General features: G+C 42.8%; 1 long non-coding RNA gene across 3 annotated transcripts; it reads right to left on the reverse strand.

Annotated features, from left to right (window-relative positions):
- Positions 1-10,295: 10,295 nt before the first annotated feature.
- Positions 10,296-22,546, reverse strand: E130008D07Rik (RIKEN cDNA E130008D07 gene). Of its 3 annotated transcripts, none has more exons than NR_045155.1 (6): positions 22,025-22,546; positions 20,671-20,732; positions 18,512-18,657; positions 18,176-18,308; positions 16,219-16,400; positions 10,296-10,788 (listed from the first exon to the last, which is right to left on the reverse strand). It is a non-coding gene; the product is annotated as an RIKEN cDNA E130008D07 gene (long non-coding RNA). The 3 variants fall into 3 exon arrangements; NR_045153.1 differs by lacking the exons at positions 10,296-10,788; positions 20,671-20,732 and adding exons at positions 13,612-15,975; positions 19,125-20,288 and having other exon boundaries at positions 18,512-18,669; NR_045154.1 differs by lacking the exon at positions 10,296-10,788 and adding an exon at positions 13,612-15,975 and having other exon boundaries at positions 18,512-18,669.
- Between the last annotated feature and the right edge of the window lie 49,543 nt (positions 22,547-72,089).

The raw sequence follows: 72,089 nt of genomic DNA on the forward strand, positions 1-72,089 counted from the left end.
CCACATGTACCCAGGTGCTCTGATCCCCAAATACATCAAAGCTGCTTTGTCACCCAGTCTGTGCCAGAATGGGCTTGCACAATGCATCTGAGCACCGAGTGCTAATATGCTCTCCTGAGAGCAGCAGTGGGGAGAGTCTGAGCTGGTGGCAGTGAGCTAGCTGCAGATTGCTCTGGGCTGGTGGCAGCAGGACAAGTCAATTAGGGGAGTGATTGGGAGAAAGGAAGGCAAGAGGCACCCAGAGCCTCCAGGCTCTTGTTTGAAAAATGGAAGACACACCTGGCTTTTTCCACATTTCCCTAGGTGCTCGCTAGGGCCTGGTCACCTGCTCTCCTGATTGACTCAGCAGGGATTGGGTTGTAAAATTAGGGGCTGGGTGATGAGGCAGCAACTTCCGAGTGCCTATTCTGTGCATGTCTTTGTACATTTATCAAGGCCCTCAAATCACCCTCACAGAGCAGATATTGGCCCCTTGTTTTGCAAATAGGGATACCGAGGTCCAGAGAGAGGTACTAAGACTACAAAGGGAGATGCCACCCCCAAATCCTTCTTTCTTTATCTCCAAGTAATTCTAGCCAAGGACCACATGGGAGGGTGGGTGGGCTCAGCCCAGCTCTCCTTCTAAGAACAAAAAGGACTTATGATGTCCCCTGGGCTCCCCATTTCTCTGTGAGAGTTTTTAGGCTCAACCCATGAGGCCTAGACCTTCCTGAGAATGGACAGGCAATTTATGGTAGCTGAGGAAAGGAGGAAACATTTTCTTTAGCTGTGTGACTGACCACTGATGAGTGGCACATGTGCCTATAAACTCACTGGGTAACATACACAGAGGGGCATGAAAAAAAGAGGGGGGCTAGTTGAGAAGAAGGGAGGGGATCAGGAGTGGGAGGGAGAGAAGAAAGGGGAGCGATGGGTGAATATGATCAATATACATTGTATACAGGGATGGAAATGTCATGATAAGGCCATTATTATATATAATTGATAAATGCTTTTACAAAATCAGAACAGAAAGATAAGCTGAGGAGGAAGTTCAGAATCACAAATAAGTAAAATAACAACAGGGAAAAATCTTTCTCAGAACGTTGCTATGGAGATAGCCACATGCTGTGTGAGTGGAGACCTCAGGTTTTCCTATTGGGCAAGATGCATTGAGTAGCTACAGTCAGGGAAAGCCAGGAGGTCTGAACCTCGATGCCAGAGAGCCCATGCAGAGTTGAGAACAGGAGGAAGGTTCTGAGGAGCCCGGAGGGTGGATGTGGGTGACAACTTCAGAAGAAGAAGGGCAGGCTGGAAGCCAGTATATGGAGACAGATGTCATTCCTGGACCTCACGGCTACCTTGCTGAGCTCACTTTCTGCCAGCAGGAGAAACATGCCCTGAAGATGTGAAGATGCCAGAGACCGGTACAGAAAAGCGAGAGGAGCGTTGTTGTGGTTGGTTGTATGTGCTGACTTGATCAGGCTCCAGGGTGCTCAGGTATTTAGAAAAGCATTTGTAATGGCTGTGTCTGCAAGGGTGTCTTTTGATGTGTGCTACCGTGACCTGGCAGAGTGAAGTATACATTGCTCTCCCCAGCCCTGGTGGACCTCATCCAACCCATTGGAGGCCTGTGTTGTGCAAAATCGCAGAGGTAGGAAAATGTCTTCCCTCTGCCTATTTTTGAGCGTGAGCGTGAATGCTCTTGCCTGTGGAGTAAGACATAGACTGGACCTTACCTGTGTTAGACCTCCATGCTTCTTGGATTAGGATTTGGACTAGAATTTATCAGCTGTTCTGGGTTTGCTGTTGTGACCCACAGGTCATCACACTCCTCAGCCTCTGTAGCACTGTGAGACCATTAGTTATAAGAACTCCTGGAGTTGGAGAGATGGCTCAGAAGTGAAGAATGCTTCCTGCTCTTTCAGAGAACTGGAGGTCAGCTCCCAGCAGCTGTATCACCATCACGTGACTTACAAACACCTGTACCTCCGGTTCCAAGGGATCAAGTGCCCTTTCTTGCCTCTGTGGGCACCCAGACATGTGCATAAACGTACACAGATATACACATAAATAAAGTAAAATAAAATAACATGAATCTTAAAGGAAGAAACCCAGTCAATCATCACCCATCCTGCCTGCATCCTCTTGGTTCTCTTTTTCTCTGGGTCAAATGGATTGCCCCATACAAGCATCTTCTTGCTGCCTTCTCTACAGGCTGGGGCTAAACAGGGAAGTTATGGGTGGGGACAACTTTCAGACAGATCAAGAAGGAGGAAGGAGCGACTCATGATTTTCAAAGACAACACAAATGTTGGCAGTTTGGGGATGTAACCGATGAGGGCAGTGGACTCAGGGGCAGACCCGTGCGCATGCGCCCACGTGTTGCCATGGCACCAACACCATGCGCTCAATGGGATCTAGCCACACTTACGTTAATGCTCTGGTACTACAGAGTTGGAACTTTTAGTAAGTTTGAGCGAGGAGTAATATATCAGTGGTGATGAGCATGCAGGGTTAGGTCCCTTAGAGAAATGGTGACTAGGGTGGGAAGTGACACAGCTGTTGCCATATCAAGGCTAGAGAGTTGCTCCACCGAATAGCCATAAGTCCTAGTATCAGCCTCAGAGTTCAGGAACTCTGCTTTTCTTGTTTGTTTGTTTGTTTGTTTGTTTTCTTCAGACGATTCTGTGAAGGGAAGATGGAAAGTGTTAATTATATAAACTGAAGACGTTTCCCTGTGAAGTAAGGCCAGCCCATACCCAGCCTTAGGCTAAGTTTCACTTGCCCTTTCGCAACACAAACCTTTGTCCCTAGATCTGACTAAGAGGTTAAGCAATGTGAATACCGGTGGCCAGGCCCTTCCTCTCCCCAGAAGAGAGAAGAGGTCCCCGAGGCAGCAGATGTGAGTCAAGTGCCTTGTGGTAGAGGAGGCCACTGGAGTAGACCTGGGAAAAGGTTCTGACACTGTTTATGACTGTTGGGCTGGGCTTGATCAGACCAAGCACCAAACGCAGAGCTATGTATGCGCAGCTCTGACCTTCCTCCAGGGAGGATTTCAGGATGGGTGCTCATGAGGCTCCACTCCTCTATGAGTATCGGTAGGCAGGATTAATGGTTGCCCCAGAAAAGTAATGTTTTCTTCAGTGGTGTAGCTACTGATAAGTTGCCCATGTCATTGTAAATAACCCCTCACTCAGGCTCTTGTGATTAATTCACTGGGGCACATGACATCAATGACATCACACATACACACACACACACACACACACACACAGAGAGAGAGAGAGAGAGAGAGAGAGAGAGAGAATAATAAAAAAATAAAAATTTAAAAATCATCTAGTCTTTGTTAATAAGGATAATATACTTGGTGGTATACTTAAAATTGGTGGCAAAAAATCATGCCCGTAAGTAAGCACTGTCTGAGGGCTTGCGAAAGTTTCTAAACCTGTAGTTACAGGCATCCTCAACAAAAGGCATGGCAAGTCATTGACATTAGTGTCACCCAGGCACACAGCCAACTCAGGTGGGAATTGTTGGCTCTGTAAGGACAGGCAAAGGAAAAGGTCACACTCAAATGGCTCATCTCTGTCATCCTTAGTAGAAAAAATTGAAAATGATATTAGTCAAGAAAGGACTAAATAAGATGATATGCCTAATATTCAGGGAGACCAGGATAATGTTTCAAATGCCCTGGAATAACTGGCTCTGTGTGTGTGTGTGTGTGTGTGTGTGCGTGCACGCGCGCACGCACATGTGAGTGCACAGATTTATGTCTGAATGGTCTTCAGAAATTAGGTGATATTCCACAGGAAGGATTTTCCATCCTATCAAGAACCTAAGAATATTTCAAGGAACCAGATCACTATTTAGGGAAGAGGGAAGGTCGTGTATTATATTAGCCAGATATACTTCACTCAGATATGATTTTGGATTACACATGGTGGTGCACACCTTTAATCCCAGTACTTGAGAAGCAGAGGCAGGACAGGAGACACCCAGGGCCAACGAGACCCACATGAATGCACACCCCCTCATGTGTCAGTGAGAGCTCTCGCACACTCTCCCTCTCATAATGAGAAATGAGAAAAGGAGAAAGATAAAATATCTGCTATTCCTTGTATTAGTCAAAAAACTTCCTGCGTTTGAGGATAGCTTCGTGTGTACTTAGATATTTAGAAAGTCTCAGGTAAACCAGTGCTTAATAGTTTGTCTCAAACAAACAAACAAGCAAACATGATTTGAACCAATGGCATTGGGTAGGAAGGCTTTGGGCTTCAGATAACAAAGCTGAAGGAAGGTCTGCTCTAGCCACAGCTGAACGTCCAGTCCTCTTCTCTAACAGGAAGTCTGCAGGAAGTTGCTCTCCAAGTCCACGCAGCACTTCCAGGGCGTAAGCAGCTCAGAGTCTCTGAACTTGCCTGCTTGTTTCGCTGCTTCCTCTTCCACTCCAGGTGGGAACCACGGCTTTGAGCGACAGAGTCTCATATGTCAGCTTCTTGAGGCAGGAGAGAGAGAGTGATAATGCTAGAGGATTGTCTTCCCCCTTCCCCCCCCCCCCCGCCCCACTCTGACAGGAAGAGCCTTCGCCACCGTGACAACCTGCCTGCGATCATCTTAACTTAGTGGATAGACCCTCAGACGAGTCACTGGCTGACAAATATAGACACCCATGATTGGCTTACAGCATAGTGTTCATTGCTTCCTTTCTTTTCCATCTGCAGTCCAGTGGGGACCATTAAAACTAAGTCAAAGGGAAAACTATTCATGGTTTTTTAAAATTTTTTTAAATTTTAAAGAGAGAAATATGAAGGGCTAGGGAGATGGCTCGGGGGTCACGTGTGTGTTGTACAAGCATGAAGATTAGAGTATTATCTTCAGCAAGAAGGTAAAAAACCTGGATGTGGCAAGACCTGTAATCTTGGCACTGGGAGGTAGAGACCGAAGGATCCTGAGGCTTCCTGGTCAATCAGCATAGAGCTTCAGATACTGTGAGAAAACCAAATGGCAGAGAGGGATAAAAGAAGATCCCCGGTGCTAGCCTCATGGACATGCACACAAGCATGCAAGAATGCACACGCGCGCGCGCGCACACACACACACACACACACACACACACACACACAATCATAATGAGAGTAGAGAAAAGTAGAAAGAAAGACAGTTTATTATTCCTTGTATTGGTGAAACCCTCCACTAAGGGGCAAAAGCTATTGTACACCATGAACACCTGCAGGCTCAACCCTTGGGTGCAGAGGGAGAAGACTGCACAATGAATTCCACACCAACCATGGAGAAACATAAATTAACGAACAAATAGGAAAGCAAGCAAAAAAAAAAAAACTAGACTGGAAGGAGGGATTCTGGGTCATGGAAATATCATTCGCCATTGATGAATTTTATTTTTATGTTCATTTTTCAGCTCCATCCCTACTCCTTAATGTCGCTGCCATGTTCCTGTGCTATGGTAAATCTCTTGATTTAAACCAAAAGCTTTCCTTACTTCCTTTCAGAATTTCACTTACGTTACTCTCTCTCCTCTCCCTCACTTACAATGAATAATCTTGGAAGAAAACATGTCTGCATAGAAAAGGACTTTCTGGTTAGTTCATAATGTTGTTCCACCTATAGGGTTGCAGATCCATTTAGCTCCTTGGGTATTTTCTCTAGCTCCTCCATTGGGGGCCCTGTGATCCATCCAATAGCTGACTGTGAGCATCCACTTCTGTGTTTGCTAGGCCCCGGCATAGTCTCACTAGAGACAGCTATATCTGGGTCCTATCAGCACAATCTTGCTAGTGTATGCAATGGTGTCAGCGTTCGGAAGCCGATTATGGGATGGATCCCTGGATACATCACTGGAAAGAGAGGCCCATTGGACTTGCAAACTTGATATGCCCCAGGACAGGGGAACGCCAGGGCCAAAAAGTGGGAATGGGTGAGTAGGGGAGTGGGGGTGAGGGTATGGGGGACTTTTGGGATAGCATTGGAAATGTAATTGAAGAAAATACGTAATAAAAAAATATTAAAAAAAAAAAAAGAAAAGGACTTTCTACCTTACTGGCAACTGTAGGCTCTTAGGCGAGGGCTCTCGCCTCAGTCATACGCGTCTTCCTCTCTGTAAAGTGAGCTGGCTAAATTAGACACATCCGAAGGTCACATAGCCCCAGTTCTGAAACTTGATGGTTCTAAAGTCTGCGGGGACAAGCACATGACCCTTCTCCAACCTCTGGTATCAGGTTCTGTTCCCACTCGTTTTATTCATTATCTGCTCTGTCCCCTACTTAACCCAGACTTATTTGTGCAGTCTCTGAATGAGCAAGCCAGGCTTTTTTTTTTTGGATGATATTATTAGATGCTCCTGAATATTCTCCAAGTGCTTTAAATGAAAACTCTGGACAGTACAGCCAGACTTCCCAAGTTGCCAACTTGTCCCAGGCCTTAGAAGTCACCTAATTACATTGAATTCTGCCTGGTGGAGATGAAGACAGAAAGCCTGTCACTAATGGTGCATGTGTTGAGGGTGGTGACCACTCCATCTTTATTGCCAGCTATGCTAAAGCCCTTGCTGCATCAGAAGGAGTGTGAGCTTGTAAAGTTCCGAGTCTGCAGCATGATCTTCCATTCTCTAAGCGGTAAGGCTTAATGTGTGTGTGATGCTGACCAGTGAAGGAAGATTCTAGCAATATTCTGAAAGTGATAGATAAGAAATCAATACTAAAATCCATGGCTGAGAATCCGTCTTTGGTTAATGGGTAGCCACAGAAGGTGGGAGAGAGATTTCTGGATACTTCAAGGAGCAGAAGAATAAGATCAGCCAGAGGGGCTGCTCTGAGCATCGATTGCTGCTGCTGCTGCTGCCCCTGCCGCCGCCGCCGCCGCCTTTGTCGTCTTTGTGTATTTTGTGGCGCTAAAAGAATAGCAAGCACCAGGCAGCTTCTAATGAACAAATGCTTGTGATTCTGGAGGCCAAATCCAAAACTGAGATACTGACATCTGGAGGGGCCTTCTGGCTGTGTCTAATATCGTAGACCTCATGTGGCAGAACCACAAATGGAGAGAGAAAACTAAAAGGGTCCACACTCACTCTTCACTAGGAATCCACTCCTGCAATGGTGGTCGTAATCCCCTCACCCCATTCTTTCAGCTGAATCTTTTTTTTTTTTCATCAGGTTCTGCCGCCCAACGCTATTGCGTAGGGAGTACTTCTAGCACATGCTTATGGGAGTGTGTTATCATCACAAGAGTTGGTAACTTTCAAGGAGACAGTGTGAGGGAAGGCTGTAGAAATATTTAAGAGGCAACAGACTTGGTCAGTCAATGAAGCCAGAACTCTAAGGGGAAGTGTGATGCTCACTAAAGGAAACATAAAGGACTCCACCCCTACCCCCCACCCCCGGGTGAACAGAACTCTTCTGTGCTGTCCCAGCCTTGCACAACAGCAACACTGATACCCTACTCCCACAGTGACAGAAAAGGACTTGGGACTCCTATGAAGGACGAGGGACTTGACTAGAGCTCACTACCTTGACCTTTCACTGTTAGAAGTGGCATAAGGTGAAGAGCTACAGCTTAGGGGCTGGAGTGATGGCCACTTGCTGTTCTTCCAGAGGACCCAAGTTCAGTTCCCAGCACCCACATCAGGCAGCTCGCAACAATTACCCATGATTGCTACCATTGATGCTGATGCCTTCTTCCAACTTCTGAGGGTACCTGCATTCTTGTTCTCTCTCTCTCTCTCATCTGTAAAAATCATATTAAGAAAATATATATTTGGGTTTAAAATCAAAATGGAAGATACAGGTTATAGAGATATATTTAGCAAAGGAACCAAGAACACTTGATTTCTGTGCCAGAGAGTCACACTTTCCTCAAAGAGCTCCCAAGGAGAAACAATAAAAATAAATACAGCTCTTACTTTGCACTAGATGCTGTTAGGAGCACTTTAACTCCATTAGCTGATTTTGTTCTTATAACAGATGCCAGGGCAAGAGAAAGCTGTATCAGTCACTTGAGAATTGAAGTTGATTTCATGGCAGGCGGTGGGACAGAGAGAGGAAAGTGGGCTGGTCCTTACAAAGCACAGATGCAGAAAAGTTACACTGGGAGACAAAAATGAGAAGAGATGCAGAGTAGCCTGGCTAGCTGGCTGGGTTCATTCATTTACTCATTTTACCTTTATTGAGATGGTTAGAGGGTAAGTCTGTGCTCACCATAGTGACAAACTTTTAAATGATGCTTGTGCTTCAGCCCCCTCCAGTATCACCTCAGTCTTATCATTCGAACACTTGGTCCTGACGGGCTTTGCTTTTTGACCTTGTACATTTTTTTAAAAAGCGATTTTTATTTCTTTTTATATTATGCCTGTGTGATGTAATTGTCCCACATGAGTGCCACGGCCACGGGAGCCTGAAGAGAGTGTGGCATCTTCTGGAACTAGAGTTACAGATTTGTGAGCCCTGTGTGGGTGCTAGAAACCAAATCCAGGTCTTCTGCAAGAGCAGCAAGCACTCGTAGCTGATGAGCTATCTCTGTAGCTTCCGGATAATTATTTTGATGACAAATGTCTACCTGAGCCTCCATTTATAACATTGCAATCATTCCTAGAGATGTGCACTAGTAGATTTGTACAATAGAGTGCAAATCAGCATATTTCATGAAGACTTAAAAGCTTAAGGTCCTTCAGCCATTTGGAATGGGCAAACTGCTGGGACATTTATACCATGCAGTGTTGTATAGCAGAGAAAATGGGTGAATCATCATTACATGTGAGTGAAGGGCTGGAGAGATGGTTCAGTGGTTAAGAACATGTACTGCTCTTACAGGAGCTTAGTACCCAGTACCATGTCAGGCAGCTCACAACTGCCTGCAGTTCTAGCTCCAGGCGGGAATCGAATACCTCTGGCCTCTGAGAGCAGGCATATACCACCATACACATATATGCATAATTTAAAATGAAAATAAGTTTTGAAAACAATTAAAAAATAACAGGATGAATAAAGACTGAACAACATGTTTGAGTCTATGCCGGGGCCTAGCAAACACAGAAGTGGATGCTCACAGTCAGCTATTGGATGGATCACAGGGCCCCCAATGGAGGAGCTAGAGAAAGTACCCAAGGAGCTAAAGGGAGCTGCAACCCTATAGGTGGAACAACAATATGAACTAACCAGTAACCCGGAGCTCTTGTCTCTAGCTGCATATGTATCAAAAGATGGCCTAGTCAGCCATCAGTGGAAAGAGAGGCCCATTGGACTTGCAAACTTTATATGCCCCAGTACAGGGGAATGCCAGGACCAAAAAGGGGGAGTGGGTGGGTAGGGGAGTGGGGGGGTGTGTATGGGGACTTTTGGGATAGCATTGGAAATGTAAATGAGGAAAATACCTAATAAAAATATTAAAAAAGAAAAAAAAAAGACTGAACAACAAAAACAAACCAGAAGTTCCAGGAGAATATTGGCTCCGCACTTTATCTTTTTTAAGGTCCAAATGCCAAAACAGGTATTTAGGTAGTTGTTGTCTAAGCCATTTGTTGCCGATTTAAGTAAAAGTCCATCCATTTTCTGTGCCTGCTAAAATTGATACTTTTAAAGCAAGAAAATGAAACAGGAGGAAATTCAAGGTGGAGGATGTCTCGGTGGAGCAGGAGGGCGTGAAGAGAGAGCACACGGAAGTGAGGCTGTTGACCGTGTTCTCACTGTGCTGGGCAGTTGAGACATAGATACTTATTTGGAAAAGAATTAAACTCGAGGGACTCAGTGGAATGGAAAAAGTCAGCTATGGGTGGAACACCAGACCATTTCATGAACTGGGACTTGTAAATGTTCTCATTCTGGCACCTGCTGAGCTCCTAGTGACATAAGAGACCTAAGCTCCAGATTTATTCCGAATTAACAAATTGAGCCAGATCCTCAGATCTCGTGGAAGAACAAGCAGGTGCTCTCGACTAATGAGCCACCTCTCCAGTCCCAAGGTATAGAGCTTTGATCTCCATTTTTCTTTATGTACAAATATTTCCCTAGGCATTAAAGGTGTAATTTCCATAATCTATTCAGTGTATCAGGCTGTGGTCATACTGAATAAGAGGTTTTCTTCACAGAAGCATCCTGTACATTAAATAGAAAGATCAATTTTAAATGACACCTGAGCTTACTCCAGTGTCTCTGCTAATTTGTTGAACTTTTCCTTCATAATCTCTTTAAATTAATTATTAACTAGCCCAAAGCAGGGTGGACTTGGGCATTATAGAGTACCTGGTCAATTTAGAAATCGTTTAGTCCAAGTCATTAGAGGATTATTACCCTTTTTTTTTTCTTCAGCCAGATGGGGGATGTCATAAATGTACACAATTAGGGTTCTTTAAATTAGGCTTATGGCTTGGATGTGAAATGTCCCCTAGAAGCTCACATGCTTGATTACTTGGTCCCCAGCTGGTAGCACTCTTTCAGGAGGTTGGACAGACACACAGTCTCATTCATAGTTGGTGGGGCATAGGGATGAAACTTGAGGGTTACGGATCGCCTCTGATTCTGTCCTGGTTGCTCTGTTTCCAGATCCAGTCACATGTGAGCAAGCTATCTCACACTCCCGTTGTCATAACGGACTGGTTCTGTTTCCATGTGTTTCTCATGGCGGTGATCGACTTTATCCTCTGAACCTCGTGCAAACCCTCCATGACTCAAGTTGGTCCTCCTATTAGGTGTTTGCCCTCTGTCATGAGAAGAGTGACACCCATAGTAGGCTCCTTTCCATCCATCTCGCATGTGCCCCACGGTCAGGTTCTGTTGGTCTAAGGCTGACCATCAACTGCTGCTGAACATATATATATAGTTGAGAAACTTTTCCAGTCATACTTTCCAAGAAATAAATAGGAGCTTGAGTGTGGTGAGCTGTAGCTCTCAGCTGGCCACTGATGTAATTATTAATCACTGCATGCAATTAATTGGGACCTTTCTTAGACATGTTTGCCACTGATCCCTGTTTCCAGGGAGTTTCACAAATGTTCCCACCCCAGCCTCGTACCTCTATTTGTTCTTTTGTAACTTTATAAAAATTTTAATCTATACAAGTTTGCAATGCATTGATCATATCTATTCCCACCCTCACCTTCCTGGTTATCCGAGATTCTCCCCACCATATCCCTTTGAAGTGTCAGATCTTCCTCTTCTGCTCTTTATAACCTACTAAGTGGTGTTCATATGGGCACAGGTGTAGGAACATTCACCACAGCATGAGCAACCTGTAAGAGACCACATTCCTGAAGAAAACTCCCCTTTCTCCCCAGGGGACATCAACGGCCAATAACTCTCAGTTATGGATGGGGTACCTTCCGTTTATCCTGGAATGTTGACTGGATGAATCTGTGTAAGCAGCCACTGCTGCTGTGAGTTCGTTAAGTGTAATGGCCTCATGTTGAAGTTAAGCCCTGGATCTTCCTCCAAGCTCCGTGCTCCCGGAAATAAGGCTCAGACTCAAAATATATTTACAAATACCTTGGCCATGTAACTAGGCTCTTCTCTGACTAGCTATAACTTGAAATAACCATTGATTCTAGCCTACATTCTCCCATGTGATTGGCGATATGAGCTCAGGTACCAGGCATCTGTCTTGTCACATCTTTTCAGTGACTCTCTCTGCCTCCTTCTCTCCCAGAATTCTTTCTCCTCCCACGGTTCACCTTCTATTTCCTGCCTAAGCCATAGCCCATGGGCTTTTTAGCTGACAGGTGATGCATTCATACAGTAGACGAGATGTTCTGTTTATAGCCTTGCCATACCCAGAAGACACTGTGTCACAACAGTCACTCCCCATCCTGACCTGCAGCCCTTATGACCTTTTGGCCCTCTCTTTCACAGTGTTCCCTGGGGGGTGGTAATGGTGGTGGTATGCATATATGTCCTGTTTTGAGAGCACCGCATGGTCATTCCACATTTGTTCTTAAGTGGAAGAAAGCATGATGCAAAACAGAAGGAGTGAGCTAGACTTTAACTGGATTTAGGGGACTTTATAAGAGAAAGTAAAAACGTCCTCAAGAATTCATTAAAAATGAAGAGCATCTCCCCCATGCTCATTTCTGTTCATTACAAACGACTCAACTATTACATGCAAATATTACTCTAGGAAAATAGCCACCCACTGATATGGGTGTGGAGATCTCCAAAGACAAGAGGAAGTTGAAAAGGGCTCAGATGGCTCCTCCAATGTGGCCTTCCAGCTTATGACAAGAGAAACACAATTGCTGGTCCAGGGACAGATGTCTGCTGCACTTGCTTTGTTCCTGGCTCTCCCTCTGACCCAATTTACAGCCCCCCTGCAGCTGTCTCCTGCATACTTTCCCACGTGAAGTTATTTATCTTTCTTAACAGTCAACTCGATTTATTCCAAGAGAATGCTCCCCTCCCCCAGCTCTGCTGGTAATCTATTCCTGCACTAAATTGCCATTGTAATCAAAATTCCTAGAATAGTTTAAGTTGGCCTTCTGCAGCTGCAGTCACCTCTGTCAAAGCCCTGGCCAAGCCTCCTCAGTGCCCTGGAGTGAGTGTCATTCCACATTGCTGGAAACCACACCCCATCTGGCTCTTCCCGCCTTTCCAGGCTCCTTTTGCTGTGTCCTTTTATCATCTCTACTGAACCACTTTCCTGACAAAGCTCCAACACGGTTCCTCCTCTAGAGCTACCGACCTCTTCAACTCCTATGTGGTCATTTTTTTTTCTGTCCTTGGCCATTTCTTAACCCATTTTTTTAGGACATCCTCTTCTCTCCTTGAAACTTGGTCAGATCTGCCACCATATGTACCACTTACTCAATATTTTGATCCCGGAGCTCAGTTCCGTGGTGGCTAATTTTGTCAACAGACAACATCTGGAATCATCTAAAACTCAAGTTGCTGGGCACTTCTGTGAGGCAGTTTTTTAAAATCAGATTATTTGAAGCAGGAAGACACATCCGACATCCGGGCCCCACTTTCTGATGGCAGCCCAGATAACATGACGTGGAAGAAGGACACTTGGCTTTTTTTTTTTTTTTTTTTTGCCTGCTTGCCCCACTGTGTCTGGCATCTCTCCTGTTGCTCAGGCATTCCTTCACTATTCAGAATCCCAACAAAGATAGAAAACCATCTGCTCTCCAGGAATCCTCCAGGATCCCAGAGCTAGGTGAGGACTGCTGAGACACCCAGCCTTGTGGACTGAACAGCTGCCAGTTTAGATATTGGTCTTTCCATCATGAGACTGCCATTGTTGAACTACTCGGACCATATCCTGTAAGCCAGCCTTATAAATGCATACACACACACACACACATGCACACACACACATGCACACACACACACACACACACACTCACACTCACACATGCACGCACGCACACACACACATGCACACACACTCACAAATGCACGCACGCACACACACGCACACACACACACACACATACACACATTCACTCTCAGTTCTGTTCCTTCAGAGAAGCCTGACTAAATCAGGTTCCCAGCACCTATGATGGGCAGTTCACAATGGCCTGCTAATCTAGCTCTGGGAGATCTCCTTGCTTCTTCTCATCTCTGCAGGCACTGTACTCATTGTGCACACATAAATACTAATACTAATAATAATAGTAATGAAAATTATAAATTCATATGCATACCAGTTTTTATTAGTTGGCAACAGATTGCATAACCACAACACCACTTCACAACCAGAAAATTGACAGACTATACTAGTCATATCCAGGTTTCATAGTTTTGCCCTGTGCTTAGACATGCATATTTTCAGCTATTCATTGATTGCTTGCCATACTAGAAACTGACCTACACAGGCTAAGCCAGTGCTCTACCGCTGAGATGTATCCCCAGCCTTCTGGTTCCATCTGACTTAAGTTGCCCAAGGTAGCGTTGATCCCAATCTGTAACACAGGCATACCTGAAACTTGCAATCCTTCTGCCTCTGTCACCTGCGTAGTTGAGATTTTAGGCCGGTGCCACTCTGTCTGTAACTTTGTTATGTGGAGAGACTCGTGTGCCTCTCTATGAGATACACTTGGGAAGAAAGAACCTGCCGGTTAAGGGATGGCCTCCATCAGGTTGCCTATGGGGATGTGTGTGGTACCTTCTCTGTCCAGTTTACTACGGGGAGCATCTTCCCTAGGCAGGTCGCTTAGGTTGTCTAAGAAAGCTAGCTGAACACGGAGCAAACCACTAAAGGGCATCCCTCTGTGGTTTCTGCTTTAAGGTCCTGCTTTCAATCTGTCTCCTGTCAGATGAAACAAACCCTTTCCTCTCCAAATTGCGTTTGGTAATGGTGTTTATCATAGAAAAAGAAAACCGAGAAAAAGAAAACCACCATAGTCAAACTTAGACTCGTCCCATCAGTGGCCTCTTGTGATACCTTTTAGAACCAACTGCCACCTGTCCCTTCTCCCGACCTGTGACCAGCAATAATATGTCTCCAGATTTATACTTTGATTAATTTTAAGAATGTTGCATAAATTTTATCAAACACCATACGGAAGTCTGAAATTTCCCTCCCCAGCATGATTCTCTTGATATCCACCTGAGTTGTTGTGTAGACCGACACTGTTCTCATTGCTATTGGTGAGTAGTATTTCTGAATGTGGACTTGGTAGTTTGTCTAATTGCTCGCTTGTTGTGAGATGCTTGGGTTATTTCTAGTTATTGAAAATCAACATATATGAAAATGCATATGTAGATTTTGTGCACTTTCACTTCTCTTGGATAAATGCCTTAGGAAAATGTTTTCTGGGTCATATGGCAGGCATATGTTTGATTTCCTAGAGACATCAATGCAGTTTTTAGACTGATTGTCCCATTTTACATTCTCAGTAGCTGCGTATGAGTCTGACATCCTTGCCAGTGTTTGTTGATGTCCTTAAATTTTTTGAACCATTCTGATAGTAGGGTAGGATCTCTATTTTATTTATATATGTGAGTATGTGTTTGTGTGTGAGCATGCGCATTTGTGCATGTATGTGTGTATGTGTGTGTGTGTGTGTGTGTGTGTGTGTGTGTGTGTGTGTGTGTGCATGTGTGTGTGGAAGACCATCCTCACCCTTGGAGCTGGAGTTATAGGCAATTGCGAACCACATGAGATGGGAAGTGAACTCAAGTCCTCTGGCAGAGTCCTCTGTGCCCCTAACCACTGAGTGACCCCTCAACTCCTTAGTGTATCATACTGTATGTTTACTGAGTGTTTCTATGATGGCTTATGCTGTTGATCCTCTTTTCATATACTACTTTGTCATCTTTATAGCCTCTTTAGTGGCAGATCTGTCTTTTCTAAGTTTCCTAGTCTAATATTTTAATCACTGAGTTTTGACGGTTCTTTATATGTCTTAGATAGTGCCAACCTCCACTCTGTTTAGATGAGCAGAAGGTCTATGGGGTTAAAAGGCTTTTTCAGTCATTTAGCAACCGAGAAAGGAAAGATCCAAGTCTGCCCCTGTCTTTATGCAGTCTTTACCATGGCTCATCTCATATGTAGTGTCTTCCCAACTCATCAAGCTACATTCATCTTAGCATACATAGTCTCCCAAACCAAAAACCCATAACCAGGGTATACATCCTTTTGGTGGGGAATTGTCTGAAGTTTGTCTTCTAAAGTGTCCAGCCTGTGTTAGTCATTGTATCGCCCTATATAGTCAACAGGGGTGGGGATGGAACACAACACCTAAGTATCCCTTTAGCCCCGAAGAGCCTTCAGTTGTCACTCCTCATCAAAACTATTTAACTAGAGTCATCTCATTCAAATTCAAGTCCCCTTGCCAGATTAAAATATAGCTGATGAGTAGTTATCATGAAGGTAAAGAAGCCAGTCACACGGCTAGGGAGATGGTCAATGGGTAAAGTGCTTGACTTGTAAACCCTAGGACCCAAATTCATGTTCCCAGCAACCACATAAAGTCAAACGTGGCATCTTGTTTCTGCAAGCCGAGGTGTGAAGGGTGAAGAAGTGAATCCCAGGGACTTCGGGTGGGTCAATCTAGTTGAAGCGATGAGTTCCAAGTTTAGTGAGAAACAACGTCAAAAAATAAGGAAGAAAGAAATTGAGGAAGACATTGTGATATCATCCTCTTTCGTGTACATGCACATGGGTAGGTAAGCACGCACCACTCACACACACACACACACACACACACACACACACACACACATCAATTCTTCATAGCTCTAAGTGGATTCTTTTTGTCAAAGAATCAGCTGAAGCTTAATGGAGATTGCATACCTGAGCTCTTGTCTTCTACAGGGATTGTAAGAGCAATGCCCAGATGACTCTTATGTACACAGCTGTCCCAGAGTCTGTTTTCTAATCACTCAGCCTGTGAAAACTGGTGCCATCCATGACTTGAACAGGCTGGTGGTCTTGGGAGCCAGATCACTTTCCCAGTGGGCACTGAGGAGCTCCACCTGCCACCAGATAGCAGAGTACTGATTAGGCCTTGAACCAGAAATGACCAGAAAAGCATGTTATAGATGAGAATAGTACAGTGGATGTCATGTTCTAGGTGTCTGAGAAATATGGAGGAAAATGACCCTAATCATAAAGAAATTATAGGGTAGATATTAAGCACGCCTAAATTATTAACCAGACAATAAGAGGACATGAGAGATTAATTGAAGGTTAATAGCTCATTGTGAAAGGCAGGGGCCTCTCTGGTAGCTTATAAAGATGCTCTTGGCTTTTGCAACCTGAGGCCTGAGAAATTGTGGCCTATGACTTAATAGTAAGAATGGTGGAACAACAATGAAGGGTTAAGACCTGAAGTGAGGCCATGTCATAAGTTGTTGGGCCATTGTCCTCACCCAGGTTAGGAAACAATGGAATTTGACACATATGGCAGGAGTGGATTATGTCAAAAACAATAAAACTGAATTGAATTAACTGTATTGGATCTAGAGTTGTTTTTTTTTTTTTTTTTTTTTTAAATTCTGTGCTGTAAGCTTCCAGAAAAGGCATACTCCTTCCTGTTAAACACCAGTGCTCTTCTGATGTATCAGGACTGTATTAGTTACCTCTCTGTGACTGTGAGAAAACACCATGACAAAGGCAATTTGTAGAAGGACGGGTTTTACTGGGTTATAGTTCCAGAGAGATAAGAGTTCATTATGGCAAAAAGAGAAGGCTGGAGATAGGTATGGGAGCTGAGCAGGAAGCGCAAAGGCCAATGGCAAACATGAAGCAGAGAGAACAAATTGGAAGTTGGGTAAAGCTCAATGCTTGTTGTTAGTGATGCACTTCCTCCAGGAAAGTTATAGCCCCACACTCCCATCGCCTCTCCAAACAATTCTGCCAACAGGGGACCATGTGTTCAAATGCCTGTGGGAGATAGTTCACATTCAAACTACCACAAAAACCATACAGTGCTCCATGAGTTAGGAAAACATGCCTGCTTTACCAGATTCTCTCCTGGTCACCAAGCTAAACCCTAAGGATATATCACCACAACCTGGCAGAGGACTGAGCTTGGTCTGGTAATGGAAGAAGGTATAAACCAAAAGGAACATCAGGTCCTAGCCATTACCATAAGTGGGACTGGATTGTGTAAGTTTTGCCTCAAAGGTGGCATTATTCTAAGTTAGATGATGGAGGATCTGTTTCTTGAGGCAGGGTCTCCTTGGATACAGGAGTTACCATCTATCAAGATAGGATAAAGCTGTGGCTGGCATGAATAGAATCATGATAGATGATTTAAAGCCTATGTGGGGGATGGAAGCAGCCTCCCCTAAAGTAAAAGTGGAAATGCATTATTGTCATTGCTATGGATGCTTTCTGGGCAATAAAAGACAGTGGGATATGACATACAGCTAGAAGTCTTATTTAATAATTTCTATTATGATGCTATAATGCAAAGCATGGAGATACGGACAGATACGATGAGTACTGGTATAATTAAGAAATTCAGCAGTAAATAGCTCCTGAAGTCATTTCTAATCAGAGATGTCATTGTGGAGATTGTGGAGATTGTGGATTGTGACACAGATAGGAAGATCCCAAATTAACAGCCGCAGGGGTTCCATTTCAAACTTAGATGCCAGGTGACAGCATTTACCAAAACAGAAGGTCAAGTGCAAAAGAACAATCAGGAGATCTGACTCCAAGATAACAATGGCAATTGTCAACACAGCTTCCTAGCGTTGGGGAGAAAAGAGATGTCAAGAGACAATAAAACCATTGCACGCACCAGAGCAAGAGGAGCCAAGAGTGTATGAGCAAGATCCTAGAGACAAGGTTTCTCCACAGTGTGTTCTGTCACCCAGGTTCAGAGCTGGCCCAGTTTTCAAACACAGAACCCAACGATGAAGTGATCAGGTGTCCTGGAAAAAAAAAAAGATTTCTTCAAAACCATGGTGACTTAACAGGTAACAATTCCCTGACACTTCCCTGAAGCAATCTTCAATCACCAACTCAGTTAGCCATAAGTTATGGGAATGTTTGGTTCCAAACATGTCAACCTGACACAGGATCATACACAGATTCAAAGTATCAACATGAACCTTCTGTTACACTGGGAGCACACCTGGCCATGAATGGAAGCTCAGAACAGTTTCAGGATTACAATGTGTCCACAGAGTAGGTAGGCTCAACCAGTGATCCTCTCTCCTGTCCCAGAATGTAACATTGAAGAAGTGCACTTGGCATTGGGCCCAGCTTGGGTTCCTTTACCTGTGGATGAAACTTAATGAGGGAAACATTAATAACATTATTAACATTAATAACATAATTAAAACATAATGAGGGGTTGGACAGAAGCACCAATGAGAACCCTGTTGCTCAAATCTGCCCCTTACAAAGGTATAAAATGTGTGTTCTTTCTTTGTTCTGGGTCTCTCCTCTGGCCTGCGTGCTGAGAGGGGAGTCCCCAACATGTTGGATCAATAAAAATCCAATAAGGCCACACTCCTAATAGTGCCACTCCCTAGCCCAAGCATATAGAAATCATCACATTCCAGTCTCTGAACCCCAGAGGCTTGCTCAAACATATGGGACATAACTAAACCTAACATAATGCAAAGTTCATTTAGTCCAACTTCCAAAGTCCTCATAGTCTGTGGCGGTCTCAACAATGTTTTAACTTAATCTTTTAAGACCAAAGTTCAAGGTCTCTACTGAGATTTACTCAATCACTTAACTGTAATCTCCAAAGCAAGACAGGAAACCAAATGGGTAAACTCCAAACTTTGGATCTTCATGTCTGATGTCAAAACTCTCTTCAGATCTCCAACCTCTTTTTTATCTTTGTTGACTGCAACAAACTTCTTTCTCTTGGGCTGGTTCCACTCCCTGTTAGCAGATTTCCTCAGCAGATAGTTCATGGCTCTGGCATCTCAAACATCTTGGGGTCTCCAAGGAAAATTCAATGTTACAGCTTCTTGTTTCAATGTCTGGGATCCACACATAATCTTCTGGGATTCTCCAAAGGGCTGGTGTCACTTCTCCAGCACTGCCCTCGGTGGCATTCTAAGTTCAGAGTGATCCACTCCACTGTTGCTGCTGTTCTTGGTGATCATCCCATGGTACTGTGTTGTGTCTGCTCTTGACCAGCAAGAAAGACACAACGGCCAGATTCTTCTCAACAGCCTTTATTGCAGGAATGCCTCAATGCTGCTACAGGGACCTAGGGAACCCAGGGAGGTCTGCTTATATACTCTCCAGCACAGGGAAAGGCTTCATGGCCCCCTGGGATTGGTCAGTCTGCCGGCACCTAATTTGCATGCACCCGCTCCGGAGGGGTTGGCGCCAGACTCGGACTTACATCTGCGCTGATGTTGTTTATGACAATGGCACACCTGGTGCCCAGAGCCATCTTAGAGTTGGCTTCCTACAGTACTGGTATCTCCAATACTCTGGGGCCTTCTACTGCAACGAGGCTTCACCAATAACCTCTCATAGGTTCTCTCCATGGTGCCAAGCCTCAACTTCTTTTCATGACCCCTTCAGTCCTGGGCTGTCAAGTGCAACTGAGGCTGCATCTTCACCAATGGCCTTCCATGGCCTCTCAGAGTGCCAAGCCTCAGCTGCTCTTTATGTTCCCTTCATCCCTTCAAAACCAGTAACACCTGAGTGATGGGGATGGATGTAGATGAGGTGAAACCCAGAACACCTCTCATTCCCTGCAAGGGAAGACCCATGCCTGTAGCCAGAAATGTTAGGATTAGAGCAAAACCCTTAGTAGAAACTGCTGTGATTCTCATTTGGAAGACCATGGACTGATCTGTCAGCAGTGTTATTGGAGGTAGCCTTTTTCTTTCTCCATTGTGAAGTTGATGGTCCTTGGGCAGACTTCAAGAAAGGGTCTGAGGAGACAGACCCAGGAAGAGTGTAGCAATAACATTTGATTTGCGATTAAGAAGGCTGGAGTCATAATTAGCCCTAAATGGGACAACTCTATCACCCTCTCCAATGCTCAGGGAAGAGGAGACAGAAAGAATGTAAAAGCCATTCTGGGCTTGACATAGCTGTTGTCTTCATGTGGTGACCTGCACTAGAGCTGCAGGCGACTGGGCATTCATCAAGTGTGTGGGAGGGTCCCCTGAGGCCCCACCCCTCCCTTCAGGACTAACAGAAGTTAGTGCTTGCCAAGGGAGTAGCTATCATCCTCTGCAGTGACACGGAAGCTGACAAGTTACCCATGCTCCAGGAAATAAACTCCCACCCACGCTCAGGCAGGCGACTTACCTTAGACTGAGTAAGTCACACACAAAAGAAGACATGAAAGAAGGAGGGGCTCTTCGTTGAGACTAAGGGTTTCAAGTGGGAGAAAGAGAAGGATAAGACTATTAAAATTCATTACATACAGGTATGGAACTGCCAAAGAAGAAAATGATGAAGAGCAGCAGCTGCCGCCACCGGGAGTGAGTCAGAGGTGGCCTGCAAGCCTGCAGGAACCTGGCCCTCACCAACAGAAAAGGCGGAGGACAGACACCTGACAAGAGTGTTCTCTTCCCTCCACTAAGTGTCTTTTACAGTTTACATGTTGATTTGGGAGACTGTTAATTCTGGGATATGCGGGGGGTGGGGTGGGGGGAACAACTCCAACATTCTGGACCAAATTTAAAGCAACCTTTATTAAATATTAGATATTGACCAAGGGATGGACCTTAGTTGGGACCATTTCACAGAACTTCCCACCTGAGAATGGCCTGAGCCATGGGTTGCAGGGGCAAAGGGCAAACCTATAGGCCACTGTACTTTCCCATGATGCTTTGCTGTTTCCTAAGAACTATAATTCCCAGCATTGCAGGAAGTTACTGGGTTTCTGGGCAGGTAAGGCTTACAGGTTAATTTTGGGCATTATAAGACAAATACCAAAATATTATCTATGATACTATTGCTTTATTTTATTTTATTTTCAATTACATATGCTTGTATGTGCATGAGAGTGCAAGTGCCCACAGAGGTTAGAAGGAGGTATTAGGTATCCTGGAGATGGAGTTACAGGAGATTATGAGCTATCATATAGATGTTGGAATTAAACCTCAGTCCTCTGGAAGAGCAGCCAATGAGCCATATCTCCAGCCCTATCAACCTGTTGGGTTGTTTAAAAATAATTCTTTTATTTTTATTTTTAAGTATGTGTGTGTTTGTGTGTGTGTGTGTACATGGGTGCAGTACCCTAAGAGACCGGAAGAGAACATTGGATTCCCCCCCCCCCCACCGCCCCCACCTCCCGAGCTGGAGTTACAGGCAGATGTGTCCCTTGGAAACCAAACTCAGCTCGCCTAGAAGAGGACTGGACTATCGAGCCTAAGCGCCCATCTAAGTCTTTGTATCCAGTCTTTCTGCAACCCTGGAAGCCTTTTTACCAAAAAGTACATTCTTTCATCCTAGCTGTTTTTTGTGACTAGCACCTGCTGAAAAAAAAAAATAAGAAAGAAAGAAAGAAAGAAAAAACCCAAAACATCATCAAAACAACAAAAAGCCAAGCCCACCAACAAGAAACGGATATACACAAAAGCCAAGAAAAACAAAACAAGCCCCCCCAAGCCCCAGCTATTCATCAAGATAGGAAAGAGAAACACCCAACTCCTACCTGCGCTTGGTGATTGCTTGGTGAAAAATAAAAGTATTTTTCCTCTCATTCCTTCTTTTGTGATCAAATGAATAATGAAGGGATTGAGCCTTTGCTAGTGTGCATGCCCCTGCAGGGAGCCAAGAAACAAATAGGTTTCCTAAGGGTATAACCCAGCCTTTTCGGCTTTTCCGTCATCACGTGATTGAGGGCTTCTGCTTCCCACTTAACCTGCATCCTTCCCAGACTGATTCATGGAACCTCAAGGGCTCTACAGGAAAATTCAAACATCAGCTTCTCTCTGCCATAGGACTTCCATCCGAAGGAATGGTTCCTTGGTTGTTGCCTTCACAGCCCTCACATCCGGGCTGGACCTGGCAGAAAGTTGACATTTGACCCCTATCTAGAGCATAGACGATGCTGGCAGCCGTATGTCCTCACTTTTGCCATTCCGGTGCCTCCCTCGGGGCACAGCCAAGGTTCCGAGATGGGCATTTTCAGGAGGAAACGATTTTATTTGAGGTCTTGGCAGGGAGATGAGAGGAGGAGGCGTGCCACCTTCTGTAACAAAAGGCATTTCCCAGCCTTAGACACACCCTTAGGCCCAGATGTACACTCCCACTCCTGTCAATCCAACTGCACTGACTAGCAACCCTAATGCCTGCTGCTTCCAGGCACCCCGCAGCCTGCGTCTTGTTTCCACTATTTCCTCTGCCTGTCGCAGGGAAAGCCTCACTACCAAGAGCCTTCAAACACAGTTCCTGTTACTAATTTTGCCCCAAAGGGTACCACAGTGATTAACTTAATGCTTCCCCAGGGATGACTCTCTCTGTCTGGGGTCAGGGTGGGGCTGGATGGATTTTCTTTATTAAGGATGGTGGGAACCCTCTTTTGAGCTTTGAAGTCTCGCCTTAGATTTTTTTTTAATTTTATTTTTTATTTTTGATAACTACAAAGGGACAGGAAGTCTCTTTTTACTCCTCTGAGGCTTGCTGTTCTCCAGGGGCATGGAAAATGTACACGTTGTTAGCCCCCCAAGCCTGGGGGCTGGGGCCCGCGCTCTGCCGGATTGTTTTTATATCCCAGCAAAAAGCATCTGTGTGCAGAACAGCAGCTGGTCTGCTGCTGCCAACTGCACGTTCCCAGTACCAATGTAAGCACTTTCCTTAGAGGTTAAAACCCCCAAGGCACTGTTTGTGTTTGGAGAAGAAATGCTCTAAAAATAGTAAGTGGGGGTTTAAAGTCTCTTCGTCAGATGTTCGGAAGCACGCTGACCTGGTGCGCTGCTTCTTAGAACCAGAGCTCATTGGCAGGTTGCTGTGCCTTGCACCTACGATTCCTGACTCCTTCAGTAAGCTAGCTGGTGAAGAGCTGGAGAATCTGTATTTATAATAAATCCCCGGGTGGGGCATTGATGTTGCTGATTTTAAGAACACACACTGTTGTAGCCAGTCAAAAGACCCTTACTCAGAAAGACCACAGAGACCGCCGCCATCGCTGCAAACCGCATGAGGATTTTTATTGATCCAACATGTTGGGGACACCCCTCTCAGCACGCAGGCCAGAGGAGAGACCCAGAACAAAGAAAGATCACATTTTTTATACCTTTGTAAGGGGCAGATTTGAGTAACAGGGTTCTTATTGGTGTAGCAAGTAACCCTTTCAGGCATTGGTTGGTTTGTATAGTGACTAAGTAACCCTATGGCCCAGTGACTACTTTGCTTGCCCCCATGGTGGGTTATTATGATTTGGTCAGCAAAGTAATAGTACTTTAACATCACAGCTATTAACGTCAAGGGAATTCTCACAACAAGCTCAGGGTGGTTTGTGGTCTTTGTCAGAATTCAGTGTGGGGCAGGGGTCAGGAGAATTGCTAATCTTGTTATGGTTACTTCTCTGAGAACAGCTAGTATTGTTTTGGTAGTTGCAAGCTTAATCATTTTGACCACCAAAACTATGTTTTTACATTTGTTTAGTCAGCCGGCTTCCCTATCTGGCTCTGCACGTGGCCTGCAAGTACAGTTTGGAAAGTGTTTTTCGAAGGAGGAAGGTACTGGGTGGTCTTGAATTCATTTTGGATATTACAACACAAAGAACCACTGGTCTGGTGTATTTCCCCCCAGTCTGTTGTTGGCTGCAGGGTGTAATACAGACACAGGGTTTATTACCAGGGAGAGGAGGGTACCATAGCTTGATGCAATTCCTTATTACCTGTGTCGCCAAGAGCAAGTAGCTTAACCTTGCTGGTCTCTGTTTCCTCCCTTCCTTGACAATCATTTCTATAGAGCTAATTTATATCAGGATCTTAATTATCTTGTTTTGTGGAGGGCACATGTTTATAAAACGTTGATCTTTCTCCCTACCAATATTTTTTCTCATTGTCATTTAAAGAGTCAGTTTTGGGACTGACAAGATGGCTTAGTGGGTAGAGAAGGCTTGCCACCAACCCTGATGGTGGGAGCTCAATCTTTGGGACTCACAAGGAAGAAGGAGAAAACAGACTCTGATCTGTACACATTTAAATTGGCACGTGAGCCCTTCTCCTCAAATAAAGTCACACACACACACACACACACACACACACACACACAGAGAGAGAGAGAGAGAGAGAGAGAGAGAGAGAGAGAGAGAGAGAGAGAGAGAGAGAAAGATACACACACACATCCCATACACATTTTTTGGCCAGGTTAGACAATGCTGGGGAAAGATATCAGATTTATGCATCTCTCTCTCTCTGGACTGAGTTGGTGACTGTGGGAAGGGATGGGACTTGACTACTGCAACTTGTCAGAGCACAGTAGGCCACTGTGAATTGCAGCTCTCAGACTCCTGGTACCATCCCATAGTCCAGCACATGGGAGCTAAAAGTCCAAATAACAACAATGCTGTCTGAGGACTTGGAGGCAGGTGACATTGTGGTAGGGATTTGTGGATTTCGATGTGTGTTTGTTCTCTGTTTTTAACACCTTCCATCAGATAAGTTCCTGTCCTGTTTCTTCAGATCCCAACCTGTTTTCCATTTCCTTGGGGAGCCTTTGAAATATGTGGCTGGATCTGGATGTTATGAACTTGTATGGAGTTCTGCACAAGTCTTTATAGTTTCATTTGATTGCAATCCAATTAATGTAAGGATCCTCCCTGAATGATGCGCCCTGTGAAAGCAAACTCCATGCTTAATCTCTTCCCTATACTTGTGTAGTATGCATTTCTTGACTTTTCATGAGACATTCAGAGACTATCCTATAAAAGTGTGTAAGTCATAAAAGTGTGAGATTAAAAAAAATAGCAGGTGCAAATGAATCACATTTTCTTGATCCATTCTTTGGGAAACATCTGGGTTGTTTCCAGTTTCTTGCTATTACAAATATAGCTGCTATGTACCTGGTAGAACAAGTATCCCTGTGGTATGGTGGAGCATCTTTTGGGTACACGCCCAGGAGCGGTATAGCTGGGTCTTGAGGTAGAACTATTCCCAATTTTTTGAGAAATCACCAAGCTGATTTCCAGAGTCGTTGTACTGTTGTGGCCGGCCAGCAGCTCGCAACGTGAACGTGACTGAGATGGCCACTCGAGCTAAGGGAGGAACTAGTCGGGGAGAAAGAAGAAACGGAGCCAAGACAAGTTCATCCTGTTCAAAGCTCAATTTTACTAGTTCTGACATTCAGTTATAAAGGAAGGGGGAGGGAACCCGATTCCCGCCAACTGGTCTTGGAGTCCAGTAGCAGGGTGAACACGTGTGTGGCTCCAAGCAGCAAAGCAGCACGGTCCAGCAGTGGGCGTGGCAGAATGAATGAGCGGGAAACTCCACCCCTGAGCCAGCAGGTTCCAGGCTGGGGGTGGGGAGGCTGCAGTTGTACAAGTTTGCACCTGCAATGGAGGAATGTTCTCTTCGCTCCACATCCTCACCAGCATTTGCTAACTCTTGAGTTTTTGATCTTAGCCATTCTGATAGATGTAAGGTGGAATCTCAGAGTCATTTTATTTGTATTTTCCAGATGATTAAGGACATTGAACATTTCTTTAAATGTTCCTCTGACATTAAAGATTCTTCTGTTGAGAATTCTCTGTTTAGCTCTGTACTCTATTTTTTAAGATTGGATTATTTGTTTTCTTGGTGTTTAAGTTCTTGAGTTCTTTATTTATCAGTCCTCTGTCAGATGTAGGGTTGTTGAAGGTCTTTTCCCATCATGTAGGCTGCCTTTTTCTCCTATTAATTATGTCCCTTGCATTATAGAAGGTTTTCAGTGTCATGAGGTCCAATTTATTAACTGTTGATCTTAGCGCCTGAACCATTTGTGTTCTGTTCAGAAAGTTCTCTTCTGTATCAGTGCATTCAAGGCTATCCCCACTTTCTCTTCTATTAGTTTTAGAGTATCCAGTTTTATGCTGAGGTCTTTGATCCACTTGCACTTGAGTTTTGTGCAGGATGATAAGTATGGATCTATTTGCAATCTTCCTCATGCAGACATCCAGTAGGACCAGCACAATTTGTTGAAGATGCTTTCTTTTTTCCATTGTATGGATTTGGCTTCTTTGTCAAAAATCAAGTGTCTATACATGTGTGAGTTTATTTCTCTGTCTTCGATTCAATTACATTGCTCAGTTATTAAAAGCAAGGACATCATGAAGTTTTCAGGCAAATGGATGGAACTAGAAAATATCATCCTGAATGAGGTAACCCAGCTCCAAAATTATAAGTAGATATTAGCCATAAGTATACATACAGGATACCCAAGCTATAAACCAGAAACCCAATTATGCTAAATAACAAGGAGGGCTCAAGGGAGGATGCTTAATCTCACTGAGAAAGTGTCCTAGTCAGGGTTTCTATTCTTGCACAAAACATCATGACCAAGAAACAAGTTGGGGATGAAAGGGCTTTTTCAAGCTACACCTCCACATTGTTGTTCATCACCAAAGGAAGTCAGGACTGGAACTCACACAGGGCAGAAACATGGAGGCAGGAGCTGATATAGATGCCATGAAGGGGTGCTGCTTACTGGATTGCTCCCCTAGCTTGCTCATCTTCCCTTCTTATAGAAGTCAGGACCACCAGCCCAGGGATGGCATCACCCACAATGAGCCCTCCTCGCTTGATCACTAATTGAGAAGATGCCTTACAGCTGGGTCTCATGGAGGTATTTCTTCCTCAAGGGAGGCTCCTTTCTCTGTGATAACTTCAGCTTGTGTCAAGTTGGCACATAAAACCAGCCAGTAAAGGAGGAGAAACAAAATAGTCATTGGAGGGGATGGAGGGAAGGAACTGGTTGAGAGAGGGGCTGGGGAGGGAAATGGGGAGTTGGTCATCAGGTGTAGGGAGAGAAGGGGAAAGGGGGCTGTGAGAGTGAATGGAAATTTGTGGCAGGTGGGAGTGGGGTGGGGGTGGGGAGGCTGCCATATCATTTCTAGGATGTGTCAGAGACCTGGGACAGGGGAGGCTCCAGGTAGACTATGAGGGGCCTCTAGCTGAGATTCCTTGTAATGGGGGATATGGAGTCTGAAATGGTCACTTCCTGTGGCCAGACAGGACCTCCCAGTAGAGGGAAAAGGATACCAACCCACCCACAAAACCTTTGACCCTAAATTTGTCCTGCCTACAAGAAGTTCCGGGACAAAGATGGAACAGAGACAAAGGGAACGACCAACCAATGACCAGCCCAACTTGAGACCCGTGCCGTGGGCAGGAACTAATCCTTAAGATTTAATGATACTCTTGTTATGCTTGCAGACAAGAGCCTGGCATATCTGTCCTCTGAGAGGCTCCACCTAGCAGCTGACTGAAACAGATGCAGAGACTCATAGCCAAACATTAGACGGAACTTGGAAAATGTGGAAGAGTTGAGGGAAAGATTGAGGGACACAGAGAGGATAGGAACTCCACACGAACAACAGAGTCAACTAACCTGGACTCTTGAGAGCTTCCAGAGACTGAACCACCAACCGAGCATGGGCTGGACCTTGGCATCCTGCATTTATGTAGCAGATATGCACCTTGGTCTTCATGAGAGTCCCTCAACAACTAGAGCAGGGACTGTCCTTGACCCTGTTAACTGCCTGCCTGTGGATCCTATTCCAACTGGGCTGTCTTGTCTGGCCTCAGTGGAAGAGGATGTGCCTAGTCCTGCAATGATTTGATGTGCCAGGGTGGGTTGGTACCCAGCACCCCCCTCAAAGGAGAAGAGGATGAGGGAGGAGCTATGTGATGGGGGTACTGGGAAGAGAGGAGAGATGCAAATTGGAAGTAAAGTGAATAAATAAATAAATTAATTAATGGAAAAAAGTAGTGGGTGCTATGAAGGAGTCATCTATATTAGATTTTCTGGAGTTATAACAAAATACTTGAGAGAAATGGAGTTATTTTATTATCGTTTTGGAGATAAAAGTCCAAATAACAGTAGTATTATCTGTGGTAAGAACTACTGTAGATGGCACTGTGATAAGAATTTGTCAGTTCCTATGTCTGTAAATGTGTAGCGTGTGTGTGTGTGTGTGTGTGTGTGTGTGTGTGTCTGCATGTGCATGTATGTGGGGTGTCTATGTTTGAGATGGATATGGATGTGCTGTGTGTTATATGTATGTGTGATATATGTGCTGTGTATGTGGAAGTTATGTGTGGGTATGGGTGGGGGCTATGTGTGAAAGAAAGAGAGAAACAGGATAGGGAAAGGAAGTCAGAGCCAGACCTATATGGGGACAGTAATGACCTCCTTATTTAGATTTATCTCTTAAGGGTTAAAGATGACATTATTTTTTAACATTGTTGCTCCAGGACCAGGCTCCTAATGCATGCAGTCTGAGAGACACATTCAAATCATATCCTATACACAGTACCATCCTTTGGCCAGAATATTGGTAAAACCATCCAAATGTTAGAGGAGAGTAGCCAACAGTTCTGGCATCCGTATACAGCACTGCCGGCGTAGAGTGCCCTACTGCCCTGAAGATGCCCTGTGATTTCATTGAAAATTCTTTCCAGATTGGTAACCTCTCAGCCCGGCTCTCTGTGCCTTATAGATCATGAGATCTGTAACATACAACGTAACAATTAGCTTCTCAGTTCTTGTTGGAGAGGCTGGGTTTATAAGAAAGAAAGCAGCCAAGCACATCAGCCCACGGGAGCCTGGCATAAAGTGTACCTCAGCAGTTCCTTAGTGTTTGTAGAATAAAGTAATGTATTATAGCTTTCCTATAGATCCACATGGAAGCCTGAGAAGCTATGTGGTTCTCCTCAGACCTCATAGTCTGCTCAGATTCACTCACTTGGGCGGGTTGTATAGCTCTGGGGAAGATTTCACTTCTCTGCCTCAGCAACACAGGCTCAGGCGCATCCTGCTTTGGGTTGTGAAGTTGACCGGAAGTGACACGTATAGCTTTCAGAAAGAAGTTTGAAGAGCCAGCATGTGACTGACCATTCGTGCCCTTATACCTTGTTTTTTCCAAGGATTATGATAGAGCCACAGGCCATTGGGTGCTGATATTTGTTTTCATGGTGTAACTAAATCTGTCCGCAGAGCAACACTTCTTTTTTATGAAGATAAGAAGTAACTGAGGCAGGTTTCCAATCTAGACATGGTTACTGTAGGGTCTGCTACTTGCTAGCTTCACCCAGCTGAATCAAGAAGAGAAAACAACTGGCCAAGCTTGTTGGGGGCATACATGAAAGTCTAGTACTTAGGAGGTGGAGGCAGGAAGATAAGGAGTGGAAGGTCAGTCTTGGGTGCATTTGTGTGTGTGTGTGTGTGTGTGTGTGTGAGAGAGAGAGAGAGAGAGAGAGAGAGACAGAGACAGAGACAGAGACAGAGACACAGAGAGAGACAGAGAGAGACACAGAGAGAGAGAGACAGAGAGACACAGAGAGAGAGAGACAGAGAGAGAGACACACACACACACACACAGAGAGAGAGAGAGAGAGAGAGAGAGAGAGAGAGAGAGAGAGAGATATTCCCTGGAATCAGGCTCCCATTACAAGCACTAACAATTCCATCTGATGCCTTGCAAATTGTTTCAGAGGCCTGGGAAAGATAGGAAAATTTTCTGCCTATTTTTAGAAAGCCAATGTAACATTGTACCAAAATCTTATAAAGATAGCATTGAAAAAAAAGAAAACCAACATCCGATCTCATTGAAGGAGTAACAAATCCTAAATTATTAAAATAATAACAGTTCAGCAAAGCATTAAAATATACCAAGTGAAGTCCCCTTTTGACAATCAACAACGGCACCTTACCCCACACACATTATGACTGACTGTGTACCCCTCTAAAATAGGACGAAGGGGGAAAGAATGCATTGCTTCAGAAAATGACCCAGCAACATATGCTAGTTATCTATTTATTTTTCTTGCCTTGACAGAAGCTAGCTAGTATTATCTGGAAGCAGGGAACAATGTCTGTTGAGAACCTGCCTCTGTCCGGATTGAACTGTCACAAGGCAAGTCTGTGAAGGCATTTTCTTGGTTTAATAATTGATGTGGTAGGTCCAGCCCTCTGTAGGTGGTACCACACTGAGTGTGTGGTCCTGGGTCGCAGGGTTAAGGAACCTGAACATGAGCCTGGAGAGGAAGCCAGGAAGCAGCACTCCTTCATGGCCTCTGCTCCACTTCCTGCTTTGAGTTTCTAGCTTGAATTCTCTTCATGAAAAATTATTGGCTGGGCTGGCGAGATGGCTCAGTGGGTGAGAACACTGACTGCTCTTCCAAAGGTCCTGAGTTCAAATCCCAGCAACCACATGGCGGCTCACAATCATATGTAATGAGATTGGACACGCTCTTCTGGTGTGTCTGAAGACAGCAGCAGCATACTTATTTATACTAATAAATAAGTCTTTGGGCCGGAGCGAGCAGAGGTCCTAAATTCAATTCTCAACACCAGATGAAGGCTTACAACTAACTATCTGTACAGCTACAGTGTGTAATCATATACATAAAATAAATAAATAAATCTTTTAAAAATTGAAAAATTATTTGGTGTAAGGTAAAGAAACAAAAACCCAAACACCCTTTCCTTTTCAAGTCGCTTTTAGTCGTGGTGTTTATCACAGGAGCTGGAGGCCATGTAAGATGCGTAGGATGTAGCATTTAGAAGCCATGTAGGACACCTCGTTTAGTGGAGCTAAGCCACTAGTGTGATATAAGAGTCCGACGTTAATAGACGGCTTTACCAAGGAATAATGAATTCTGTATTTCAAACGGAGTCGGGATTGGCTTAGGGTTAAAAAGAACCTAGAAGTCAAGGTTCCCCAGGCTGGGGTGGCTCTGATAGACGAGTGCCAAGCACAGCTGCAGATAGCGCAAAAGTATGACTTAAAAGATACATGCTATAAGGAAGAAAAGTGAGGGAAAATTGCAAAATATGAAAATAGCAAGAAATTTCATGTATGTATCAAGTTTCCCAAACAAGGGACAGGCACACAGTCACACAGACACATAGACACATAGACACACAGGCACACAGACACACAGACAGGATAGGATATTAAGCACTGCATTTTGTTCCTCTTGTTGAAACCCTATGTAGTTTCATTATGTAATCCAGGCTGTCCTCCGACTCATGCTACTCCGGACTCAGTTTCCCAAGTGCTGGGGTTTCAGGCACACTGCTACCTTGTCCCACTGAAAGAGTTGTGCCTGAGATGGTCATTACTTAGTGAAGGACAGTGAGACTTCAGCAATGGAGATGGCATCCTTGTTAGTGGATTTGTCCACTTAAATGCATTAGACAAAGTCTGGCTTATCATTTATTATTATTGTTATTATTATTATTATTATTATTATTATTATTATTATTATTTTAAGCATAGAGTTAGTGATTACTCATTCCTATACTTTCCTATTGTTAAGGAAAAAAATCTAAAATGGCAAAATCACAATGTGAAATACATATGCAAAGATCTTAAAACCACCAGTCCGTGAGTAAACCAGTTCCTTTTGGAGACAAAGGAATAGGCAGTAAATAAGAGAAAACCACATTTGTTAATGGATGGGTAGTTGTTCACTCTAGCCATGGAGACACTGAATCAGCACTCGACACGATTCCTTTACATACTTACAGAGGACATTGATTCGTTTCTATTGTTACTGAGTAGCTCCAACTTCCCAGGTCACAAGTTGCCAAGAGCAGCCAATTATTCTTAAGTTTCAATTTGTTGAAAAAAAAAAAAGCCCTGATAGCATTGATGTTCATCCCCGAGCAACTCAGTAACTCAGTGTGTGTGTGTGTGTGTGGGGGGGGGTGTGTGTGTGTGGGAGGGTATGTCTGTCTGTGTGTCTGTGTGCATATGTGGACATACATATGCCATGTCACATATGTGGAAATCAGAGGACAACCTGCAGGAGTTAGTTCTGTTCTTGAACCATGTGGGGTTCTGGGAATTCGAGTCAAGCCATTAGGTTTGGTGTCAAGAGCTTTTTCCCGTTGAGCCATTTTAGCCCATAGAAACTGGTTCTACCACAAACATTTACAAGATACAAAAGCTAAGGACACTGCTTAGTCCATTTAAAATGATATAGGTCCCAAAGCTTCGCTTACTGTGGGATTTTCTCCTATCATCTCATCCCTTTCTTTCATCTGGTCTTTAGGATCCTTTTCTGAAGGTGTGAAGTTGGTAGAGAAGCCTACTGTGTGGACAGGAATGTCTCTCAAATGCATCACCATTTTGAGTAGTAGTGATTGAGAACAAAGGGAATTGTTGTAAGGTGTGGAGTTATTTGATAAGGTGTGGTTGTAACAAAGCACCAAAACTGGGCCAGGGAGATAGCTTATCAGGAAAAGCACTTGGTACAGCCTCCTGAATGCCAGAGTTGGATCCCTGGAGTCCACAGAAAAAGCCGAGTGTGGAAAGCCAGATGCAGTGACAGGAATTTGTAACTTGGGCATTCCTGGGAAGAGATGAAAGGAGAAGATGGGAGAATGGCCTGAAGCTTAAGGGACAGCTATGGGATGTGTGCTACAAGAACAGAAACTAGGGAGACTCTGCCTCAAAGTGGGGTGGGAACCAACTACACACAGGTATGTTCAAGCAGACACCACACACACACACACACACACACACACACACACACACACACACACACACACACACACACATTATTAAAGCTGATAACAGCTTTTAGACTAAGTAGAAGGAAAAAGAGATAACTGTAGTTAACAAAATCTAATTCCCAATTTGCTACCTACATTCCCTACCTGCAGTATGCTAACTTTAAGAGGGAAAAAGTCCTCCAACCAGAGTGTATATAAAATATGTTGTCTGATCCTCCCAATAGTGGTTTTCTAAAAGGAATATCATAGAAGATATTTAGAAGACTTCCTTTTACGTTACTTTTTGAGACAGGGTTTTATGTAAGCCAAGTTGACCTCAAACTTTGAATCCCACTTCTCTACTTCCTGAGAGCTACAGCTATAAATATGCACCATCATGGCTGGTTTACATGGTGCTGGGGACAGAACCCAGGACTTTGTGATGCTAGGCAAGTTCTCTACCAACTGAGGTCGATCCCCAGCCCTCAGATAACATTGTGTGGCGCTATTCTGTCTACCCAAGAGAGTTTATAGTTTAGACTTCCAGATCAAGCGAAATAAAGAGTTCTGGGGAGATGTCCTTTTGCTTCCTAGTGTAGGTATAGATGTTACGGGATGGCAGGATTTAGTCAGAGGAAGAGACTCAACTTCTCTGAAGGTCTTACTATGCATACAACTTTCTGCTATGGTTCTTATCCTGTGGCATAAGGACATCCCCTGCCACCCAATTTTACATGCCACATCCCAAATCATTGTAACGAGGCTTCACATGGCAACCAGCAGTTGACTGCAATGAGACTTCCATGGCAACCAGCAGTTGACTGTAACAAGGCTTCCATGGCAACCAGTAGTTGACTGCAACAAGGCTTCCATGGCAACCAGCAGTTGACACCTGCCTTGCTCTGGTTTTGTTACAGCTGAACTGTTTCTCATCTGTGAAACCCCTTTTTAAAACATGTATTCATTTATCTTATATGTGTACACTGTAGTTATCTTCAGACACACCAGAAGAGGACATCAGATCCCATTACAGATGGCTGTGAGCCACCATGTGGTTGCTGGGAATTGAACTCAGAACCTCTGGAAGAGCAGCCAGTGCTCTTAACTGTTGAGTCATCTCTCTGGCACCCCCGCTCCCATGAAACCCTTTTGCATATATCTTTTTGTCTTCTAGTCTTGTGGTCCACAAGCCCTACAAGTCACTTTTGGAGTTCTTCCTTAGCCCCACTCCCACATTCTTGCTTTGGATTATCTTCGACATTCAGTGCTCTCAGGGCAGCTGTGAACCTCCTTGAAAAATTTTCTCTCTTGTCTGGTCTCTAATGATGTGTAGACTTGACTTACTAGGGGTTCATGTCTTGCTCTCTCTTTCATGCAGTTCAATTCATATTTAGCATCCTAAGTCAGTGACTATAGGGAAAGGTTTTGAGCCCCCTTGGAAGTCTCTGCTGCAAGCATAGATCTTGCAGAGTAGATATTTAATGAACTCTTATTAAATCCATGCATGAATGAAACTCTTCATGTGTATTTCCCAATCTTCTCTCTACATCATTGAAAGGGGAATAACAGAATTTAAATTCTTCACAATTCCTGCAAAGGGAGACTTCTACTAAGTATGAAATGTGCAAGGCTTGAATTTGTAATGAATGTCTGATGTAACCCAGCATTCCCAGAATCACCACTTGGGTTTTCCACAAGGGTATGCATTCCTCTTTTATACAAATGCATGGAGGGGGAGGGGTTACAGGATAGGCAGAAATGAAAGATATTTGTTAATTTTCTGTTATTGTGATAAAACACTATGATCAAGGAAACTAATCGAAGAAAAAAGTTTATGTGGGGTTATGGTGGCCGAGGATTAGAGTCCATAGCTTGCAATGGAGGTTGCAGGTAACCAGAACAGAACAGGCTCACATCCCTGTCTTCAAGCAGGAAACAGAAAGCATGCGGAGTGGTGTAAGGCATTAAACCTCAAAGGCCATCCCACAGGTCACACTTCCTATACCTCCCCAAACAGTGCCACCAATTGGGAACCAAACATCAGAGTCTGTGGAGGACATATTCGTTCAAACCACCACCACAGACAAGTAGTTTATTCTGTGCACCCTTCTTATGGAGGAGGCTGACAAGTACCACTGTTTACACACAGTAGGACTGCCACGAACAATATAGCCATACTCACTACCTGCTTTCCCGGTTTGTGGCCTTCCCATACCTCACAGAACTTTCTTCTTCCTGCCTGTACATTTCACTGCTGTCTCTTGCTGTGGAGTGGGGCTCTATATGTGCGAGGGTCTCAGTGTGAAGCAGGCTCTGTGCTACTTGTCTTATCCTGAGTTACAGAGATTATTTTTTGTCCCAGTCCCTATCAGGAGTCACTATTTTGAGCCCAATCTGGTAGCTCTGGTTTCTTCTTTCCAGAATATTCTGAGTCGCGCAGCCTCAAACCGGCTCTGCCTTTCCTCTACATGCCTGTGATGACGACTGCCTGGCTGCAGATGCTCCGGGTGTTTTCCCACACCAGTTTCTCTTGTTGTGACTCCATCAAACCCAGGTCAGCTTCTGTAATCGAGACGATCCACTTAATTAACTGTAATGAGGCTCCCATCATTTCCAATAAATTTCTTTCCAAAACACCACTTGAGAGGCACATAGCTTCCTATCAGCTGTAAATTTTTTTTTTCCTGTCTATTTAGTTCCAGGAATTGAATTTACTCAGAGATGTCATTGCCCAACCTCATGTCTCAATGTTTTAAACTAAATCTTTCAGTCTGGTGCTATGGGCTACAGGACCCAACCCCAGTTTCCCTTGTACAGAATGGAAGATGCCGTGCAAACAGCTTGTCTGGGTTTCACCAGAGCTGGGAGAATCAGTGCTGGTTTTCATGGCCTCTTCTGCGATCAGCCCCTTCTCCACCAACAGTTTTGTTAGTTAGACAGAGCAACTTGCGCTTGAAGATCTCAAACCATTTATCGAAGCATGCCATCTTCTCCTTTTTAAAGACCTGAAATGCTGTTGGAATAATTTTGCTGTGTTTTATAAAAATATAGAGAGGATTAATACGTTTGGTAGAGGTGCAATAAGGTGTGGAGGGAAGGGGTGCCTCCAAAGGCCTGTGCTGAGGCACCTCTTCCCCCTGAGCGACCAGCCAAAGAATGGTATAGTATAGAATAGAGTTTATTCATGGCATGGGGAGGGGAGTTGAGAGAGTAGTAGAGACAGAGAAAGAGAGAGGGAGAGAGAGAAAGAGAGAGAGAGGGGGGGGAGGGAGGGAGGAAGGGAGAGAGAGAGAGAGAGAGAGAGGGAGGGAGAGAGAGAGAGAAGAGTAGTAGAGGCTGGTCATGAGCATGTGGAGAGAGAGGGGGAGGGGAATGGGGAATGGGGGAGCAGGAGGGAGAGGACAGAGTCGGAGCAAGAAAGCAAGAGAGAACAGAGGGGCTAAGCAGTCCCCCTTTTTTCATTTTAAAAATTTTATTAGATATTTTCTTTTTTTACATTTCAAATGCTTCCTATACCCTCCCCTCGCCCTGCTCCCCTACCCACCCATAGCAGCCCCTTTTATAGTGAGTCAGGCACACCTGGCTGTTGCCAGGTAACTGGGGCAGAGCCTATACAAAAATGCTAACAGATTTGTCAGTGAAATGATATTTTGCTCTTTGACTTATAGAAGATGAAAAAGAAAACCACAAGTTTCATACTGACCCTTTGGGGAGGATACATCTTTAAGAAATTATGGGAGAGAATAGTTTCATTTAGAAAGAATTTAAGTGTTTTTTTTTCCCCTCTCAGACATGTCATGGTTTAATATCAGTTATCCAATTTTTCTTTGTGCTACTCTCAGAATTCTTCCTGAGAAATTAGCTTTAATCTTCTGCTTTGTTTCAAAGCCTGCACTAGATTAAGCCTCGTCCTCTCTCTCTCTCCTCTCTCTTTCTCTTTGGCTTCATTCGGGAATGACTAATTAGCCAGGAGAAATTAAATTTACAAATTAAACCTCTCTGCATAGATTTTCTCAAGACCCCAGCCCTGGGGGTAATATCCATGGCCTCTCCTACAGAGCTTTTGCCTCCCAGAGGGTTGTATAGAGGGGTGAAATGTTTATGAAGCCACATCGGCTTGAAGAGCAGGTTGGTGGTTGGCGGTTGGCAGCATTATAAGTTGTTCTTTGGTTCCTTCAGGGAAAAACTTCAGTGTTCCAAAGTTCAGGGTCATGGAAGGAGGGTGAGGAATGTTCCCAGCCAGAGAAGAAAGTGATGTGTGTGAGAGAGAACTGCCGAGAACTGTAGAACTGAAGTTTCCACCGCTCCAATTACATGCCTGAATGCCTTCTTTTCATTTCATCTCTGTTTATTATCTTTGTCTGTGTGTGGATGGTGTATATATGGTATGTGCATTTATGTGTGTGAGTGTACACTTATGCATATAAATTCAAGTGCTCATGTTTTACTCCACGTATAAAGAGATCAGAGGACAGCCTTGGGTATTGTTCATTGCCTTTCACCTTTCTCTTTCTCTCTCTTGAATACACCACCTATCATTGTAGGAGACTGGCATCACAGACCTGCCATGGCTGGCTTTGTATGGGATGCAGGGATGTGAATCCAGGTCCTGATGTCTATGTGGCATAGACACTTAACTAGGACCCCAACCCATTCACCTCCCAAGCCTGACTCTGCTCCCCTGCTCCACTCTACAACATGCCCTCTACTCGATAAAGGCACTAAAATGTGTGACTAGGGGCCATCCAGTTTGTTCTGAGTGTCAGCTCATGCCTCCTTCTTAGGAAGCATTTCAAGCCAATGTCTCTTAATACCACCCACGGTTCATTGTTTTCTGGCTTCTCCTTCCTTCCTTCCTTCCTTCCTTCCTTCCTTCCTTCCTTCCTTCCTTCCTTCCTTCCTCCCTTCCTCCCTTCCTCCCTTCCTCCCTTCCTCCCTTCCTCCCTTCCTCCCTTTCTCCCTTCCTTGCTTTTTCTTTCTAACATCTTTTGTGTATTGAAAATGCTGATGTTTTTGCTATTTGGGGATGAGCTCTTGCAGGATAGTGTTCCCCAACTCTTCTCTTCCAAGTTTATTCTCCAGATCTTTGCATTAAGTTAGGCAGGCTCCTTTAGGGACAGAGACCGACGGCTTACTGGAGGGGAAGGCTTCAGTCCCATTAAAAGATGGTTAATGAACATTCAAAGTTAGTGTTTCTCTTTGTTTCAGCTGCAGATCTTTTGGAGAATCTTAGGAGAAAGCAGCCAAGACCACTGAATCCACCTGACCTCATTAACCTGGAGCAAACTGGGCTTATTAGAATTTAGATTGAAGGCCTCAGAGGTTAGATATTGCTCTTGGAGAAGACCTAGGTTCAGTTCCTAGCACCCACATAGGTCGGATTACAATTGCTGATAACTCCAGTTCCAGGGGATCTGTCACTTTCTTCTGACCTTCCAGGTCTTCATGCACATTGTGCACATACAGACAAGCACACGCACACACACACACACACACACACACACACACACACACACACACAAATATTAAAACTCTGGAGTGTGAACTTAGTATGCCCATAGGTAATTATGTCCATTAGCTTTCCTCATTGGACATTTTCTCTGTCACCTTTAACTCAGGATGCTCACAAATATCCCTACCCCTCTACGTACTTCCTTTATGAATTTGTATATGCCCCTTCCCTTGTTTGGGGAGCAGATGTTTCTCTACTCTTTGATCTGACTGTTGTGCTCACTGGTTTCATACTCACCAAGAGACCTGATTCGACTTAGGTACCGAGTCACCCACGTCTCTCAGGGTCAGCCTGCTCTGTCTCTCAGTTTTTGGTCTAAGAAAACAAGGCCTTCCACCCTTTTGATCAGCAGATATGAGTAAAAGAAATAAAAGTTGATGCTCTTTGTTTTCCAGGGATTCAGATAAAATGTTTGCCATATGCATGAAATAATTTTTAAGAGGTAGGTTGGTTCTTCCCCCTAAAGCAAGGTTTATCTAAGAAGAGTGCTTTTAAGGATGGTCGTGATGCTGACAGTACCTCGCATTCCTACCGTCATTTCTGGAAAAGCCATTTTAATTTTTCATCTCACCTCGCCATCTGGGAGACAAGTGAACTCAATGTTTTCCTTGCCATTTATAAAGTGAGTTAGTTAAGACTCGGGTAAGACTATTGATCTGCACCAAGATCCAATACCAGGAAAAGAGATGAAATTGGTATCCAAACTTTTGTTTCAGGACTCTGAGCCCTGGCCTCTATTGTCTCAAACACAGTTCAATCATAAACTGAGTCAATACATCTAGCACTGCCTGGCAGTATAAGGCAATTAAACTATCACAAGGCTATGGGGGTAAAGACACTATCACAAAGGTCTGGGATAAATAAACTTGAACAGGTTGATAAAGTGTGGGACTCAATCTCTAAAGGAGGTGCTGTAATCTCTCTGTAGTGGAAGGTTTACCTGAAGGAACAGATTTGAAGTTATTCCTGAAAGCATACTAAAACCAGAAGACAGTTTGGCAGTCCGAATCAAAAACTTTAACTAAAGACATGAACCACAGTACTTTCCAGCATATCACTCAGTGGCTCTAAAGTTCTTTTCCTTGTTTGAAAACAATAGAGTCCAGGGGAGGATTAAATGGTGATTTGTAAAGTGCCAGGCTCAGGGCACATTCAGTAAATGTTACCAGTGATTGCAGAATAATGGTGATAATATTTTCCTTTGTAGGAGGAAATAATGAGCACGTAGATTTAGCAACACACAGATCGTTTGTTGTGCTTTTAAAAGTCACAGTGAAAAGTTGGAAACAACTTGATGTCCAGCAAGAGGGAATTGCAGAAGAGAGTTTCCTGGTATTTCTAGGTGCTAGATCATTAGATAGCCATGTAAAAGAATAAAAGGAAATAAATATGTTATTGCCTAGCAAGATGGCCATGAATTTGTTGTTGTTGTTGTTATTAAGACAGGGTTTCTCTCTGTAGCCCTGGCTGACCTAGATCTATAGACCAGGCTGGCCTCAAACTCAAAGATCGATCTGCATCTGCCTCCTGAGTGCTGGGGTTAAAGGCTTCCACCACTGCTGCCTGGCTATAAATGTTTAAAATATATTTTCTATTAATTCTTCACAAATTCCATATATGTGTACAGTGTATTTTGACCATATTCACCCCTACTCCTCTTCCCAACCCCTTTCAGCTCCCCTGCTGCCATATTTCCATCCCTTACCAATTTTGTGTACTATTTAATTAATAGATATATACATATATATATTTAATTCTGATATATCAGCACATTATATATTATATTATATTATATGTTACATATATTATCTGTTACATAATATACATGTATACATGTATGTATATATATATATATATATATATATATATATATATATATATATATATACATATTGATGTACACCCATTCATTGGAGTCTGGATGCCTTGCCAGGGACCACTCTTAAGCAAAGTGGCCTCTCCCTGATCTGGAAGTCCCTTGACTGTTAACAGATCCTTAGCTAGGGCTGGAGACTTGGGAGCCCCATGCCTCTCTAAGCAGGAATCCTGACTTGGTCTTGGGCTGCCACTGTGAGCTCATGAGGCAGTGTTGGGGGAGGGATGCTTTATACCATCCCCTTTGTGACTGAGAATTCCACAAATGCTCATTCTCTGCACTTGGCAGTGATTTTTTACCTTTCAAAAACACTTATAAAATATTAAATCCTTTTTTTTTAAGTTTGTGCTTTTTTGATGTTGTTTAACACATATATTCATGTACAGATACAGGATAGCTTTAAAAACTAGGAGATGAATTTGCAGCTCTATGTCAACAAAACTGACATTTAAAAATTGTTTTTATTAAAATTCTTTTTATTTAAACTATCCCAGTAACAAAGGCAAGTATCATGTAAAATAAAATTGTGCTGTTTTGTTTTGTTTCTGGCTTTCTTGTTTCCTACTCTTTCCTTTGGTTTGTCAGCTCTGTGCTACCATAAGCAGACACGATCCATTCAATAGTTGACTAACAGCATTCTTTTGAGTGTTTACTGTGGCCAAGGCCCTGGTTCTAAGCACTTGATGTACAGATAAACCAGATGAACAACAATGCCCTTCAAAAGCTTAAATTCAAGGCTGGAGAAATGGCTCAGTGGTTAAGAGCACTGTCTGCTCTTCCAGAGGACCCAGGTTTGACTCCCAGCTCCCACATGGCAGCTTATAACCATCTACAGCTCCAGTCCTGGGAGGTCTGACACTCTGGTACCCACGTGGTACATATAAATATATGCAAGCGAGACATGTGCACATATAATTGAAATATAGGTATAGTGATCTTGGGATTCCAGTGTCTGAAGCAGGAGAAGGATGAGACTGAGATCAGCCTGGAATAAGATCCTCTTTTGATTAAAACAAAAGCATGTACTAGGTGACATGAACAGCACAACCGCAAGAGAAGGAGAGTAGACCAAAATTTCTAGAGGAGCTATGCCTTCTTAACAGCATTCAACCCCTCTTCTGAGAATCCCTGCAGACTGCCCTCCAGCATCACTGATTTCCATAGAGGCTGCATAGCTGTCAAAGTTCACAGTCTACTCAGAGGTAACCTGCTGTGTCAATATTTGTAATTTGTACTTCATGGTGAGTCACTTCCAGAGAATAGATTATCTACCATGGAAGGGAAAAGGTCTGGGAGTGAAAGTGAGCTGGACAAGACACAGGTGGAGGCATTAGGTTTCAACAGCTTCCTGCCTCTACAAAGCAAAGGGCAGGAATGTGTGCTGGCGTGGGCTGGAGCCCAGAACAGCCACAACTCTCAAGTGGAGGATAAGCAGAAAGCAGGGTTAGTCTCCTGTTTCTCCAGGTGGTTCTAGCTGATTCTTCTAGGTCTGGAAACAAATGTTACCTTCTATCCATTTTCTCTCCTTCTCCCCTGGCTTCCATTTTTATAGCTCAGAAGCAAATCCATCTTTTAAGAGTTGTTCTCAAGCAATCTTTGTCTAAAGCTGGATCCTCACCATACTACATCCCACTTCACCCCCACCTCCACCCTCACTGCCAATTGAGGAAGTTCTCTGAATTCTGACACCTCCATAGCATGTGATAGTCCCCTATGTTATTCCTATGCATCAATTCATTTTTACATTGTGCTGGAGAACTCCATCTCTCTTACAAGAGTAGATGATCATTAAGGTTTGGTCTATAGAACTCCAAATAGACTGGACTAGAAAAGAAATTCCTTCTGACACATAATAATCAGAACAACAAATGCACTAAATAAAGACAGAATATTGAAAGCAGTAAGGGAAAAAGGTCAAGTAACATATAAAGGCAGGCCTATTAGAATTACACCAGACTTCTCACCAGAGACTATGAAAGCCAGAAGATCCTGGACAGATGTTATGCAGACCCTAAGAGAACCCAGGCCAGGCTACTATACCCAGCCAAACTCTCAATTACCATAGATGGAGAAACCAAAGTATTCCATGATAAAGCCAAATTCACACAATATCTTTCCACAAATCGAGCCCTTCAAAGGATAATAAAGGGAAAACACCAACACAAGGACAGAAACTACACCCTAGAAAAAGCAAGAAAATAATCTTTCAACAAACCTAAAAGAAGACTGCAGCAAGAACAGAATCCAAACTTTAACAACAAAATTAACAGGAAGCAACAATTACTTTTCTTTGATTTCTCTTAACACCAGTGGACTCAATTGCCCAATGAAAAGACATAGACTAATAGACTGGCTACACAAACAGGACCCAACATTTTGCTGCTTACAGGAAACCCACCTCAGGGAAAAAGACAGACACTACCTCAGAGTGAAAGGCTGGAAAACAATTTTCCAAGCAAATGGTCTGAAGAAACAAGCTGGAGTAGCCATTCTAATATCGAATAAAATCGACTTCCAACCCAAAGTTATCAAAAAAGACAAGGAGGGGCACTTCATACTCATCAAATATAAAATCTACTAAGGTAAATTCTCAATTCTTAATATCTATGCTCCAAATATAAGGGCAGCCACATTCATTAAAGAAACTTTAGTAAAGCTCAAAGCACACATTGCACCTCACACAATAATAGTGGGAGACTTCAACACCTCACTCTCACCAATGGACAGATCCTGGAAACAGAAACTAAACAGAGACACATGGACACTAACAGAAGTTATAAAACAAATGGATCTAATAGATATCTACAGAACATCTTATCCTAAAAAAAAGGATATACCTTCTTCTCAGCACCTCATGGTACCTTCTCCAAAATTGACCATATAATTGGTCACAAAACAGGCCTCCATAGATACAAAAATATTGAAATTATCTCATGCATCCTACCTGATCACCACGGACTAAGGCTGATCTTCAATAACAGCATAAATAATAGAAAGCCAACATTCACGTGGAAACTGAACAAGACTCTACTCAATGATTCCTTGGTCATAGATGAAATAAAGAAAGAAATTAAAAACTTTTTAGAGTTTAATGAAAATGAAGCCACAACATACCCAAACTTACGGGACACAATGAAGGCAGTCCTAAGAGGAAAACTCATAGCCCCAAGTGCCTCCAAAAAGAAACTAGAGAGAGCATACACTAGCAGCCTGCAGCACACCTAGAAGCTCTAGAACTAAAGGAAGCAAATTCACCCAAGAGGAGTAGATGGCAGGAAATAATCAAACTCAGGGCTGAAATCAACCAAGTGGAAACAAAAAGAACTATTCAAAGAATCAACCAAACCAGAAGCTGGTTCTTTAAGAAAATCAACAAGATAGATAAACCCTTAGCCAGTCTAACTAGAGGGCACTTGTATCCAGTCTAACTAGAGGGACAGTATCCTACTTAACAAAATCAAAAATGAAAAAGGAGACAACAACAGATCCTGAGGAAATCCAAAACATCATCAGATCCTACCACAAAAGTCTATACTCAACAAAACTAGAAAACCTGGATGAAATGGACATCTTCCTAGGCAGATACCAGGTACCAAAGTTAAATCAGGATTAGATTAACGATCTAAACAGTCCCATTTCTCCTAAAGAAATAGAAGCAGTCATTAATAGGCTCCCAACCAAAAAAAAAAAAAAAAAAAACCAGGACCAGATGGGTTTAGTGCAGAGTTCTATCAGACCTTCAAAGAAGATCTAATTCCAACTCTCCTCAAACTATTCCACAAAATAGAAACAGAAGGTACTCTACCAAATTCATTCTATGAAGCCACAATTACTCTTATACCTAAACCACACAAAGATCCAACAAAGAAAGAGAGCTTCAGACCAACTTCCCTTATGAATATCCATGCAAAAATACTCAATAAAATCCTTGCAAACCGAATCTAAGAACATATCACAATGATCATCCATCATGATCAAGTAGGCTTCATCCCAGGGATGCAGGGATGGCTTAATATACGGAAATCCATCAACATAATCCACTATATAAGCAAACTCAAAGACAAAAACCACATGATCATCTTGTTAGATGCTGAGAAAGCATTTGGCAAAATCCAACACCCCTTCATGATAAAAGTCTTAGAAAGATCAGGAATTTGAGGCCCATACCTAAACATAATAAAAGCAATATACAGCAAACCAGTAGCCAACCTCAAACTAAATGGGGAGAAACTCAAAGCAATCCCACTAAAATCAGGGACTAGACAAGGCTGCCCACTTTCTCCGTACTTATTCAATATAGTACTTGAAGTCCTAGCCAGAGCAATTAGACAACAAAAGGAGATCAAGGGGATACAATTTGGAAAGGAAGAAGTCAAAATAATCACTATTTGCAGATGATATGATAGTGTATATATAAGTGATCTTATAAATTCCACCAGAGAACTCCTAAACCTGATAAACACCTTCAGTGCAGTAGCTGGATATAAAATTAACTCAAACAAATCAATGGCCTTTCTCTACACAAAGGATAAAAGGGCTGAGAAAGAAATTAGGGCAACAACACCCATCACAATAGGCACAAATAATATAAAATACCTTGGTGTGACTCTAACTAAGGAAGTGAAATATCTGTATGATAAGAACTTCAAGTCTCTGAAGAAATAAATTGAAGAAGATCTGAGAGGATGGAAAGATCTTCCATGCAGGATTAATTGGCAGGATTAATATAGTCAAAATGGCTATTCTGCCAAAAGCAATCTATAGATTCAATGCAATCCCCATAAAAATTCCAACATAATTCTTCACTTAGTTAGAAAGGGCAATTTGCAAATTCATCTGGAATAATAAAAAACATAGGATAGTAAAATCTATTCTCAACAATAAAACAACCTCTGGTGGAATCACCATACCTGACCTTAAGCTGTACTACAGAGCAATTGTGATGAAAACTGCCTGGTACTGGTACAATGACAGATAGGTAGATCAATGGAATAGAATTGAAGGCCCAGCAATGAATCCACACAGCTGTGGTCACTGGATCTTTGACAAAGGAGCTAAAACCATCCAGTGGAAAAAAGGCAGCATTTTCAACAAATGGTGCTGGCACAATTGGCGGTTACCATGTAGAAGAATGGGAATTGATCCATTCTTTTTTTTTTTTTTTTTCCATTTTTTATTAGGTATTTAACTCATTTACATTTCCAATGCTATACCAAAAGTCCCCCATATCCACCCACCCCCACTCCCCTGCCCACCCACTCCCCCTTTTTGGCCCTGGTATTCCCCTGTACTGGGGCATATAAAGTTTGCAAGTCCAATGGGCCTCTCTTTCCAGTGATGGCCGACTAGGCCATCTTTTGATATATATGCAGCTAGAGTCAAGAGCTCCGGGGTACTGGTTAGCTCATAATGTTGTTCCACCTATAGGGTTGCAGATCCCTTTAGCTCCTTGGCTACTTTCTCTAGCTCCTCCATTGGGAGCCCTATGATCCATCCATTAGCTGACTGTGAGCATCCACTTCTGTGTTTGCTGGGCCCCGGCATAGTCTCACAAGAGACAGCTACATCTGCGTCCTTTCAATAAAATCTTGCTAGTGTATGCAATGGTGTCGGCGTTTGGATGCTGATTATGGGGTGGATCCCTGGCTATGGCAGTCTCTACATGGTCCATCCTTTCATCTCAGCTCCAAACTCCGTCTCTGTAACTCCTTCCATGGGTGTTTTGTTCCCAAATCTAAGGAGGGGCATAGTGTCCACACTTCAGTCTTCATTCTCCTTGAGTTTCATGTGTTTAGCAAATTATATCTTATATCTTGGGTATCCTAGGTTTGGGGCTAATATCCACTTATCAGTGAATACATATTGTGTGAGTTTCTTTGTGAATGTGTTACCTCACTCAGGATGATGCCCTCTAGGTCCATCCATTTGGCTAGGAATTTCATAAATTCATTCTTTTTAATAGCTGAGTAGTACTCCATTGTGTAGATGTACCACATTTTCTGTATCCATTCCTCTGTTGAGGGGCATCTAGGTTCTTTCCAGCTTCTGGCTATTATAAATAAGGCTGCTATGAACATAGTGGAGCATGTGTCCTTCTTACCTGTTGGGGCATCTTCTGGATATATGCCCAGGAGAGGTATTGCTGGATCCTCCGGTAGTACTATGTCCAGTTTTCTGAGGAACCGCCAGACTGATTTCCAGAGTGGTTGTACAAGCCTGCACTCCCACCAACAATGGAGGAGTGTTCCTCTTTCTCCACATCCTCGCCAGCATCTGCTGTCACCTGAATTTTTGATCTTAGCCATTCTGACTGGTGTGAGGTGGAATCTCAGGGTTGTTTTGATTTGCATTTCCCTGATGATTAAGGATGTTGAACATTTTTTCAAGTGCTTCTCTGCCATTCGGTATTCCTCAGGTGAGAATTCTTTGTTCAGTTCTGAGCCCCATTTTTTAATGGGGTTATTTGATTTTCTGAAGTCCACCTTCTTGAGTTCTTTATATATGTTGGATATTAGTCCCCTATCTGATTTAGGATAGGTAAAGATCCTTTCCCAATCTGTTGGTGGTCTTTTTGTCTTATTGACGGTGTCTTTTGCCTTGCAGAAACTTTGGAGTTTCATTAGGTCCCATTTGTCGATTTTCGATCTTACAGCACAAGCCATTGCTGTTCTGTTCAGGAATTTTTCCCCTGTGCCCATATCTTCAAGGCTTTTCCCCACTTTCTCCTCTATAAGTTTCAGTGTCTCTGGTTTTATGTGAAGTTCCTTGATCCACTTAGATTTGACCTTAGTACAAGGAGATAAGTATGGATCGATTCGCATTCTTCTACACGATAACAACCAGTTGTGCCAGCACCAATTGTTGAAAATGCTGTCTTTCTTCCACTGGATGGTTTTAGCTCCCTTGTCGAAGATCAAGTGACCATAGGTGTGTGGGTTCATTTCTGGATCTTCAATTCTATTCCATTGGTCTACTTGTCTGTCTCTATACCAGTACCATGCAGTTTTTATCACAGTTGCTCTGTAGTAAAGCTTTAGGTCTGGCATGGTGATTCCGCCAGAAGTTCTTTTATCCTTGAGAAGACTTTTTGCTATCCTAGGTTTTTTGTTATTCCAGACAAATTTGCAAATTGCTCCTTCCAATTCGTTGAAGAATTGAGTTGGAATTTTGATGGGGATTGCATTGAATCTGTAGATTGCTTTTGGCAAGATAGCCATTTTTACAATGTTGATCCTGCCAATCCATGAGCATGGGAGATCTTTCCATCTTCTGAGATCTTCTTTAATTTCTTTCTTCAGAGATTTGAAGTTTTTATCATACAGATCTTTCACCTCCTTAGTTAGAGTCACGCCAAGATATTTTATATTATTTGTGACTATTGAGAAGGGTGTTGTTTCCCTAATTTCTTTCTCAGCCTGTTTATTCTTTGTATAGAGAAAGGCCATTGACTTGTTTGAGTTTATTTTATATCCAGCTACTTCACCGAAGCTGTTTATCAGGTTTAGGAGTTCTCTGGTAGAATTTTTAGGGTCACTTATATATACTATCATATCATCTGCAAAAAGTGATATTTTGACTTCCTCTTTTCCAATTTGTATCCCCTTGATCTCCTTTTGTTGTCGAATTGCTCTGGCTAATACTTCAAGTACTATGTTGAAAAGGTAGGGAGAGAGTGGGCAGCCTTGTCTAGTCCCTGATTTTAGTGGGATTGCTTCCAGCTTCTCTCCATTTACTTTGATGTTGGCTACTGGTTTGCTGTAGATTGCTTTTATCATGTTTAGGTATGGGCCTTGAATTCCTGATCTTTCCAAAACTTTTATCATGAATGGGTGTTGGATCTTGTCAAATGCTTTTTCTGCATCTAACGAGATGATCATGTGGTTTTTGTCTTTGAGTTTGTTTATATAATGGATTACATTGATGGATTTTCGTATATTAAACCATCCCTGCATCCCTGGAATAAAACCTACTTGGTCAGGATGGATGATTGCTTTAATGTGTTCTTGGATTCGGTTAGCGAGAATTTTATTGAGGATTTTTGCATCGATATTCATAAGAGAAATTGGTCTGAAGTTCTCTATCTTTGTTGGATCTTTCTGTGGTTTAGGTATCAGAGTAATAGTGGCTTCATAAAATGAGTTGGGTAGAGTACCTTCTACTTCTATTTTGTGAAATAGTTTGTGCAGAATTGGAATTAGATCTTCTTTGAAGGTCTGATAGAACTCTGCACTAAACCCATCTGGTCCTGGGCTTTTTTTGGTTGGGAGACTATTAATAACTGCTTCTATTTCTTTAGGTGATATGGGACTGTTTAGATGGTCAACTTGATCCTGATTCAACTTTGGTACCTGGTATCTGTCCAGAAATTTGTCCATTTCGTCCAGGTTTTCCAGTTTTGTTGAGTATAGCCTTTTGTAGAAGGATCTGATGGTGTTTTGGATTTCTTCAGGATCTGTTGTTATGTCTCCCTTTTCATTTCTGATTTTGTTAATTAGGATTTTGTCCCTGTGCCCTTTAGTGAGTCTAGCTAAGGGTTTATCTATCTTGTTGATTTTCTCAAAGAACCAACTCCTCGTTTGGTTAATTCTTTGAATACTTCTTCTTGTTTCCACTTGGTTGATTTCACCCCTGAGTTTGATTATTTCCTGCCGTCTACTCCTCTTGGGTAAATTTGCTTCCTTTTTTTCTAGGGCTTTTAGATGTGTTGTCAAGGTGCTAGTATGTGCTGTCTCTCGTTTCTTCTTGGAGGCACTCAGCGCTATGAGTTTCCCTCTTAGAAATGCTTTCATTGTGTCCCATAGGTTTGGGTACGTTGTGGCTTCATTTTCATTAAACTCTAAAAAGTCTTTAATTTCTTTCTTTATTCCTTCCTTGACCAAGGTATCATTGAGAAGAGTGTTATTCAGTTTCCACGTGAATGTTGGCTTTCCATTATTTATGTTGTTATTGAAGATCAGTCTTAGGCCATGGTGGTCTGATAGGATACATGGGACAATTTCAATATTTTTGTATCTATTGAGGCCTGTTTTGTGACCAATTATATGGTCAATTTTGGAGAAGGTCCCGTGAGGTGCTGAGAAGAAGGTATATCCTTTTGTTTTAGGATAAAATGTTCTGTAGATATCTGTCAGGTCCATTTGTTTCATAACTTCTGTTAGTTTCACTGTGTCCCTGTTTAGTTTCTGTTTCCACGATCTGTCCTTTGAAGAAAGTGGTGTGTTGAAGTCTCCCACTATTATTGTGTGAGGTGCAATGTATGCTTTGAGCTTTACTAAAGTGTCTCTAATGAATGTGGCTGCCCTTGCATTTGGTGCGTAGATATTCAGAATTGAGAGTTCCTCTTGGAGGATTTTACCTTTGATGAGTATGAAGTGTCCCTCCTTGTCTTTTTTGATAACTTTGGGTTGGAAGTCGATTTTATCCGATATTAAAATGGCTACTCCAGCTTGTTTCTTCAGTCGATTTGCTTGGAAAATTGTTTTCCAGCCTTTCACTCTGAGGTAGTGTCTGTCTTTTTCCCTGAGATGGGTTTCCTGTAAGCAGCAGAATGTTGGGTCCTGTTTGTGTAGCCAGTCTGTTAGTCTATGTCTTTTTATTGGGGAATTGAGTCCATTGATATTAAGAGATATTAAGGAAAAGTAATTGTTGCTCCCTTTTATTTTTGTTGTTAGAGTTGGCATTCTGTTCTTGTGGCTGTCTTCTTTTTGGTTTGTTGAATGATTACTTTCTTGGTTGTTCTAGGGCGTGATTTCCGTCCTTGTATTGCTTCTTTTCTGTTATTATCCTTTGAAGGGCTGGATTCGTGGAAAGATATTGTGTGAATTTGGTTTTGTCGTGGAATACTTTGGTTTCTCCATCTATGGTAATTGAGAGTTTGGCCGGGTATAGTAGCCTGGGCTGGCATTTGTGTTCTCTTAGTGTCTGTATAACATCTGTCCAGGCTCTTCTGGCTTTCATAGTCTCTGGTGAAAAGTCTGGTGTAATTCTGATAGGCCTTCCTTTATATGTTACTTGACCTTTCTCCCTTACTGCTTTTAATATTCTATCTTTATTTAGTGCATTTGTTGTTCTGATTATTATGTGTCGGGAGGAATTTCTTTTCTGGTCCAGTCTATTTGGAGTTCTGTATGCTTCTTGTATGATCATGGGCATCTCTTTTTTTATGTTTGGGAAGTTTTCTTCTATTATTTTGTTGAAGATATTAGCTGGCCCTTTAAGTTGAAAATCTTCATTCTCATCAATTCCTATTATCCGTAGGTTTGGTCTTCTCATTGTGTCCTGGATTACCTGGATGTTTTGAGTTAGGATCCTTTTGCATTTTGTATTTTCTTTGACTGTTGTGTCGATGTTCTCTATGGAATCTTCTGCACCTGAGATTCTCTCTTCCATTTCTTGTATTCTGTTGCTGATGCTCGCATCTATGGTTCCAGATCTCTTTCCTAGGGTTTCTATCTCCAGCGTTGCCTCGCTTTGGGTTTTCTTTATTGTGTCTACTTCCCCTTTTAGTTCTAGTATGGTTTTGTTCATTTCCATCACCTGTTTGGCTGTGTTTTCCTGCTTTTCTTTAAGAGCCTGTAACTCTTTAGCAGTGCTCTCCTGTAAATCTTTAAGTGACTTATGAAAGTCCTTCTTGATGTCCTCTATCATCATCATGAGAAATGTTTTTAAATCTGGGTCTAGATTTTCGGTTGTGTTGGGGTGCCCAGGACTAGGTGGGGTGGGAGTGCTGCGTTCTGATGATGGTGAGTGGTCTTGATTTCTGTTAGTAGGATTCTTACGTTTGCCTTTCGCCATCTGGTAATCTCTGAAGCTAGCTGTTTTAGTTGTCACTGTTAAGAGCTTGTTCTTCAGGTGACTCTGTTAGCCTCTATGAGCAGACCTGGAGGGTAGCACTCTCCTTAGTTTCAGTGGGCAGAGTATTCTCTGCAGGCAAGCTCTCTTCTTGCAAGGCAGGTACCCAGATATCTGGTGTTCGAACCAGACTCCTGGCAGAAGTTGTGTTCCACTCACTAGAGGTCTTAGGATCACGTGTGGAATCCTGTGTGGGCCCTTGCGGGTGTCAGGCGACTCAGCTGGCAAGGTAGCCGGGGCTCGAGTGGAGTGGAAGGGGTTTGTGCCCCAGATCAAGCCCGGGTAGCCTGCTTCCCTATGTACCGCAGTCTCAAGTTCCACGCGATTGGATTGGGGTAGGCGCTGTGTTCCACTCACCAGAGGTCTTAGGGTCCCGTGGGGAGTCCCGTGTGGACCCTTGCGGGTGTTGGGCAAGACTCTGCTGGCAAGGTAGCCCGGGGCTCGAGTCTCGAGTCGAGCAGAAGGGACTTGTGCCCCAGATCAGGCCCGGGTAGCCTGCTTCCCTATGTACCGCAGTCTCAAGTTCCGCGCGATTGGATTGGGGCAGGCACTGTGATCCACTCACCAGAGGTCTTAGGGTCCCGTGGGGAGTCCCGTGTGGACCCTTGCGGGTGTTGGGCAAGACTCTGCTGGCAAGGTAGCCCGGGGCTCGAGTCTCGAGTCGAGCGGAAGGGACTTGTGCCCCAGATCAGGCCCGGGTAGCCTGCTTCCCTATGTACCGCAGTCTCAAGTTCCGCGCGATTGGATTGGGGCAGGCACTGTGGTCCACTCACCAGAGGTCTTAGGGTCCCGTGGGGAGTCCCGTGTGGACCCTTGCGGGTGTTGGGCAAGACTCTGCTGGCAAGGTAGCCCGGGGCTCGAGTCTCGAGTCGAGCGGCGAATTGATCCATTCTTATCTCCTTGTACAAAGCTCAAAAGTAAGTGGATTAAAGACCTCCATATAAAAGCAGAGACACTGAAATTTATAGAGGAGAAAGTGGGGAAAAGCCTCGAAGATATGGGCACAGGGGAAAAATTCCTAAACAGAACAGCAATGGCTTGTGCTGTAAGATCAAGAATTGGAAAATGGAACCTCACAAAATTGCATAGCTTCTGTAAGGCAAAAGACACCGTCAATAAGACAAAAAGGCCACCAACTGATTGGGAAAGGATTTTTACCAATCCTAAATCTGATATGGGACTAATATCCAATATATACAAAGAGCTCAAGAAGTTAGACTCCCGAAATTCAAATAATCCCATTAAAAACGGGGTACAGAGCTAAACAAAGAATTCTCAAGTGAGGAATACCAAAGGGCTGAGAAGCACCTGAAAAAATGTTCAACATCCTTAATCATCAGGGAAATGCAAATCAAAACAACCTTGAGATTCCACCTCACACCAGTCAGAATGGCTAAGATCAAAAATTCAGGTGACAGTAGATGCTGGCGAGGACGTGGAGAAAGAGGAATAATCCTCCATTGCTGGTAGGATTGCAAGCTTGTACAACCACTCTGGAAGTCAGTCTTGTGGTTTCTCAGAAAATTGGACATAGTACTGCTGGAAGATCCAGCAATACCTCTCCTGGGTATATACCCAGAAGATGTTCCAACTGGTAATAAGGACACATGCTCCACTATTTTCATAGCAGTGTTATTTATAATAGCCAGAAGCTGGAAAGAACCCAGATGTCCCTCAACAGAGGAATGGATAAAGAAAATGTGGTACATTTATTCAATGGAGTACTACTCAGCTATTTAAAACAATGAATTTATGAAATTCTTGGGCAAATGGATGGATCTGGAGGATATCATCCTTAGTGAGGTAACCCAATCACAAAAGATTTCACCAGATATGCACTCAGATAAGTGGATATTAACCTAGAAACTTAGAATACCCAAGATACAACTTCCAAAACACAAGAAAATCAAGAAGAAGGAAGACCAATATGTGGATACTTAGAATAAGGAACAAAATAGCCATGAAAGGAGTTATAGAGATGAAGTTTAGAGTTAAGACAAAAGGGTGGACTATCCAGAGACTACCCCATCTTGGGATCCATCAGCCACTAAACCCAGATACTATTGCATATGCCAGCAAGATTTTGCTGAAGGGACCCTGATATAGCTGTCTCATATGAGGCTCTGCCAGTGCCTGGCAAATACAGAAGTGGATACTCACAGTCATCTATTGGATGGAACACAGGGCCTCCAATGGAGGAGCTAGAGAAAGTACCCAAGGAGCTGAAGGGATCTGCAACCCTATAGATGGAACAAGAATATGAACTAACCAGTACCCCCAGAGGTCATATCTCTAGCTGCATATGTAGCAGAAGATGGCCTAGTCGGCCATCAGTGGGAAGAGAGGCCCCTAGGTCTTGCAAACTTTATATGCCCCAGTACAGGGGAACGCCAGAGTCAAGAAGTGGGAGTGGGTGGGTAGGGGATCAGGGTCGGGAGAGGGTATAGGGAACTTTCGGGATAGCATTTGAAATGTAAATAAAGAAAACATCTAATAAAATAGCAATAAAGAATAACCACTACAAAGAGAGAAAAGGACAACAAAAGCCTGCAGTAAGTTTGCTAGCTGAACAGAGCAGATGAATAACCGGCAGCAGACTTTGCACCACATCATTTCCTTTGGCCATCCGCACAGATTGCCGGAACAGGCAAACCAGATCTCCATGCATTCTGTTGTCCCCACCCTCTGGGCCATAGGACTTGGACAAAGGTAATGTCCTGGATCTGAAAGAAGTTAAGACACTGGGATGGTATTTAATTAAATAATAACAGAGGCTCAACTCGGTGATTGGCCTGGCTGGACCAGCCTGATGTGTTGATAATTGTCTAATCCTCTAGTGGATATCAAAAAAAATCATTGCTTTCCCAAGGGAAGGGGACAGCCAGGAGAAGGAGAGGTATACATGGATGATAAACGTTCCAGATACTGGCTAAGTGCTTACCAGTAAATTGAAGTCCACATTTCACAGCATACTCCAGGAAGTCATTTCTCCCCAGCCAGACTCAACAGTCTTTGAAGGCTTCTAAAGTCCAGCTGGGAGGTAGTGTTGAGCCTCTAGCATGTCTATTCATAGACTACTAGATCCCATGAGAGCTGCCATTACAATTGCTGGAGTACATTTTTTCACTTCCTATCACCTAAATAAACTTCACCCACTGTGTGGGTTTGCTAATCCCTTCCTCATCCTTGCTGTATCCACCACCCTGTCTTGTTTCCTTAGCAACTAGACACTGCTGAGGGCAGGGCAGAAGGCTAAAAGGGAGCACCAGTAAGTGGAATGAGTGAGTGGTGGCTTGGTGGGCTGCAGAGGGGTTAGTTCTCACGTTGCCTTTTTGAGTATTCCCCATCATTTTCTCTTCTAGTGCGCAAGTGCAGGGTCCTCACATCTATCCACACTGTCCACACAGAGAGAACACATTTTTAAAAGCTAGCCCAAAGAGAGAACAAAGAGCTGAGGATAACTATTCCTAACCCAGGATGTCTGCCTTACATTACTTTTTAGGTACTTTGCATTTGTTTGCTGCTACTATCATTGTTTGTTTACTATATTTTAGGAGTTCGAACAATCCCAGGCACCATTCAGACAGAAAGTGGCAAATGTCATCTAAAAGGGCAGGGCTTAACATTCCCGTGGCAGTGTGTGCTTCCCCAGTCAGAGAGAGCACTTTCTTGCTTTTACTGTTTTCTAACTCGAGATTTCCCCCGCTTTTCTGGAGCTTTTTTTTTTTTGTTGTTTAGCTTCTCATCAAGAAAGTATAAGTTGTAGGCTGCGGGAGTGTCTGTGGGGATGCGTTTGTTTTGTTTTTGAGACAGAGTTTGGCTATTTAGAGAAGGCTAGCTTTGAACTCCCAGAGACCCACCTGCTTGTCTCAAGTGCTGGCACTGAAAGTATGTGTCCACATACCTGGCCTCGTGTACTAATTTTTTGATAATTACAAAAAAGGGCAAGAAAAAAAGAAAGAAAGAAAATTTCTTTCTTCAGCCATTCATTCTGTAGCCTGTTGTGTCCAACACTGATCTAGGCATTCTTTTGGGGTACTTGAGCAGAAAGACTAGACTGTGTACTTTCTAGCTGGGCTCTTCACCAGCAGGTGCACATTTCAGTATTTATTTGGCCACTTGAAAATCTCACTGTTGATTTTGTGATAAAAAAAAAAAACAAAACCCAGGAACTTATTTGTAAAACGATTATTCCTGGTGTTTATCTGACTCACCTTATCATCTGTGTTTAAAGATTGGTGGGGTACACTCTGAGCTATTTGTACTTGGCAAGATCCCCAACTCTGAGAGCAAGGTTTTAGCTGGCTAGTTTTCCTCCTTCAGCCTCTGCCAAGTGCTTGGTCCTCTAGAGAATAATATGTACCTTTTGTCCCCACATATTAAATACAAATAAAGAGAAGAACATGTCATCTTGAGGCATTGGAAGCTATTAAGGCTATCTCAGGCAATCTGGACAACTCTACGCCTTGGTCACATAGTGGCTTCTTAATATGTACCATGGCTCACTCAAGAAAAATGGAGTGGTGACCAACTTCAGCCTCTGAGTTTTGAGATGGAGACTCTGAGATAGCTGTCAATATTTTGTAAAACTGCTTCCTAACATCCCGTACCCCTTTCTGTATGTATATCTGCATGCACATGCACACATATGGGTATAGAGCCCGCACTGGCCAAAAGATGAGAGCAGATCTCCCTGGATCCAGAATTATATATGGTTGTGAGCTTCCCTATATTGCTGCTGAGAGCCAATCCAGTTCTCTGGAAGAGCAATACTCACTCTCAACTGCTCAGTCGCCTCTACAAACCAACTGTTTTTTGTTTGTTTGTTTGTTTGTTTGTTTGTCTGTTTGGTTTGGTTTGGTTTCTCTTAGACAGGGTCTCTGACTGGGACCGAGGCTTGCTGAGTAGGGTAGGCTATTTGACCAGCAGCCCTCAGGAATGCAAGTATTTTCCTCAACATCTGATTTCCTCTTTCCTTTCTCCCTCCCTCCCTCCCTCCCTCCCTCCCTCCCTCCCTCCCTCCCTTCCTTAATTTCTTCCTTTCTTCTTTCTTTCTTCCTCCTTCCCCCTCTCTTCCCCTCTCTCTCTTTCTTTTTTTCCATTGCCGACATGAAGAAGTAGAGATGAGCATGACCAAGGTCAGTTTCTGCTTTTCCTGTGACAAGGGTTCTCCCCAGTCAACCCTGGTCTGCCCACAGAATTCTTATCCCACTGAAAGGAATAGACATTTCCCTACATGAAGAGTTGTAAAGTGGTGGTTGGTCCCATTGCATGCACAGAGAGTGAGAGACGGGTAACCTGTGAGACACCTCCTACATAAAAAGAGTTCCAGTGATCTTCAAAGTGTTTGTCACTCACCCAGAAAAACTCCAGCTCCTCACTACCAAGCCTAGGAAAGGAAGACAGAAATACCTAGAGAGGAATTCCAATCACCTCAAGAAAAATGGAGTAGTGACCAGCTTCAGCCTCTGAGTTTTGAGATGGAGACTCTGAGAGAGCTGTCAATATTTTGTAAAACCGTTTCCCACTCGATAGCATTCCCAGAGTGAAGGTTTTTCTCTCCTCAGCCATGAGCTAGGCTTCTGGATTTCTACATCCTGTTTCATTTGTGTTCTTCCTCCTATATTTAAGTGTAAGCTTGAATGAGCGTCTCAGTTCACTTCCCACAATACGAGAATTTCCCAAACAAGGAGGGCACACCAAACTCATGTTAGCAGTGCCTCTTCAGGTGTTGCCCATTTTTCTCCTTCAAAAGTCCCCAAGCCTCCCAGGTACTACTTTGCCAGTTCAGGTTGTTCAGGGGAGGTACACCAAGTGCTGATTCCCACTGAGCTCCTACTGACCCTATTCAGTATTGTGCCACAGTTTACCCTTCTCTTCTCTTCTCTTCTCTTCTCTTCTCTTCTCTTCTCTTCTCTTCTCTTCTCTTCTCTTCTCTTCTCTTCTCTTCTCTTCTCTCCTCTCCTCTCCTCTCCTCTCCTCTCCTCTCCTCTCCTCTCCTCTCCTCTCCTCTCCTCTCCTCTCCTCTCCTCTCCTCTCCTTTCCCCTCCCCTCCCCTCCCCCTCCCCTCCCCTCCCCTCCCCCTCCCCTCCCCTCCCCTCCCCTCCCCTCCCCTCCCCTCCCCTCCCCTCCCCTCCCCTCCTTTTCTTTTCTTTTCTTTTCTTTTCTTTTCTTTTCTTTTCTTTTCTTTTCTTTTCTTTTCTTTTCTTTTCTTTTCTTTGTGATAGGCTTGGGAAGCTTCCCCTGCAGGACTGTGGAGCTCTTGTGTTCACATTTGTGCCTTTTGGAAAGATGCTTCAGCGGCTGGACCCGAGGCAAGAGTTTGTCTTCAAAATGCTGCCATTGCCTCTGTCAGTTTTCATCTGCCTGTAAACTTTTTTTTTTTCTTTTTGCCAAATCTCCTGAAGCAACTTGACCTCAAGGTTTTTTTTTTTTAATTCCCTCAACTCTTTCTTTATTCTTTGTTCCATTTTCACTATCTTTTTTTTCTTATTAGTTAAGAGAAACCAAAGAATTGATTCACCTGCTCATTAGTTTTCTCGAATATTCCCCTGTGACTAAAGTAAAACTAGGCTACACCCCTAAGAGAAAGATGCCTCTTAGGGCTCCTGTCATCTTCCTATTGTCTTGACTGGTGTGCATACAAAGTTTGAACTATGAAACTAGGGCATGGCTGATTTTGGCTCCAGTGTTTACTTGTGAACCAGTCTATTCACTATTGACCTAGCTTTCAGATTCCACAGCCCTTCTAGCTTCCCTAACATAAAAACATAAGCATTATATGTATTTAGGAAGTATCATGTTGTGTTCCAATAATATTTATGCAGTTTGACCTCAGTTGTGCCCTTAATCCTTGTAGTACCTGTTTTAGTTAGGGTTTTACTGCTGTGAACAGGCACCATGACCAAGTCAACTCATAAAAACAACATTTAGTTTGAGCTGGCTTATAAATTCAGAGGTTCCCACCAATGTCATCAAGGTGGGAACACGATAGTGTTCAGGCCGATATGGTGCAAGAGGAGCTGAGAGTTGTACATTATCATAGGAAGGCTGCTAGCAGAATAGTGACTTCCGGGCAGCTAGGATGAAGATCTTAAAGCCCACACCCACAAGAGCACACCTACTCCAACAGGACCACACCTTCTAATAGTGCCACTCCCTGGGCCAAGCATATTCAAAGCATCACAGTATCTTAATTAGAAAAGTGGGAGCTATCCCTTGTTCATCTGTCTTAGTTGTCTTGACTGCTATAACAAAACACCTCAAACTCATTCATTCACAAAGAATTGAAATATCCATTTCAAGAATTCCAAGGCCTCAGTGGTATCAGTGAAGGAGAAAGAAACTCATGCACTATGTATCAAAAGATGGCCTAGTCGGCCATCACTGCAAAGAGAGGCCCATTGGACTTGCAAACTTTATATGTCCCAGTACAGGGGAACGCCAGGGCCAAAAAGGAGGAGTGGGTGGGTAGGGGATTGGAGGGGTGGGTATGGGGGACCTTTGGGATAGCATTGAAAATGTAAACGAGGAAAATACCTAATTAAAAAAAAAAAGAAAGAAACTCATGCACATTAAGCAGGAAGAACTACCTAACTGGATATTGATGGGGAAATTTCACCCCCAAAAGCATTGCTGCCAGATTTCAGAGGCAACAACTGGATTATAAGCATGTCAGTAAAACAAGAGGGTCCCCTGCTTGGCCTTAATATAGCGCTGGCATCCTACCCACCTTCCAGCTATTTCCATTCTTAGGAAAAATCAAACATGTGCAGCAGCAACCCAATACCATTGAAGAAGGGCCAGTGTGCTGGGCACTCTGCCTTTCACTTAAGGCTCAATTTCTTCACACCCTGATGAAGAACTATTACTCAGTAAAAAGTAACAGGTGTATGTGAAAAGACAGTCGAGAAAGGAAGGAATTCAATAGGAGATAATTATACTGAAGGAATTATGCCAGTCTGAGAAAAACAGAGGACTTTTTTTTCTCTTACTTGTAGTTCTAGATTTTATATAAACATATAACATTGTATATGTATACACAACACAACTGTAGAGCCCTAGAGTATGATTCACAGAGGTGAGATGCAGAGATGCAGAGGACCAGAGTTCCATTCCAAACACCTACATTTGGTGGCCACCAATGTCCTGGAATTTAGCTCTAAGGAGTGCTGATGATGTTTCTGGCTTCCAAGGTCACCTGTTCACACATTTAAGCACACACACACACACACACACACACACACACACACACACACACAACTTTTTTTTAAAATTCACAGACCTGTGGAGAACTTTTATGACCCTGTATGTCTCCTAAAGTCAACTTCTGAAGCTGTCAACACAACCTCCATCAATTCACCAACTGAACTTCAGGTTCACCTTTCCCCAAGATCAATGACAACTTGTTAAGACTGCTTGGTTACCCAACTGCCTATTTCTGTGCCATGGGGGCTTATGTCCCAGTAGATTGTGATTGTTTACTCCTACCTATCTATCTTTCCCCTCCCTTTGTGCATGTGTTTATGTGAGATGTGGGTGTAGACATGAATGTGTGTATGGGGTCACACATATCCATGGATGTATGTGTATCGAGATAAGAATTTTATTGTGTTCTTTACTTGAGCTCCACTTTATTTATTGAGTCAGGATCTCTTGCTGAACGTGGAAGTTGAAGTGTTGCTTCCATCAGACTGACCTGTGAAAATGTCTATAGGTACATTTTCCTGATTGATAATTGATGGAAGAATTATCTGAGGGCAATGCAATCCTTAAGCATGTGGACCTGGGCTCTGTTTAGAAAAAAATAGCTGAGCAAGGCAAAGGGAGCAAGTCAGTAAGCAAAATGTCTCAGTGGTTTTAAGTTCCTTCCTTGTGTTCCTGCCTAGGCTTCTCTTGATGATGGACTATGAGCTGTTAAAATGAAATAAACCTTTTCTTCCTGTGGTGGTTTAAATATGCTTGGTCCAGGGAGTGACACTATTAGGACATGTGGTCTCATTGGAGTAGGTGTAGCCTTGTCAGAGGAAGTCTGTCACTGTGGGGGTGGGCTTTGAGTCTCTTCTCTTAGTTGCCTGGGAGACAGGCAGTCTTCCCTAGATGCCTTCAGATCAAGAACTCTCAGCTCCTGCTCCAGTACCATGTCTGCCTACATGCTGCCAAGCTCCCACTTTGATGATTATAGACTGAATGTCTGAACCTGTAAGCCAGCCCCAATTAAATGTTGTTCTTTATAAGAGTTGCCTTGGTCATGGTGTCTGTTCACAGCAGTAAAACCCTAAGACACCTACTAAGATGCTTTTGGGTCACAGTCTATCCCTTGTGGAGAGCTTTTGGTGCCCCTTATAGAAATTGGGCAAGTACTTATCACTGGGCTTGGAGGAGAAAGTAGGATCTGATGAGAGTATTTGCATTTGGGCTAATGCAAGGATCAAAGTAAGCACAGCCAAGGAATGTGGGACTTCTCTTTTAACTTAGTCATCCTGATAAGCCCCTAGAAACATTGACCAGTGGGTTTTGTTTATTGCCTTGTCTGATCTCTTTGTTTATTACCTTGCTTGATTACTTTATCTTTGATCTAAGACCTGACTCTATTCTCTGTAAGTACTTAGAATGGTATAAAAGCTGACTGGGAAAAAATAACCCTGCTTCAGCCTCAGCACTGGCTGGAGTCATGTTATAACGTTGCCTAATTGTCTTTTTCTCTTCAATCCTCCCTCCCTTGAGGCCCTGTTGACTGACGGAGCTGACTTGGTCAGACGGCTCCTCAACATCGGAGTTCAAGTAAGGGGATACAATGAAGGACACCATGGGAAGAAAAGCTCTAGCAAAGCCAGTAAAGGCAAAGGAAAATAAAGAAGATTTGGGCCAGTGGTGAATAAACTTTGTGAAAAGGGACAAGATATTGGTAGAATGTATTTTTGTGTATGTGTTTAGAGTTATGCTAAAATCTAGAGGAGTGAAGATAATTCACATAGATGGGTTTAGGTTTTGGACCCTAGTTAGAGATAGTTTAACCCTGGATGTGAGAGAAAGAATGGGTTTCAGAAAAGCAGTCCTCCCCCTGTCTGGGATGGTTTGGCAAAAGGGGAGAAACATGAACCTAGGCTGTTCCAGCGCTCCCCTAGGGGCAGGAGGAGGTCGAGAGACACCTTGCCTCCTCTCTGGCTCCTGTTCTGACTCTTTTAGGTAGGGTATCTGGGTCCCTTTGACACATCTAATTTTCTTCCCTCTCTGTCTATTGTCTGTCCTTGGAGTGCCAATCTGTCCATATCTGTCAGTTTATGTATGTGTTTTTGATTCATTGATTGTTGCTCTGTGTTTCATGTTGAAAAGGAAAAAAAAAAGTTTACAACTTCATCTGCTAAGTCATTCACCACTTGATTTAGTTTTAACTCCTTTCAAAAACAGAAAACAAAAAGCAAACCAAAGACAGTCTCAATTTGCACAACAAAACCTGGTAAGTAGCCCAGCACTGGTAGCTAGGAATCAAGCACAGCTGGAGAAGCCCTGCAACGGCTGACTATTTTCACAAGCTTCTCTTAAAGGGGTCAGCAACTTCTCAGCTTCTGTGTAAGGGAGCAGATGGTTGTTTCTTCTAGAAAAATCTCCAAGACTGTGATTATTGGGTTCAGCAGGTGACAAGGTGCTCCTCCCTTGAAATTGCAGCTAGAAAAAGTAAGAAAAATTTGTCTAGTCTAAATATATAAAATGAGTGTGGTCACTCACTTTATGTTTGATTCTTTTTTTTTTAAGATTTATTTTATTTATATGGGTACACTGTATATGTTTTCACACATACCAGAAAAGGGCATCGGATCTCATTACAGATGGTTGTGAGCCACTATGTGGTTGCTGGGAATTGAACTCAGGACATCTGGAAGAGAAATCATTGCTCTTGACCACTGAGCCATCTCTCCAGCCCCTTTATGTTTCATTCTGACTGGTCTTAATGCCATGAACTGGGCCCAGTCGGCCCCTCTCAATCCGTGGGAATCAGGGGTTCTGGCAGGTGTGCATGGAGTTGGCAAGAATTGACTGACAGACACAGACATGAGAGAGTGTACTGGATCTGAATGTAATGTCAAATTGAGCATCAAACTTTTTATACAGAATAAAATAGGGAAGGTAGGTGACACATTGGCAAGGTACAATGAGGTTACCGGATGCTTAATGACTCTAACACAAAACAGAGGAATGCAAACACAAAGACTGGCAGGAACTGGGCAATAAAACAACTGAGACAAAGTCAGCTCTATCTAAGGTCAGCTGTATTCTTAGAAGCCAGGTGTGAGGTTTTTACACTCCCAGGGCAAGGGCTTTCACGCCCAAGTCATGGTTCTAATTAGGGAGTTCCACTCTAGCTAACCTTCTCATGAATAATGCAATACTCTAAAACCACAGCCAGATCTACTTCCTAAACCATTGTAAATACCTATATTTCGGAGTGACTTGGCTTTTATTCTAAGTGATAGTGTGTGTGGGACTTTCTACTAATAAGTAATGTAGTCTGCCATACATAACTATAATAAGAATTCTAAACTTACTTTGCTAAGCTTGCTCTGAGATTTCTAACTCTATGTAGTAAGTAGATAGTAATGCCTGATTTCTTTCAGTATCTCTCTTACAATACTAGAGGCAATTCTGAATGTCACTGAATAGGCAACATTCTTACTGAATTCCAAGCCCAGGGTTGGCTCAAGGACTACCTAGGGCATTGGTGAAGGCCAGGAAGCAAAGTTCAATTATGCTTAGGTATTTGGCAAGTCATTGCTTGGAGGCACCTAACAATACTGAAAGGAAGCACACAGATCCATTCCCAAGGACAAAATTGGAACATACGTGCTATGATATGCCACAGTTCCAGGAGACTAAGCTTCCATGAAACTCTTCGCCTCGGGACTGCTTCCAGGTTTCTAAGCCTGTCAAGCAAGTCACTACTGGAGTGGATGTAGCATCTTAAATGTATAAATATGTTCTGTATGTCTTGGTTCTAGATTGTTGGTTTATAAGTTATTGGGTATGATTAAAAATTTGTAACATTGGTAACAGAAAGTTGGCTTAAAACTGGTAACTCAGGGATGGAGTCATTCTAGACAACAACACATGGCATGAACCAACCTAGGAAAATAAGTCTCTATAGATACCTCTACATTGGGATAATATTTTATGTAATTCTTGTCCTAGATACAGACTTATAAAAGATAGGATTTAAAATAATGTGGTATTAAAAGCTGCACTATCATGCATTCATATATAAAAAGCTGGCAGCCAAACTTTGTAACATGAAAGTAATGTACTTGGTATTGATTTTAGGGAGAATGGGTTGTTTACACTGTTAAAAATTGGGGTCTGCTTCCAAAATTATGGTTATGCTCTAATATTGCAAAATAAACTTAAAAATTATAGTGCAACTGTCAATGTTCCATTAGCTGCAGTCTATAATTCAATCACAAGCTCAAGATTTTAATTTACCCACATTTGTAATTAAGAAGAAATCAGGCAAGTAGAGATTATTGAAAGATTTATGAAAGGTTAATGAAACTAGGAATTTATGGCAGAATTACAACCTGGCTTACCTACTCCAGCTGCAATTCCAAAAAAAAAAAACCATAAAAAATAATTATAAAATTAAAAGATTGTTTTTATACTATTTCTTTGCATCCTGATGATTGTAAAAGGTTTGCATTTAGTGTGCCTGCCTGTAATTTTAAAGAACCCATGAAGTAATAGATATCACTGGGAAGTTTTGCCTCAAGGAATGGCTAATAACTCTATATTATTTTTTAAAAAATTGTTGCTGCTTCAATACAAGACGTTAGGACTTTGAATCTTTCCGTGTATATTATTCATTATGTGGATATTTTATTAGCTGATACCTCTGAAGGGGTTTTACTACAAGCCTTTGCTTTTATACAACAAGTTTTAAATTTTGGGGGAGTAGTTGTTGCTCCAGAAAAGATTCAAAGACAATATCCTTTTCAATATTTGGGGCATCAGTTATACTTTAAACAAACTGTGGCACAGAAAATTCAAATAAGAAAAGATAGCTTACTTACTTTAAATTATTTTCAAAAGCTTCTAGAAGATGTTAATTGGCTAAGACCTCATCTTAAGCTCACCACAGGAAGACTTAAGCTTCTGGTTGATATTATCAAGGAGGATGCAAATTCTAATCCCCCTCTACAGTTACCTGGTAAGGAACAATTTGCTTTGCAGACAGTGGAGGAAGCTATTAGTTAACAACAGATACACTATATAGACTATGATAATCTTTCTTTCTCTCCAAGAAAAGTCTTAACATCCTGTTTTAAAGCTGTTGGTGTGTTAATACAGAATTGTAGGTTAGAATCATGTAAGTATTTTGGAAAAGAACCTGATGAAATATTTATTTCTTATTCAAAACAGCAATTAAGTTGGTTATTGCAGAATACTGATATTTGGCCTATTGCATGTGCAAATTTTCAGGCAAAATTGATAATCAATATTCAAAAGACAAGTTATTACAATTTGCCTCTATGCAAGCTTTTGTATTTCTTGTAAATTTGCATATATAGCCAAAAGAGAATGTGCTTACTGTACTTACAGATGGCTCATCCAATGGAAAAGCAGTATATGTAATGGGATCATATGTTTATTCTCTTGAGTTTTCCCCTGCTTCAGCACAGATAATTGAATTGCGTGCTGTTGTCACTGTTTTTTAAATGTTGAAAAATCAAGCTTTTAGTTTTTATACTGATAGCCAATATTACTCATGGTTTACAATTTCTTGAAATTGTTGTTTTTAGATACTGCTAGCTCTCAAATTTTGCAATTATTTGTGCAAATACAACTTAATTTATGAGAATGTATTCTCTGCAAGTACTTAGAATAGTATAAAAGCTGACTGGGAAAAAATAAACCTGCTTCAGTCTCAGCACTGGCTGGAGTCAGGTTATAACGTTGCCTAATTGTCTTTTTCTCTTTAATCCTCCCTCCGTCCCTTGAGGCCCTGTTGACTGTCAGAGTTGGCTTGGCCAATCCCTGAAACAGGAAGCAAGTTAGAGCAACACTAAGGGTTACTTCCTCATAAAGGGTACCTTCTTTGATTTCTGATGTGGTAGAAGGAAATCATCTGTTAGGGCTGGGTTTCTTTAGGGAGTTTGTGTCACTCATATGAGCAAAAAACTCATGGTCTAAGTCTCCAAATGCCCCTTAGTGATTAGGTCCTAGCATATGAATTTTCAAGGAACATTGATATTGGGACCACAAATGAAGCTTGACAATAGACATGCAGTGAGACGTGCTAGTCTGCAGATCAGATTCTGGTTATTCTGTTGTTATTAGCAGAAACTTACATCAACAGCACTTCCACACTAATCTTACATTTGTTTGTAATATTATGTAGAATAACTTTTCTGGGCCTCAACTAAATATATCTTGGGCTAGCAAGAGCCCTATAGGATCTAACTGGAATCTTGGGCTTGCATTTAGCCTGCATGAAGTTAGATGAACTGCTTACGTTTATTTTGCAACATGTAGGAGTTATAACTGGTACACCATAGAGGACAATTAATGACCTAGATAATAAAAAAAAAACCAAAACAAACCAATTTTATTGAAGAGGATTTTCATCTTTTAAAAATATTTATTTTTATATATATTTTTAAATTATGTGCTGAAATTGAAAGACTGCCATTTCTGGGGAGACTCTTGCTTAAGTCCCGAGATGAGCCGATGCCCCAATAACTCTAGAGAAACCGTTCTTGATGCAATATTACATGAAGTTTAATCGGGTATCAGCATGCTGAGGCCGAGCTCATAACCCACACAGGGGCAGAGGAGATCTACCCCCAGCAGTTGCAGTTGAGGGTTTTTAAAGAATAAACCACAAAGTGAGGGGAGGATAAGTCCACAAAGAATGGAGATGTTGAGTAAACATCGTAAGAATAGGGATGGTGAATTACAGCTCATCTCTCATGGAAAAGTTACAGGTTATCTTTGGCAAATATTCTGGTCCCTTACACTATGGGTCAGGTGCCTGAGTGGGTCACCCAGTGGTCATCATTCTCTCAGGCTGAAGGTGAAAGAATAAAGAACTTCATGCTGGGCTTTGTTTCTAGGGGTCTAAGAAACACATTGAGTTGGGGGGGGTCTTACAAAATGTTCGTAAGTTTTTAATAGAGTAATCCTCAATGTAGTAATTAAGAGTACTGGTTCTTATACCCAAATACTTATACTGGGCACCAAGCCTACTTGAACCATTTGGGTGTCCAGGGAGAATTACCTCTGAAATACGGAGATAATAATAATGATAAATAATTTGCAAGGTGTTAGACAGAATTTAGTAATGGTCAGTATCTCTTGAGCAACTGCTGCTGCAATGTATTTTCTGTTGTTCAGCACTTACCTTCAACAATAGTTTGAGAGAGTTTTTAATATATTTAAGTCCATTTGTGCCTAGATGTCTTTAAGATGTGCTTGGCCCTACTGTCATTTAGTGAAGTCTACCTATTGCTTTGGGTCTGTAAAGATTTAGGGGACATTGTGAAAAAACAGCATGCTTTGTCTTGAAATGAATAGTTCATAGGAGGGAGGGTTATTTCAATAGAAGGCTTTTGGCCACAAATCTTAGTAAAGAATTGAGTTCATTTGAATGTGTTAACAAGTCCCTCCTAAGTGAAGTCAACTGGAGAGCTATAGCTTAAGGCCATAATTAAAGAGTAACTCTAAAAAAAAAACACGACAGACTTGGTGTCACAAAATGCCTATGAGAATGCTGTAGAGTAACTCACATCCCAAGTCTCTCAGTGAGGCCTGAGAGTGCACTGGGTTCAGATGATACAGAGGCAGAGAACATTGCATTTGTGGCCATGGGATGAACCTCCCAAGATAAAACTTCAAGTGAGACGGGGATTTGGATCAAGCAAACAAAGAGACAGAAGTTCATGACCAGCTAGGGAATCAAGAAAGGGTGGGGAAAACCTGAAGTCTGTAATTCTTCCTGCTCAAACACAGGAAGCGAAGTCACAGTGCAAAGTGTTGCCCTTTGAGTCAGGAGGCCTCCTGCAATCCCAGCACTTGGGAGGCAGAGACAGGATGTCTCCAAAGCACGTTGGGTAGCTTTTCAGCTAGAACCGATAACTTCCAAGTTCAATGAGAGACCCTAACTCAATAAATAAAGTGGAGCTCAAGTAAAGAGCACATTAAAATTCTTATCTCGATACACATACATCCATGGATATGTGTTGCTCCCATACATGCATTCATGTCTATCTTCACATCTTACACACAAATACATGCACAAAGGAAGGGGAAAGATAGATAGGTAGGAGTAGACAATCACAATCTACTGGGACATAAGCCCCCATGGCACAGAAATAGGCAGGTGGGTAACCAAGCAGTCTTAACAAGTTGTTATTGAGCTTGGAGAAGGGTGAACCTGAAGTTCAGTTGGTGAATTGCTGGAGGTTGTGTTAACAGCTTCAGGAGCTGACTCTAGAAGACATACAGGGTCATAAGGTTTCTCCACAGGTCTATGATTTATTTATTTATTTATTTATTTTTTATTTGTGTGTGTGCTTAAGTGTGTGAACAGGTGACCTTGGAGCCAGAAATATCAACACTCCTTTGAGCTGAGCTACATGAGATTAGTGGCCAGCAATTGTGGGTACTTTAGTATCAAACTCTGGCCCTATGCAAGAGCAGTGTGTGCCCTTAACCACTGTGAATCATACCTCTAGGATTTTGAACAGGTGAAATTTAGAGGAGTATCCCCACAGGTTTCTGCCAGGGTGAAGGGAAATGTCTTTAACTGGAAACATATCAGAATATTCTGCTGTTAACAAGCACAGTTGTCGGGAAAACCACAGAGGCTAGCCCACTGTGATTTTACCAGTATCTATTAGGCTTGCTGGCATTCTGTCTCACTCAAGTGGAGAAAACTGGGGAGACTTTCCATTAAATATTTTTATTCTTATTTCTTTTTAATATTTTTAATTTTTATTTTATGTTTTGCTTGCATGTGTATGTGCACCATGTGAGTTCAGTACCTGCAGAGGCCAGATCCCCAGGAACTGGAGTTACAGACAGCTGGGAGCTGTCATGTGGGTGCTGTGAATTGAAACATGATCCTCTGTAAGGGCAACAAGTGCTTTTAACCGTGGAACTGTCTCCCTAGCACCCTTGCTTCAGTAAAGGCCTATTTTCAGGAATCTCCTTTGCCTGGGGCCTCATGTTTGACTACCAGAAAATTGCATGGCATGCTAAAAGACGGGGGGGGGGGGGGGGGGGGGCTAAGGGGGTGGGAGAGACACAGTTTGAAGAAATAGAGCAAACAACAGAACCAGATTTAGATAGAACAGTGATGCTGGAGTTATCAGACTGGATTTTAAGTTATGGTGATTGTTACGGTTGGTATATGCTCAGCCCAGGGAGTGGCACTATTAGAAGACATGGTCCTGCTGGGGTAGGTGTGGACTTGTTGGAGTAGGTGTGTCCCTGTGGGTGTGGGCCTTAAGGCCTTCATCCTAGTTGCCTGGAAGCCAGTATTCTGCTAACAGCCTCCAGTTTAAGATGTAAAACTCTCAGCTCCTCCTGCACCATGCCTGCCTGGATGCTGCCATGTTCCCACCTTGATGATAGTTGACTGACACTCTAACCCTGTAAGCCAGCCCCAATTAAATGCTTTCCTTTATAAGAGTGGCCTTAGCCATAGTGTCTGTTCACAGCAGTTAAACCCTAACTAAGACAGTGATTAATATAACGTTCTCCAGTTCCATCCACTGTCCAGAAAAAACAACAGCAACAAAACCCAGATTTCAAATGTACCTGCTGATGCATATCCAGGCTAGCTTTGCTGTTGTGAAGAGTGACGCAGTGGACATTGATGTGCAGGCAGCAGCTCTCATGTCTACTCTATTCAACTTTAGACTCCTTCTGATATAAACAGCCAGATCACAGGACTCTTGGAAATCTTTTGAAGGATCATTTGTGCTGATTGAAATATTGGATCAATTAATTTATAACCCCAGAAGCAATCTGTGACAGGTTTCATTTTCCTTACTGGCTTTTAAGTATGTTTAATTTTTTGATAGTTGGTTTGTTGTTAGCTGTTTTTCAATTGATAGTCAGGTGACTTGGGTTAGAGAGCTAAAAATGTATATTAATGTATTTATTTGTGGGGTTTTTTTTAGCTCATTGTGTATTCTAAATATTAATCCTTTGTCAGGTGTTTAACTAGTAAAGATTTTTTTCCATTCATTACATAGGCTGTCTCTTCACTTGTCTGTCTCTTTACTATGCATAAACTTTTTGATTTGGGGGCATTATTTTCTGAGTGACTGGAATGATTTTCAGAAAGTTCTTACCTGCTTATCCCTATACCGTGAAGTGTTCCCTCACACACACTTTTTCCTCCAATAATTTCAGTTTCAAATCTTACATCCTGTTCTTTCCTCCATTTGGAATTAATTTTTATATGGGGTGAGAAAAGGGAAATCTAACTTTATCCTTCTATATGTAAACATTTGATCTTCCTGGCACTTATGCCCAAGCCCTGATATACTGTCTTCCACTTGATCCACTGCAGCAAGTGTGCAGTCTTCTACTGTGTTTATTTGGTTGACTCAGATCTTCATTTCCCACATTTCAACTTGACTGTGTATTCAATAGCATTTCAATGTATTCAATGTACCCTCCATACTCTGTATCATTTTCCACATTTCATTCAGCAGTGTTTTTCTGACGCCCTCCAAATCACTCAGGAATATATTCTGTTTTCCTTTTCTGTTGCTGTGAATAAAACACCATGACCTAGGCAACTTAGAGGAGAGAGTTTATTTCCTCTTCCAGTTCCAGAGGGAGAGCCTGTGATGGCAGTGAGGCATGACAGCTGACAGGCATGGTGATTGCAGAAAAGAGATGAGAGCTCACATCTTAAACCAGGAGATTGAAGCAGAGAGAGCAAACTTGGACATGCTGGAGGCTTTTTAATTTCAAACCCCACCCTCAGCGATACCTCCAGGAAGACCATGCCAATGAAATCTTCCCAGATAGTACTAACAAAGGACCAACTCGGGGGCATTTCTCATTCAAACCACCACAAGTTTCTTGGTATCCTTTGTGATATCCTTGATCACTATTACAACTGTTCCTTGGATTTCAGGATTTCACATGCCATTCTCTCATTAGAAGCCATCATTGCAGAGATTTGTAGTTTTTGGACAACCATGTTGCTGTGTTTTTTTTTTTCTTTTATGTTTCTTGCTTCTGCGTTATGACTTGTGCGTCTGGGATTAAGCTATTGGTTGGATTTTCTTTTCCCAACCATTGCTCTTCCTTTAGCTGCAGTATTCTCAATGACCTGGCAGGACTCAGGTGTAGTAAAGTTGAAGTGTAGTTCCTTCCTACTAGACTAGGGGTTCCAGATCCATAGCTAAGCCCTCAGCACATGGGATGAAGGTACTTGGCACAATCTTCCGCAGCAGTTTTTCCAAACACTAATCCACAGAGAAAAAAAAAGACTGTTCAGGTTAGCTCAGACAAAACAGCTTTATTTTGTAGATATAGACAGGCTAAACTCAATCTATATAATTTCTCCCCTGCTCAGGTTCATGGGCTACATCTTATGTTATCCACAAGGCTTTACCATCTCTGTTCTTTTCCCGTGCTCTGCAGACTTACTTCTTCTTGCTTCTCTAGCCTCTGGTTCAACCTTGTAACATTTTAATCTAAGTGTCCAGAGCCAATGTCATGTCATTTTGATGTCTTCAAGTTAAAATTTATAAGGGAAGGATTTTAATAGTCAGCTCATAGTTATGCACAGGACACAACTTCTATGTTCACAGCACTGTGATTGGCTGACTTTGGACCAGTGTTTCCCCTAAATCCACTGACTAGGGGCAGTAGAGTGAGTTGCCTGGTACACAGTGTACTTCTTCAGTGTAATTGTTAGCACTGACTCAACATGAACTTTCTCCTGAAACAAGAAAGCATTGGTAGGGATTCCTCCCATGACGGCAACCTACTGGGAAGTATAGGGTAATAATTACCTACCATGAGACCTGAATCCTATTGAAGTCCCTGGCCATTGATGCTATCTTGGATAAATTACTTAACTTCTTAGACTTAATATGGAAGCTGAAGATGGTCAGAGTACTTACTCCTAGGAACACAGTGTGATTAAGTGATCCTTGTAAAATGTTCAGCATGTAGTAAGTACCCGTAGACAGTTAATTCTAGTTATTAACTTTCCTTCTGAGTTGGAGAAGTGGAGGCACTTAGGTCAAAGTGTTAAGGGTAGTCCCTGGGCCAGCTCACTCATGTGTCTCTTGTTCCTCTTGTTTGTGTGGCTCTGCTTTATACAATCCACCTTGTCCCCAGGTCACCTAGTCCTCTGCCCCTACATTCGCTTATTTGGTCATACCTACATACAAGATATCTGTAATGCTTCAGTGGTCCATGAGCACTAGGCTATTCAACAGTCTTTCTATCTGCTTTTCTAACAGTCAGACTATCACGTTTTCAGAGGGTCATGGATGAGCTAAAGCATTTAGAAAGGAGCGAATACTGAATACTTAGAGACCAATCATGTTCGAGGGATCTCGATGGAACCAGGTTGTTTTACTACAGAAAGTGGGGAGACTTGTAAACCTAATCCCAAATACTAAGATCAGCTTCGAACTCAAGGATGACTTAGGGAGGGGGAGAATGACTGCTCCTTTCTAGTTACTCCTACAACTTCCTTTCCTCTAGTTTACACTAGAGATGGAAGAAACTTATGACTAGTTTGCTTTCCATTGCTGTGATAAGCACAACAACCAACAGCAGCTAGGAGAGGAAAGAATAAGT

The sequence above is a fragment of the Mus musculus genome, chromosome 17 (genome assembly GCF_000001635.26).
Source record: "Mus musculus strain C57BL/6J chromosome 17, GRCm38.p6 C57BL/6J".
NCBI classification, from domain to species: Eukaryota; Metazoa; Chordata; class Mammalia; order Rodentia; family Muridae; genus Mus; species Mus musculus.